Below are 72,089 nucleotides of genomic sequence, written 5' to 3' on the forward strand. Positions count from 1 at the left end.
AGTAAGATTATGTTGCTTATGAAAGTACAAAACACAATTCAAGCTTTATTGCAATCTTTATAAATGACCCATATTAGTATCATTATGTGTCCAAACGTGACCCTGTGTTTCATGTGTTGAATGTATCTTTTTACATGTTTGAATTTTCTATTTAGTAACATACTGCCATACTTGGCAGGGTGTATGAGATTAAAAAAAAAATAAACAGACAGTGCTTAATTTGCAAAAAAAAAAAAAAAACAGAAAATCAACACCAGTGCCCAAACCTCTGTTGAGTAACCCGAGGCTGCCACTATTAAATGGCGGCGTGCCGAATACCAAGGCTGCATAGTCTTCAATACAACTCATGCCCCTTTAATCAACTTCCCGATACTCCCTGTCTCTTTATCTCAGTCTTGCTGGTTCCTGCGTTCCCCCTTTGTGATGGTTTATCTGACTTTTTCTTCCTCCAAATTATTTTTCTTTTACATGTTTTTCTCGATCATGCTCTCAGGAAACCTCTTATTAGAAAAATAAATTGCTGGACCCCATAAATGAGTGCTGGTGCCCCCCACAGACAACCGCCGTCTTAAATTAAGCATTGACAAAAAATAATAAAGATTCAGGACCAGATTGAGCCAACCATTGCAGGCCATCAAAGTGGCATTGATGCTTTTCACTGCAAGAGTAGAAGGAACTGATCATTTAATGAATCATTACAACAGACGATGTCATCATTTTTTAGTTTTAAAGAAAAGATAGAGCACTCAATATTACATTTCTCCAGTTCTGGAAATATTTTTTCCTGCTTTCCTTTAAGAATCATTGTCCTCAAAACATGCATACATTCTCTGAAGTGCATGCTAGAGAAAGCAGGTAGCAGATTATACAATCTGTCCATCAGAAAAAGAAGCAGATGGTTCAGTAAATACCAAGCAAAGGATGCCTGGACCCAGAGCTAAACCAGCCATGTTGAAAATGCCCCGGCTCTTTTTAGATCAGGCAACAGACAGCTTTGGCTACTTGCAAAAAAAAGTCACCTCTTTGAGCCACTGCTTGCAAAAAGCATCATTCAAATTTTTTTTTTGTTTAAGACATTTTTATTACGTTTTTCAAATACATAAGAGAAGAGAACAAATGGAAACAATAAAATAGGGAACGGCTAGAAGCCATAATAAAATATACATAATAAAATTAAAATAAAGAATCAGGCAAATACCATATGATACAATAGGAACATTATACTTAAAGAGAAGGAGAAAGGAAAGGAAAGAAGGAAAGATAAAGAGAGAAGGAAAAAAAGAGGGATAGAGAAGAAGACAGGGGAGAAAGAACCAAAATGGTGTGGGAGAATAGTATAGAGAAGCAGAGAAAAAGAATTAATGTATAGGAGAGTGTGAAGAAAGATACGTAGTGAAAGGAAGCCAAAGAAGATCTGATTTTAATTTTTTGAGAAAGAGAAGAGGAGGAAACAGTAGCAATCCTGTGTTCATCACAAACAAAATTCCACCAAGTTAGCAAAGACATTTTAGAGTTGTCTCTCCAGGATGATAGAATAACTTTAAAAGCTAATGCAATAAAAAGATCAAATAATCTGGAAATAGAAGATAAAACATCCACATCAGGTGATAAGGAACCAAGAAAAACATGCTGTAGTGTTAAAGTAGCTTACATTTAAATACTGACATGCAAATATTCCAAACAGAGTTACAAAATGATAAAACATTAGAACACTCATGTTTTAACGTGCCCATTTCAGTGGAACATGACCAACATAATGGAGAAGAGATTGGTGAAAATTTACAAATACTAACAGGAGTAATAATCGCTCTATGATAAATAAAATACAAAGATTGGGTTATACGAGCAGCAGCGGAAACTTTGAATAGTTTGGACCATATTTTATCCCAGGTAGTAATAGGAAAAGAAACGGACAAATGAGTTTCCCATGCAATCTCAATGTTGGATGTAGGTCCTTCACTAATATTTGATAACAATAACTTATATACAAGAGCGGCTTTAGGTCTGTAAGTTGAAAATAGAGAGTATAAAGGTGTAGAAGGGGATATAGACGGTGTGCGAGGTGGAAGGGAAAAAGTGGTTAGATGAGATTGTATGGCATTAATATTAATATCATAATTATTGAGAAAAGAGTCATGTAATTGATAGCATGTTTGTAAGTTATAAAAGGGAACAATAGAGTAGTTGTGCAGGAACTGATGAACGAAGATAATACCCTTATCTTTACAGTATTTGAAGTAGAATGATTTACCTTTATATTTAAGAAATATATTATACCAAACAGTGGAGGACAAAAAACATAGTAAATCCTTAGAAAACGTGTTATATAGTAAAGATCCGGAGTATTTTAAAATAGGACTAGTAGATAAAAAGCTGCAATTATACGTAAAGAGTACATGTTGAAAAGAGAAATCTTTTAATAAGGAGCGTTCAAAATGGAACCATTTGGGAACAGGTATGTCTACAAAATCATAGGCTAGTAAAAATTATTGTTTAATCAAGAAAGCTGAATGATAAGCTGCACAATTTGGGAAACGCACACCAACTTCATCCTTAGGACGTATGAGTTTGTTCAGAGCAATCCGTGGGTGTTTATTGTTCCACAAAATATAGAGGTAATTCTAGAGAAATAGACATTGGGAATTCTGATAGGAAGCATAGACAATGTATATAAAACATGAGGCACAATCATCATTTTAATGGTATCTAACCTGCCCCACCAGGAGAGATACAGGGGTGACCAAGTAAGGAGGAGAGATTGGATTTTATTTATTAATGCAGTAAACGTGAATTTAATTGCATCATTTAGGGAAGATGAAAACCAAATGCCAAGGTATTTAATTTTAGAAGGACACTAGGCAAAATTAGTATCACTAAACATACATTGATAGCATGTAGAGTTTAAGGGCAAGATTTCTGTCTTTGAGAGGTTGAGTTTGTAACCAGAAATACTAGAATATATTCGAACTTCATTCAAAAAGCGGGGGAGATATTCAACAGGGTTAGACATATAAATCAGTATATCTTCAGCATATGCAGATAAATTTGTTTCTATAGAATTATGTTTGCAGCCAGCAATCTAGGAATTAATACGAATGCGTTCTAGGAATGGTTCAAGGCATAGGATAAATATTAAAGGGGAAAGAGTACATCCCTGCCTTGTGCCTCTGGACAAAGAAAAAGATTTGGAAAAGTGATATTTAACAAAAATACTGGCTCAAGGACAAGAATACAAAAGTTTAATATAAGAAATAAAAGAGGACCCAAAACCAAACCATTGGAGACTTTGAAACATGAATTGCCAATTAATACAATCAAATGTCTTTTCAGCATCTAAATACAGGGCTGCAAGTGGAGATTTATATTTTTGCCTCAGGAAATGATATTAGCAAACATCCTAGCATTGTCAGATGCCAATCTGCCTTTCACAAATCCAACTTGATCAGTTTTAATCAAAAGGGGAATAATAGTTTCAAGTCGGGATGCAAGAATTTTGGCAAACATTTTGCAATCATAATTAATTAATGAAATAGGGCAATAGTTTTTGCAATAAGAGTGATCTTTGGCAGGTTTAGGTATGATAATAATTAAGGCATCCATAAAAGAAACAGATGCTTTTCCATCAGCAGTAAAATAGTTAAAAAGTTGGAGGAGCTTGGGGACAAAAATGAACTTAAAGGTGTTGTAAAACTCACAGACAAGCCATCAGGTCCTGGGGCTTTTGACTTTTTTAGGGATTTGATAGCATTGGTTACCTCTTGAAGAGTGATGTCTTTTTCTAATGCGTTAAATTCATCAGGGAGAGATGGAGGGGAAGGTAGGCTTGAGAAGAAGGTGTTTAAATTTTGGGTAGTGGGAAAGGTATCGTCAGAGTAAAGAGATTTATAATATTGATGGAAAACCTCAGCAATGTCTTCATCTGACGATACAAGTTTTGTAGTGGATTTATTAAGAATAGGGCCAATAGTCTTATGTTCAGATTTAATTTTTAAATAATTAGCCAACATTTTATCCGCTTTATTTTGCCCTCCATGATATTTAGATTTAATTTTAAGTAAAATATTACATGCTTCAGTCGTTGCTAATTTGATAAGTTCAGTTTTTGCCTTAATCAAATCATGAAGGGCATCAGATGAGTGAGAAGTAAAATACTTATGTTCTAAGTTTTGAGTTTTTGTAGCTGATCTTCATATTTCTTCCTTGTGGATTTCTTCTTTTTCGATACATAAGAAATGGTGAAGGCACGAAAAGCAGCTTTAAAAGTATCCCAGTTATTAGGACCAGAAGTGTCCAATGGGTCATTGATACTGTAAAATTCATTATTAAAAGTGGTAGCTTCTTTGACAAAAACCGTGTCTGATAATAAGAAAGTATTAAGTTTCCATCGGCTAAATTGAGAAGAGGTAAGTGAGAGATCCAAAACAGCGTGAACAGGGGCATGATCCGAAATAAAAATGGATCCAATTTCAGATTTTGGGATAGAGGGGAGCAAAGATTTACTGGTCAAAATATAATCAATCCTAGAACGGGTGTGATGTACATTAGAGAAAAAAGTAAACTCAATTAAATCAGGATGACAAGTCTCTCAAACATCATACAATGAGCGAAAGGCAATGGCCGATTGAAACGCTTTATGAGATTTATCAGGTTGAAATTTACATTTGGATGATCTATCGGAGAAAGGATCTAACCACTGGTTGAAGTCGCCAGCCACAATAATATTAGGGCAGTCAATTGAAGAAAGTAGAATTTTAATATCATTCCAAAATTTAGGATCTGATTTAACAGGTCCATATATCTATACTACTCTTATAAAGAGAGAACAGACACCTTTCGGCAAGGTAAACTCGGGAACCACAGCGCCAATCCACACACCCAATATATTGTTGTAATCCTTAGGGTGTGTAGACGGACATAGGCTGTATAAAATAAAAATTAAACGTAAATTAAAAAATGTAAGTTTTAAAACAAAGTAGTCCCCTAAAACAAGCGCCAGCCGCGACGTAGCGCTAACCGTGACCTACACCTGCGTGCTGACGTCAGGAGCGGCGTCCAGGAACGTGAGTGACCTGCAGTTGGGTTTCCAGAAGCGGCAGGCCCGGCTCGCTGGTTGACTACTCGTTCGTGCCCCTGCCAGCATGTCCACATTTCCGCCAGCTGCTGCCTAAAAGCCACCTCATGCTTTCATTAACCTGGTAGTCTGCCTGAGCTCGAGCGCGTCCATCTCCTCGCCGCGCGCGTGCCGCCTCCCCTTCTCCACACATCGCTCTCAGCCCTGATCCCAGCTGGGATGCTCGCAGCTAATGATCCCTGTAATGTAGGGAAAATATCTGCTGTTGTTCATGTGAACCATTAAAAAACCATGTATTTTTTCGCACCGAGTATGTAATGTTTACAGGGGGAATTAAAAGCTCTACCGGGACCGTCAGACAGCTTGATTTGGCACAGCTGCAGCGCAGCATATAGGGGAGTTGAAAGTGCCACCTTTAAAATCAGGAATCGTGCTTTAGCCCAAACAGTACAACTGCCATACCCACATCCGTGCTTCACATAGTTTAGGCGGGCCAGGCATACTACGACGCACATTCAGAGATGCCAAGCAACTCGAGACCCTCTTCTTTACAAACAAGTAGGTCACCCATGCGCTTCGTCGGCGGTAGAAATGAAAAATATTATAATAAATAGTGAATGACTTGTACAATAAAATGCGGGCAGCAACACTTGACTTTCCTGGCTTTGGCACTTTCTTGCTGGCCGTGCTGCATAAGCATGTTTAGGACGAGCAGTGGCCGGGGCCTGTGCAGCGAGACCAGTAAGTGCCAAAGCCAGGAAAGCCAAGTGTTGCAGCCCGCATTTTAATTTACATGTGTTTGAGGAAGACTGCCGTAGGTAGTGATTAGGGCCGGCTGCTCGGTTCTGACAGATGACGGCTCTAAGAAGAGGGTTAGGCCGTAAACTACTACTTAGAGCTGTCATCGTCAGAGCCGAGCAGCCGGCCCTAATCACTGCCGCTTCCTCAATGATATGTAAATTAAAATGCAGGGCGGAGCACTTGGCTTGCCTTTCTTTGGCACTTACTGGCATCGCTGCACAAGCCCGACCCGCTGCTCACCCTTAGACTTTAAGAAATGTTTGCTGTTTGCACTGGGAACTCACAGTGGTAAATGTTATCAGTCTCTGCGTTGCACGTGACGGGGGAAAACATCGGATAGTTATCTTGACTTTTGATGTCCATTTGACCCATGCAGTGACCCTCAGACTCTGTAAAATAGTATGCCATGAACAGTGATGATGAGTCACTAATTTGCTCAGCACATGCTCTCCTCTTTCAACGTGGGGCCCTTCAGTTTCTAAACTAAATCACTCATTTGCAGGGGTTCTGCCATATTAGTTCAACCTTTGAGACACTGAGGTTATGTCATCCCCAGAAGAGCATGAAAGAGAAATTACATCAAATGTTCATGCACACACACACACAAATGCATAGGTGTGTGTGCACACACAGACAAGCACACATACATACTCAAGCAATTCAAAGTTTTTTATTAAATGACTGTAATATTTGTATTTTGTTATAAATATATGTATAATACCTTCATCAGCTTCATCACAATGTCAGGGAAAAAAACTGGAAGTACTCCCAAGGTAGGGCTTACATACCCGCACCTTTAAAAGAAAAAGTGATATAATGGGGAGCCGTGGCCAATGGGCAATTAGGTCAAGGGAGCCGCAGGTCGAAAAAGTTTGAGAACCACTGCGATCTAGAGAGAGACCGGGAGAGAGGGAGGGAGGGGAGTCGAGAAAGATCGACAGGGCTACTCTCAGCGTCCGACTCAATCTCTCTGGATTTGCTACATTAGCAGGCAAGCTGGCATCAGGTATCAGAGCGGCCGAGCTTTGATTGGAGAAATCTCTGCATTAGCATTATAAAAGCAGAATTTATGCGCGAATGTGATGACACACGGTCCCGAGCCCGGGTCTAAATTCAGAAGTGAAATAAAGTAAAAGCTAAAAAAAAGGTCTCTTGTTCCTCGCTCTCTGCCCACATCTGCCTTTTAAGGCGCACATTTCCCGCCCCCTCCAAAGGTGGCAGAAAGATAATCCCTCTGTGGCTCTGCTGGGATGTACAGGGAGGGTCAAGGACGTGCCAGCTGGAGACCGCTGTGAATTGCTTTTTACCCGTAAAAGGGATGCGTCACTGGAATTATGCAATTGTTTTCTCTCACACAAACAGACAACATTAATCTCCAGGCAACCAGAGTAGTGTGCGCACATTTATCAGAAGCATGCTACAGTGCAGGTCGTTGCAATCTGCAAAGCAGGGTGGAGATTCAAGGTGGCTTCGCTCTCTGGGAATCCTGGTCACTGAGCAGTCCCCTTCTTACACCCCTTTGCCTTTCATGAATTATAGGAAGGCCCACTGGAGTTATGTGACTGTGGGGCTGCAGGGCTTTTCGCATAATTGTATATTTGCAGCATTTGCCACATAATCCATCCATCATCTGCCTCATAATCTGCAGAGTTTAACAAAAAAAGTTTCTAGCTCAGTTGAAAAGTTAGAAAAAACACAGCGACATGTTGTCGGGCGGTAGAAAGACCTTTGCAAAGATTGATTGGTCACCTTTCTATAACTTATTGCTATATTTGGGTCTTAAACTGGTAGTAATAAGGTACAACTAAAGCACAGACAGTGCTATCAAGTTTAAAAATGTCAAAATCTATCTATACTACTAATATAAAGGAAGAACTTTGCACCTTTGAGGCGGGTAAACTCGGGAACCAAAGCGCCAATCCACACACCCGATACATCATTGTAATCGTCAGGGTGTGCAGATGGACATAGGCTATATAAAGTATAAAAATAGGCTTTATTTAAAAAATTAACATAAAAAAAGTAGTCCCTTCGAAGTAGCACCTGCCGCGACCTGCGTGCTGACATCAGGAGCGCGGGGAGGAGCGGCGTCATGGAACGCGAGGAGGAGCGGCAGACATGGTGCGGGGGAGGAGCGGTGACGAACGGCGGAATAGTGGTGAGGACCGGCAGACAGGCAGGAGGAGCGGTAAGCGGCGAGGAGCAGAGGAGCGGTGAAATGAGGAGCGCGGGGAGGAGCAGCGGCTGAGGTAAGGCTCCGGGCAGGCGGGGGTCAGGGCAGACGGCGGACGGGACGGGCGGGGGCCCGGGCTGCTTGACAATGTCGGGGCGGGCGGGGGGCCGGGCTGCTACAAAATGTGCGGTGAAATGAGGAGCGTGGGGGAGGAGCGGCGGGTGAGTTAAGGCTCTGGGCAGGCGGGGGTCGGGGCAGGCGGGGTATGGGGCGGGCGGGGGCCCGGGCTGCTTGACAATGTCGGGGCGGGTGGGGGGCCGGGCTGCTGCACAATGTTGGGGCGGGCGGGGGTCGGGGAAGCCTGATTGCTCCCGGACAAGGTTGGGACGGGCTGCTAGTATTTAATAAAACTAGCGTTTTGTTGTGTACCACAATCTTTGCCATTACCCATCGTCCATCAACATCACTCTGTGTGGATTCAATTTGTACTGCTAGAGCTTTATGAAACAATATAGCAACACCCCCTTTTTTGTTGGAAGCAGGAGAACAAAACAAGTTGGCCCACCCATTGCCTTTTCAAATTAAGATATTCCACATCATTACAATGAGTTTCCTGAAGGAAAGAAATCTGAGAATTGAGTTTTGATAAATGAGACAATACCTTTTGCCTTTTGACTGGACTCCCAAGACCACAGACGTTCCACGTGACAAAGTTACACATAATGGAGGGAAGAGAAGGTATAACACAGTTGAAGTTGATACACTTCAAGGATAGAACTACAAGAGAAAGCACACCACAAGAAAAAACTGCATATGGAAAATGCTACAGAAAGACCCACAATACCAGGATACAATAACAATAAGTAAATAAAAGACAGTGTTGAACAAAGAGGGATGATAACGAAAGGGATATATATAGAAAAGGAAAGAGCAGAAGCGAAAAATAGAGAAAGAAAGGAGGAAGAAAGAAAAGGAAGAAAAGAGAGAAAAACATATAGACAGATCAAGGAAAAACATCCAGACCTGCAGAGAGAAAAAAAGACGAGAGATGTCGAGGATGGTGACACCAGAGGGCACGGACCTCAGAAACAGGTAAAACAAGGAAGAAAAAAGAACGTCATGAATAAACGGAAAAACCAAGAACTTGAAAACATTAAATAAAAACCAATGATGAGTTCAAATTAACAATCCAAGTGAAGAAAAAAAATGTCAAACATTAGTGTCCATTCCAGTAGGAAAAAGATTATGAAGATACTGTTTTAATTTCTCCGGATCATCAAAGGAGCGTGATCGACCAATATGAGTAATCTTGCAGAGACATGGATGGAGGATACCATATTGGATATGAAGATGTCTCATCTGTGGACGTAAGGCAAGAAACTCTTTGCGACGTATATTTGTTGCATTAGAAATCTCCTAAGAAATGAAAAGGTTATGACCAGACCAATTGAGACGACGCTTAAGTCTTACAGCTCTCAAAACCTGCATAAGCTCTGTGAATTCAAGAAAAAGCATTATTATTCCACTGGGCTTTGTAGCATTAGGAGTAGGATGACCCAAACAATGTGCTCTTTGTATGTTGAGGGGAGTTGTCGAAGTTGTTGGAAGATCTAGAAGTTCTGTAAGGAACTTTTGTTGGAACGCTACCATATTGGAGCCTTCAATATTTTCTGGAAGGCCATAAAGGCGTAGATTGTTCCTACGGTTTCGGTTTTCAAGATCCTCCATTAGAATTTTGAGCTTATGAATTTCTTGCTCCAGTAAAGGGATTTTGTGGATAAGTCCTGTAGGTTACTCACACGTTGTTCCAAGTCCAGAACTTTGCTCTCCATAACAACTCATCTCTCCTCAATTTGTGTCAACTTTTCATTGGTCGCAGTCTTGAAGGGTTGAAGACCGCGAACTTCGTCTAGGATAGAGTCCAGGATAGGATTCTGGGAGGAGTGAATGGGGGAGGGTGGGTTATTTTTGTGTCGTTTTGGTTTAGTACCAGTAATTGAAGATCTGGCAGAATGAGAATCATTAGCCATTGTGATATATAAGAAGATTTACCACAACGCTAGAGAAAACATATATGGTTCTCACTATTTGTCACGTTGACCACCAAAAAAAAAGAAAAAAAAGCAAAGACTCCTTCAAAAATGCACAAAGATCAATGAAATCGCGCAAAAATACCTCAGAAGAAACAAATGCTGGTGTGTGGAAAAGGCTGCGTCATGACCAAATTTAATTGGTAAGAGCAGGAGACGCGACAAGTGAAGATAGCAGCTAAAATGCCAGTAGAAACTTATTTCAGATATACATTAGAGGGCGAAAAGTAAATCCACTAGTATATCTCATGCTGCCATGTTGTTGATACTTATTGTGAGGTAACAAGTATATATTTTGGAATTGTTGAAAGAATAGCATTGTTGGTGCCAGCTTGAGATTTCTATTTTCAAGCAGCCTGTGAATAACACAAAAACAATTGAATAGGCTCCATCAGGTGATGTAAGTTTATGAAAATATCAGTTTAAGGCAGGAATTTCATCTCAAAATGGAATGATGCCTCAAAAAAGGAACATTATGAGCCACAATTCGAGGTACAGCAGTGCATCACTGAAATGGCACTCCAACACGCCACTATAGCGTATTTAAATAAGATTAGGATGAAACGCCTTAAAAACCGGTGATTTACAGAGACCCAAGCGCACCGACCTAAAATGGGGGCCGCTCGCGTCTCTGACAGGAGTGAAACATCGCAGTTGAGAAGAGGCTTAAAGCGGGCGAAAATCCATCTAGCAACGCGGTCTATAAACTCACCGTGGCTTCTGATTGAAGCGCCCATAACTTTTGCGCTCCTTAGGCAGGAAATAGTGTCCAAAAAACAGCTTCTGAGCTCCGTGATGCGACGGAGCTCACGCCGGGTCCGCCATAATTCCTCGGCCATCATTCACATTTTTGATTAGGTCAGACGAATAGTTCTGTCTTACCATTAGCTACTGGCTATTAGGTGCAAAAGTCCACGTCCCATTTGAGTGTATGGATGGTTAGGTGAAGATGCACAGTTTTGGAGACATATTCATGCTCCTAAATTGTCTGTAAGCCACATGTGGTACTAATGTAATGCTCAACATTTTGTCCCTCATCATCTCCATGTATTTAGTGATGTTTTGAACCAAATTATGATGCTACACTCATATCTTTGCAGCACATGTGATTTTGCATCTCTGCTGTGCACCTAATTGGACCTAAATGTGATTTATCAACTAAATATTATCTGCAACCAGAGTGCCTTCGAGTTAAAGTGCTTTTTACCCCTGAAATTGTTTCCATACTCCTGATGATTTTGTACAATTGTGGTTTTGCACTTAAATGTGCATTTCCACAAAAATGTGTCTTCTTTTTTAATGTAATGTGCTCACTTAAGCATTTTTCCATACTCCTGTGGATTTTGAAGAAAAGATGATATAGAACATAAATGTGACTGCACCCATGTATGATTTTGCTTCTTAATGGTATACTGCAGTGCTCCTTACTTTGCACCTGAAAGTGAATTTGCACCTAAAGGTGATTTTTGCATGAGCTTTGATTTGGTTTGCGCTCATAAATAATTTCATAGTTCATATTTAGGAAGACAGGAGCTGCCCATAATATATCATCAACTTGAACGTGGGGAATACATTAGACATGCAACATCTGTTTCATGTGTAGAAAGATTCGACATGTTCAAATATAAATTGAGCTACACAATTAATGAAAAGAATGCTTCATTTGTTAAAAAAAAGTGATACAGCTCATGCAGATATACTGTCCCTCAAATGTGAGGGTTTATCCAAAATTACTCTCATATCCCACAAATGGAAGGACTCCTGGCAAGACCAGAAGCTTTAATCACTGACAAGTTCCATGGTTTTCCTACTTCATACCTTTATGGAGAGATACTCTATGCTTTTTCTTCTGCGTCTCAAAGACACAAACATCCCTAATGGTAAAATCATACTACTTCTGTTTACCATAACTAGAAATGTGTCCTGCAAATCACCATGTATGAGCATAAAACTGTCATGCTTGAATCTTCGGAAGTCAACCTCAGTATCCTCATGACATTGTTTGATACCGAGAAGGCCCTAAATGTGTTCCCAAAACTAGGAACATTTGCATGGATAACATGCCTAACGTACCTATAAAATAAGACATGACTAGTTTATCCTCCCCACCTCCTCCATCCCACCATTATCACCCACCTACCCGTTAGTGGAAGAAACTAGACAACATAAAGCCAGCATATCTCAAGGAAGTCTGTATCATTACCTGGAACAGAGCTATTTCTACATTGATACAGACCAAAATACGGCCAAGGGCCAAACCCGTAGCCCTCAAAAAAGTCCGGTCCAATTACACCACCACACACGCATGCCACATGAATCTCCACTGAAGAACTCAACCACCCAAAGGAATGATTCACTTAAGAGGTGTGACTGCCCGCCTCATATGTAATTACAGTCACTTACTACTGAGCAGAGCATACACTGTGTATCCACTACTCAAAATAAATTGTTTGGTATTGCAATGCTTGATATATGAAGAAGATCGCCAGCCTGAGATAATATAAAGGACCAGATGTAGGTAAGTTCCATTTACCGATTCTAAAATACCGAATTTAACTGATTCGGTATTTCAGAATCGGTAAATGTTATGTAGGTAAGTATTTGGTAAAGTTAACTGAATCGGTAATATTCGGTAATTACCGATTCAGTAATTCCCATTCATTCATTTGGGCCTTGAGGCCCAATAGGAATGAATTGGAATTACCGAATTGGTAAATACCGATTCGGTAATGGGGGAACAAATTCAAGGGTGGCAGGGTCTCACATTGACACCCTGTTGAACCCCTGAATAGTGCATGGGTGCACATGTGGCACACATACATGCCTTAAGGGCATGTATGTCTGCCACATGGCACTTTTGAAAAAGCACAAATTTGCTTTTTCAAAGGTTTTCAATATTTTCCATCAACTTTTATTTGGTGGTAAATACTGAATCCTTAACCATGCACTGCACTCATTTGAGTGCTCCCTACATTTCAGATTAGGTAATTTACCGATTCAGTATTTTAAGTAATCAGTAATGAAGCGATTCCTTAAATTACAGATTTGGTAATTTACCAAATCTAAAATGTAGCCACTTACATCTGAAAAGCCTAATTCCGGTCGCTAACGGCTGAAATTTTGTAATTTCGGCCGTTACTGACTGGAATTTGGCTTCCTCTATCTGGCCCAAAGACTGCAAATAACATTCTCCATCTATTTGATATATATGCACTCTCCTCCCTGGGACTGATGTCATTATGGCCTGTTCCCGTTATACTTCACTCATCGCATCTAGTCCTCATAAGTCCAATAAGTACCACCAACCCCAGTTCTTCTCTGTATACCTCCATGCATCGTAGCTGTAATGAACCCGGCATACCTGTATGCTCTGTGACCACAGGACACACCATACCCTATACATACAATTTTCAGAGTTTGCTAGAGGTCCTAGTTACAGACAATGATCAGTCTGCCGAAGTAATCGCAGGCAGTGACTTTTTGCCAATAGGATTGTTTAAAATGTCAGCAGTAACTGGAAGTAACTGCCTGCAGCTCAAGCACTCTGGGCGCTGTCTAGAAGACAGCCCTCCTCAGAGCACCGAGGGGACATATCTGAGGCAATGTGTGACCTTCCCAGCTCTACTGAATCTTGATAAAGATCAAGATATATTCCAACTCCCTCCTGTAGCTACTGCAGAATGAAAGCTTGAGCAGGGACTGTAGTACCACCTTGCCAACACATGTTCAAAGTTGCTTTCAGTGATTGCAGGAGCCAATGAAGTGAGGGAAAAAACAAAAGCGCCTTTCGGTAGAATCAGAACTGAAAATAACAAAGGCTCCCAAGGATTCACTTGATGAAAAATGCATTAGTACATTTGCATTAAATTCGGAAAACCCACCCAAATAGGACTGGGCATTGGGTAGTCTTAGTTAAATATCCCAATACAATGTATTCATTCATGCAATTGTTAAAAAGGAACCGAACACACAATGCAGGAACCATGTAACAAAGGTGTGAGATTTGGTATCAAGTGTATACAAAAGAGTAATTATTCACAGGAGTAATTACAGTCGAGGAGGTCCAAGATGGCGGATTGACACCGCCGGAGCGGAGAACGCTGAACGGGTCCGGGCTGATGCGAGTTTAACGGATGCGAATACGCTTTGATACAGTACGCAATCTATGCTACACAACGCTGTAACGCTGCAACCCTGGAAATCTTTCATATTTAAGGAAACGGAGAATTTGTCTGGAACTTACCGAGACCGAGACGTTGAATGCTGAATGCTGCAATTCCGGCTGATCGAGAGCCGAGTGCGGAGCTTGCTGCGCTCCGCAAGACTACAGAGACTACCACGCTTGGCCCTTGAATCCACGAAGGGCTGGACGAGCTGGACGGCGGTCAACTGGTTTGGTCTGCGACTGTTTCAGCGCTCTTCCGCGGCACCAACAACAATGCCGACAGTGAAGGGGAGCTCTTGTGGGATGGCGCCGAAACCCCCTACACGGACTACCCGGACTACAACAGCGACCGGGAAAGCAACGACAACGCCGGTACCTTTGTTAGTGCCGGCAATAAATGATTCGATATTGAGTAAAAAGACCTCATCTGCTAACAATGCTCCGGAGTTAGCTTTGGATTTGGATAAGCTGCACCCCGGCAAGCCAGAAAAACAAGCTGGAGTGAAAGGTAACACAGTAGATAAAATGTTGCCAAATGAAGGGATTCAATTAATAGAACCTGTCAAAGTTTTACTGCAGTAGCTCAGAGCAATGCTACTCTAATTAACTTAAACATCTCACCAATGTTAAATGCTACTGAATTGGTAAATGCACACGAAAGTCTTACAGATTTAACTAATGGCTCTAGTACACTGGCTAGTGGTACTATTGAACCCTTAGAGCCTCAGATTATGAATGGGGTAATTAATACCAACACTAATATGAAATCCCCTCAGACTGAAACGACTAATATTCCTCCAGACAAGGGTAATGCCGAGGGTGTGGAAGAGGGTGAGGGAGGTGAAAATACTGATAATACGGATGTCGCTGAGACAGATGAGGAATACATGGACTTCAATGATCAAGGGAATAATACATCTTTAAGATCAATCAAAGACAAGGATAAAGCTATCAATACAAAAAAATTAAAGGGTAAAAATAAGAATAAAACCAAAAAAACTATAAGCAAATCTAAGACAAGTGTTTTGAAAGCGATAGCTGAAAACAGTCCAATTAGACAATGGGTGCAGGCTAAGGGTGGCGTAAAATCAATGGCGATGAGACTGTCTGGTAACAGCCCTAATGATCAAAATACTATTACCGAAGAGGTAAACAGGGTTAATACTACGGTGAATAGACCTGGATTAATGGACTCAAATCAAGTCATGAATGTACCACCCAGCCTCACTCAGACTACTACTACTACTACAAAGGCGAAGGCCTCAGTTGAAGGACATGATCTATCTGGCCTGGCTAAGGAATCTACAAAACCATCTGAGGAAAATATGTCTCCTATGCTATTGGATCATCCACATCCTTCTATATCTTCAATGATACTTATGGGAGATACCTCTGCTTCTTCGTTAATTAGCAGTAGCAACAGCAACAATATAATCCAAGATATACCTAGCACCTCTAAGGCATCTATAAGTGGTACGGATCCAGCCCCGATAGATGAGTTTACGCAAGAAATACTCCCGGAAAATGCAGCTCATTTTTCATCTAATGTATCAACAGAATTGATTCCTCAGGGGGAGGTATCTGCTTCTTTTCAGACAATATTACATCTTTTAAATGAACAGAAACAAGAAGCCAAAATTCACTACCAGCAAATGAGGGAAGACAATAACAAAACCCAAACCACATTGCAAGAGATGGCTTGTAAATTCGGGGCTGTGACCCAAGATATAGAGGAATTACAGCAAAGAGTGGTTGTAACGGAGGAGAAATCGCAACGTTCTGAAATATCAGTGAACACACATGCCTCTCAACTTCTTCAGATGCAAGCCAAGCTCGAAGATTTAGAAAATAGACAAAGGAGGCAGAACGTCCGCGTTTTTGGTATTGCTGAAGGAGCCGAGGGAGCAGATCCGAGAGCATATATTACTCAATTATTTCAAAAGGCTTTTCCCGACCTTTCAGATTGGGATTGGGATTCTCAGATTCAATGGGCTCATCGATTACCCCTAATTCAAAAGGATAAGAGTGGTAAATTCCCACAACCAATTTTGATTTACATGGGTAATTATTTGCTCCGACAAGCTATTTCTCTAAAGGCACAGCCGAACACTCCAGTTACCATTGACTCTACCATTTTTTTTGTTAGGTCGGATCTAAGCAGACTCTCTTTGGAAAGACGCTGGAATCTGAAACAATTTATTGATCCGATTAAAGAACTTGGGTGTCAAGCTTATTTACAGGAACCTGCAAAATTGAAAGTAATCAAAAACGGCCGTTCCTATTTCTTTTTGGAAGTAAATGAAGTAGAAAATGCTATTGCCTCTTGGCGATTGGGGAAATGATTAAGTTAATGACTAATGCTAAGCATATATGGTTTTCTTGATGTATTACTATTAGTTCTAATTTCTTGCTGGATTTAGACGATCGTTTTTTCTGCTCGGATGACTAAGTTATATATGAGATAACGAGCATTGTGTAGTATGGTTTTCTATCTTATTTTGTTTTGATTAGTACTGAATGCCTGCACCCTATTAGCGATCTAAACCGCTCATTGACTGCCAGGATAACGGCAGTCGATCTAACGGGGAACCAGCAGGTTACTACTGGGTGGGGGGTGGTTGGTGTGAAGTGTGGGGAGGGGAAGAGGGAGACTTCTTTGTGGGGGGGGGGAAATGCATCAAAAGACACAAAATACATAAAAATAATAAGAATTATAAAAATGATTTGACTGGTTATGGCGGTCATATAGATAGGGATTTCTATCATCTGAAATGCATCGTATAAAATGGTTGGTTTGGAATGTTTCAGGATTAAATAATAGAACAAAGAGGAGCCTAGTGTATGAAGAGTTGAAGATGTATAATCCTCAAATAGTGGTAATAACTGAAACCCATATACCCTATAAAGATAAGCATTTGTTGAAACAATTAGGATATGATATAATAGTATGTACTAAATGTAATGCTTCAATTCGAGGAGTGGCAATCTTAAAGCAAAAAGGCCTGAAATGCGAATTACTTAAGACACTAACTGACAAAGCTGGTAGATGGGCTATAGCTCAGATAAAACTGGAAGGCCGGAAATACACAATATGTGGAATTTATGCATCAAATCAAGACGAACCATATATTTTTGATCAGATTAATATAGAATTGCTTGGATGGGAAGGGGAATATATTGTTTTGGGCGATTTCAATTGTATTATGAATTATGATTTGGACACAACTAGGAAAAATTCCTTTCAGAGAATGCGGAAAACTAGAGCGGCAATTTTGGATCTAGCATCTAATCATTTTCTTAAAGACTCCTGGAGATGTTTAAATCATAAACTTGCAGGGTATTCATATTACTCGGCCGCCCATAAATTATGCTCACGCATAGATATGATCTGAGTTTCAGATTCCATCCTCAACCTTAATAAATGCTCAATGGCCATTTACCCAAGGGTAACTTCAGATCATAATCCAATTTCTATTACTTTTGAGATTACAACCAATGAATTTTCTCCACGCCTTTTCTCATTTCCAAGATATTTATTCACTGACAATGGATTTGTGAGTCAACTTAAAGAACATCTAAAACAATTCATTGATATAAATATTCAGTCTAGTCAACCCCTGATAGTATGGGATGCCTGTAAAGCTAGCATACGTGGCTTTACACAGCAATATATATGGCGTCAAAATAAAGAACACCGAATCTTGAATGAGAAAAGGCTTGGTGAAATACGTGATATTGAACTTCAGTTATCAACGGCTCTGTCTGATGAGGTACCGATCTCAGATATACTTAATCTTAAACTAATCGAACTCAAAGTTGCACTAAAAGACCTTCTTAGAACTAAAAGCATTAACAAATTAAAAAAATATCAGCTTGATCAGTATGAAAACGCAGATAAAATTGGTAAACTTCTGGCTTATAGAGTTGCCGAAGATCGTGCACAGAATATAGTTAAGGAAATCAAAGGAGACAATGATCAACTGGTTAGCGATTCTAAATCAATACTGCTACAATTTGCTTCTTACTATCAAGCTTTATATACTCCAGAAAACGTAACTTCGGAAGATAGTATTAGAAAGCATATATAGAACTTAACATAGTGAATGTCTTAAAATTAGAACAAACAAAACATCTAGAGGAAGACATTACAGTAAGGGAAATTAGAGAGGCTTTTAACTCCTTAGCAATAGGGAAAGCAGTAGGGGAGGATTCTATTCCTCTGGAACTATATAAATGCTGCGCTGAGGAATTAATACCTTTATTAATGGAAGTGATCCGGGCAATTGGTAATGGACAACAAGCACCTAAATCTTGGAATGTAACTCAAATCATCTTTTTCCTAAAAAAGGGTAAAGTACCTCAAGAGAGGGGATCATATAGACCAATCTCACTTATTAATAGCGATGCCAAAATCTTTGCTAAAATATTGGCCATTAGGCTCGCGCCAGTTATGTCTCTACTAGTATCTTCCCAGCAACACGGATTCATACCAAAACGCGATACAACTGCGCATATTAATATGGCCATTTCTGCCTTTGATGCTGCACGGATTCAGTCCGCTCCACTCGGTATGATCTTACTAGATGCAGAAAAAGCATTTGACCGAGTGGGGTGGGGCTTTTTATGGCCAGCCCTACAGGCATTTGGCATTAATGGTCAATTTCTGAGATGGATTCAATCACTCTATGATAATCCAATGGGTAAAATATCTTACATGGGGAAATACTCTCCTATGTTTCCAATTAAGAGGGGGACAAGACAGGGGTGTCCTTTATCACCCCTGCTTTTTGCTTTGGGTATGGAACCTTTTTTAATTGCACTCCAACGTCAGACTTTAATCAACCCATTCTTCAATGGTTTAAATAAATTGGACATCACAGTATATGCAGATGACGTAGCAGTGTTTTCCTCGGATATACCACGAGCTTTGAAAGGCATCTTAATCGAAGCAGGTATATATGGATCAGTCTCTGGTTACAAACTTAACACCACTAAAACTCAAATTGTTGCGAATCATCATCTTCCTGCCTCTATTTCAGGCACTTGTGGGGTCGCAACATATCTTGGTGTTAAAGTCTCCTCAGATATTAATTCTGTTGTGGCTCTAAATTATGAAATATTATTAAAAGAGACTGCAATGCAATTTAAGAAATGGCACAAACTTCCCCTTAATATCATTGGACGTATAAATCTAATTAAAATGAAAATTCTGCCTAAATATTTATATTTATTTTGTGCAATTCCTTTACGTGTTAATAACTCTTATTTTGTCAGATTAGAAGGGATCATATGGCCGGGATACCCGTCACCCCCTCCCAACACAATACCCAAGGATGGGAAGTCGGACGCAGGCTTGAACTTTTGGAAGGCGGGAGGGAGTCACCCTCCCGGCCGTATTTATTAAAATATGAAACAAAATTTAAAACGTTAAATAAAAGTTTCATAATCATGTACAATTTTACATTTATTACATTTCGATGAAGACATGTTCTTTGGCTAACCTTAACAGATCTCTAATACAAAGGTTTCCTAACCGAGTCTAACATCCTGCAAATGCATACATTCTAACTTAAAATTGTACATCCTAGCATTAAGGGCCAACGGCAAGGTCTTAACCGGTGTCAGATCCCTACTACCAAAAACTCTCGCCCTCACGGTGTGAGTGGCGCATGCGCAGAGGACTCTACCCTCATCGCCAACTGTAATTTCCCTTGTCGTGGTGGGGGCCCCCTTTCCACTCGACGCCTTCTTAAAGGTCGTCCGAGTTCCCGTGTGAGGTATCTGTAGGAAGGACAGCGTGGACTCCCCCCCATCCCCACACTCTCTATCCGCCGTCGCGGATATCCGGCCCCCGGGAAATTAATAGTACGGGCATATAGCCCCTCCTCCCCTGGGAGGGGCCTATGGCCGTCTCCCCTTAGGCGACCCATCCTTAGTGGGTGCCGCCTCCCCGTGGGAGGGGCCAATGGCCGCCTCCCCCTGGGCGCTCCCATCCATTCTGGGTGGCGCCCCCCTCTAGGGACCTTGAAATTACTGCTCACCGATCATGACCTTACCGCCCGACCAAAAAATAAATACGACAGTTGGTCACCTACTAAAGAAGAAAAAATTCTGACATTGCCTTGACGTGTCATCGACTGCTCACTCCTACAAAGGAAAAAACATTATCCTACAGGCAGAAGTCACATCCTTAACTTAAACATTCCTTTACTTTCTACAAAGGAAAAAAGGCCTATCTTCAGCAAAACTTTATTAAAAAACAAACATTGGCATAAGGGGCTGGTGGGTGGGTCAAAATTGCTGCTTGTTCCGCCGAGGGCTCACGAGCAACGAGTGGGTGCAGCCTTCAGAGCACTGGAACAAGAGGACGCTTCTTCGGATTCCCGCTCTATTTATTCTTCTGCGGGCGGGCGTGTACCCTCCTCTGGTACGCCTACTGGGCGTGGTCATCGGTGTAGGTGTCTAGGACAACCCCTCCTGGGCCGGAAAAGGCACGCCCCGGCTGCGCCGCTTCGGGCATACCAGCCGAGACATGCCCCCGCCCAAAATGGTTTCCCGGGAGGATCGGGGCACCCAACCATACGTTCGGGGGGACCGAGTGGTCGCCCCTTTCCATATGGCCGGGATGCCCGTCATCCCCTCCCAACACAATACCCAAGGATGGGAAGTCGGACGCAGGCTTGAACTTTTGGAAGGCGGGAAGGTCTTAACCGGTGTCAGATCCCTACTACCAAAAACTCTCGCCCTCACGGTGTGAGTGGCGCATGCGCAGAGGACTCTACCCTCATCGCCAACTGTAATTTCCCTTGTCGTGGTGGGGGCCCCCTTTCCACTCGACGCCTTCTTAAAGGTCGTCCGAGTTCCCGTGTGAGGTATCTGTAGGAAGGACAGCGTGGACTCCCCCCATCCCCACACTCTCTATCCGCCGTCGCGGATATCCGGCCCCCGGGAAATTAATAGGAGGGGCATATAGCCGCCTCCTCCCCTGGGAGGGGCCTATGGCCGTCTCCCCTTAGGCGACCCATCCTTAGTGGGTGCCGCCTCCCAGTGGGAGGGGCCAATGGCCGCCTCCCCCCGGGCGCTCCCATCCATTCTGGGTGGCGCCCCCCTCTAGGGACCTTGAAATTACTGCTCACCGGTCATGACCTTACCGCCACAGGCCGGATAGTTGACCGACTATCCGGCCCCCCCAACTCCTCCTAAAGGTCATGCTTCCTCAAACCCCTTAGCCATGCTATGAAGTCTCCTATGAGTAAATCATTCCCCTCCTGGGACAGGTGAACCCCATCATTCAGATACATGTGATCACCCCGAATACACCCATGAGGAATGCTATGCAACTGCGCAGAGCGAAACAATCCACCAATTTTATTGTTCACCCTCTTCACTGAATGGTTCAGTGATGACACCGAAAGGCCCCCCCCCGCCATACCTTCCTGGGAATCATGTGGGACCAGGCAATCGTACAACCCGGGATTCTTTTCGCCAACCAGCTAACAGCAGACAAAACTTGTTCAAACAACACTCGTCTACCCAGTGCCACCAAGTCATTGCTCCCCAGGTGTACTATGACTACAGATGGCGGTGACCTTTGCCGCCCTAAGAGACCCTCAACAAATGACTCGAATTGGTCAAAACAGAGCCCGCCCTTCCCATGGAAGGCCACTCTGTACCCGTATTCCCCAGCTGCGCGAGTCGCGTCACCAGCTTTGAATACGTCCCCGGCGTGCCTCACATATGAGTGGCCCACGACCCATACCACTCTCTCTCCAGTCGGTGATCCTTGACCGCTGGTCTCCTGGTGCTGGGTCGACTGCAAATTCCGCCCCGCGTGACAGGCTCGCGAAACTGTAATCCAAACAAAAGACAAGAAGCGTGAGTGCATGTCAATTGATCATTACAACATATGCAATCGCACATACCTTTTGAAGCAATTCGAGGACCATCGTCCCAACTGTTTCACTTCCTCCGCACTCTGACCCCTGTCTGTAGCCTCAGTAGCAGCCCCTATCCTAAATGAGTGGGTCCTAAAATCGCACGGGTCCATGCCCGCAGCAGCGATTGTCAGTGCTAGCACCCTCTGGAACTGAAACCTCGTCAGTGGGGTGCCATCCTTGTGCCTCAGCAAACCCCCCCCCCCATGTAGCCGCCCTTAGTGCCAAGTATTCCTCTATACATTTTAATGGGCACGTGGGGGACCCTCGCACGCGCGCTGCACGACAACACTATCTCCCATAGCCCCCTGGTCGGTCTTGGACCTGGCTATCGAGACCACCATCGAATCACCCCTAATTTGGACGTGATCCCTGCACAAGCCTCCCTCAACGTCTTTCTTATTTCTTGCGACCAGTTCACTCACCCGCATAGCCCCATGGAATGCTAATGCGAAAGCTGCCCGGAACAGAACTGCTTCGAAATGGGAGGAGCACGTCTCATCCAGCTTTGCTAAAAGCAGAGACAATCTGTGTAAGCCAATAGGGCGTCTCACATCTTGCTTGCGACCCTCGAGGCGCTGCCAGCCGCTAAGGGCCTTCTTAACCAAAAAGGAATCCGTTGGGTCTCTTATGCCATGCACCTGGGCCATGAATGAAATGGCCGCCCTATGCCTACTGGCCGTTGCCGCTGATCGGCCTTCTCTGTGCAGCGCTACCAGGAACCCCAGGAAGGCTTCCTCCTGACCCCAGCTCTGACTCCCTGTTGGACCCAAAAATGTGCAATAGGAACGAAACGCTCCTTCGTATGCCTTCCTTGTCCTGGGGGCTAAGCTTGCTGCCACGAGGTCTTATAGTCCGGGGCACCGATTAGCCATAGTGCTTCGGGGAATGGTGCCGCCACTAGGTCCACTGTAGGCAGATAACCCCTGAACGCCTGCATATGTGAACGAGAGAGTGCATCAGCTGCATGATTCAGTACGCCTGGCACATGTTTCGCCCTAAACTGTACATTCAGTCTCATGCAAAGCAGCACAACTTCCTTCAACAATCTCAAGATCCATTTGCAGCGTGCTGCCTGTTGGTTAATGCATTCGACCACAGTCATATTATCAGACCAAAACACCACTGCGCGGTCCCTGAAGTTGTCAGGCCATGCCATCAGAGCAACCCAAATGGGGAATAACTCCAAGAACCCAATGTTACCTGTGAGACCGCTGGAGTGCCACCATGTTTGTGCCGACCATTGATTACCTAAGATGGCGCCAAATCCCACGCTCCCCGCTGAGTCAGTCCACAGACCTAGTTCATCTGACGATACTGGCGGTTTGTTCCACACGACTCGACTGTTGAAGTCCGCCAGAAATGCCAACCAAATGCGCATATCCTGGCGAACCTCTGCCGACAGTCTCGTACGGTGGTGCCCCTCTTTGAGACCGACCATAGCTTGTGCAATAGAGCGTGAGAAGGGGTGGGCCATAGGTATTACCCTCAAAGCAAAGTTAAGCTGACCCACTGTTTGCTGTAACTGGTGCAGGGTCACTTTCTCTTTACCCAGGCATTGCATCAAGGAATCCCTAAACTTGGCCACCTTTTCCATCGGTAAACGGAAACATCCCTCCACAGAATCGAGCTCAATTCCCAGAAACTCCAGTGAAGTAGATGGTCCAACCGTCTTACCTGGTGCCAGTGGGACTCCAAACTCCCTCATGAGGATGCAGAAGTCGTGCAGCGCCTGCGCACATCTCGTGTCGCCGGCTGCTCCCAAGAACAGGAAGTCATCGAGATAGTGCATAACATGCCTATGCCCTGTGGCCTCGGTGAATGCCCACTCTAAAAAACAACTGAACATTTCAAAATAGGCACAAGAAATGGAGCAACCCATAGGAATGCATTTATCCATGTAATAACTTCCTTGAAATGCAAAACCTAGCAAGCGCTGATCCTGTGGGTGTACCGGGAGCAACCGGAACGCCGATTCGATATCTGATTTCGCCATCAGCGCCCCGGGGCCCAGGCGATTCAACATGGCCACGGCCTCATCGAACGATGCGTACCGTACCGAACAAACTTCTGGGTTAATGGCTTTGTTCACCGAGGAACCCCTTGGAGCAGATAGGTTATGGATAAGTCTAAACTCCCCTGGGTCTTTCTTCGGGACAACCCCTAACGGGGAACAGATGAAATCCGCCACCGGTGGGCGATGAAAAGGCCCTGCCACTCGCCCTAAGCTGACTTCCTTTGAAATTTTTCTCTCTACCACACTTGGATTATGTTGCGCCGATAACTGGTTTTTACAAAAGGAGTTCCCTCGAAAATCCCCCGCCGGGATGTGGAAGCCGTGCAAGAATCCCTTCCTCAACACCCCAGCGGAGACATGATCAGGGTATTTGTTCAACCAAGGAGTCATAGCCATGAGATCAACGGGTGTAGGCAATTGGTCACAACGTACTACCTTACTCCTGCTTGGACCCTCCCTTTCCTCCCGCCCCGTTATTTTTCGATCTACATGAACTCTCTGGGTGTGAGGAATTCCCACAGCCCGCACACACATGCTTGAATCTACATGTTCCTTGCGGTCTGTTACAGTTGCCTTGATTGAAGCCCCAACAGACCCCCCGCTTGCCGCCATTCCCGCCGGTTTTCGGCTGGTGATCAATACCGGCGCCTGCTTGAAAGGGCACCACGGGCCTTTGGCGGAAGGCCCCAGACCCACTCCCGCCCGGCAAGGATGTCCCTGCCGCCCCCGGCAGGAGCTGCTTATGCCATGAGACCGAGTCGAGGCAGTCCCATGACAGAGAGGCATCATATTCTTTCGCTTTTCGGAATTTCATGTCATAACCTTTCCATTCCTCCCCCTCATACATAGCATAAAAATCCATAATACGAGTTTGATAGCAAGACAGTTCAGTTAACACCTCGGGTTTACGTTCCCCCATAACTGCAGAAAAGATTGCAAAGGCCTTCGCCCAATTCGTTATCGTTTCATCAACCCTGAATTCCGCCATCTTGGCGCGCCACACGCTCGGGTGCCACAAATCTTTCTGGGTTATAGCATACTCCATCTCGCGATGGTCAGTTAATAGTGAAAACATATTGATATACTTGTCTCCCCATATTAACTCTTTTGTGGCCATAGGGATGTGCTGTGCCACCCTCTCCCGCCTTGAGGGTAATGAGCCCTCCCCCGCCACTGGCAAAGCGAGCTTACCCGGTTCGGTCGTTGTTCCCGCCGTTTTCTCGAGACCAACTGCAGGTCCTACCGGTGTCACCTGTGGGGGAACAAGAGGAAGATTCGCCTTTGCGGCATCTCGCGACTGCCGCAATTGCTGGATTAGTAGCTTGGCCTCTTCGGCCGTGTCTCCGGGCGCCTTGGCACCCGCTGCCTTTGTATTGAGCCATGCGGCCAACTGGGTGGCCAATTCCGGAGGCATATCTTCATCGTTAGCCGGAGTAATTACTACCGGGATCGGTTGACCCACGTCTGGGATTGGTACCGGGTTGTCTGCCGGTGTGACAGGGGTGGCCGGGGTACCTCTGGGACCGGAACCTCTGGGACCGGAACCTCCCCTGAAACCGCCCTCCTCTTGACCCGCTTCCCTCTACCCTCGGGGACGATTCCCGGCAAGGCCGGGCCTATTACCTTTTTAGGGTTACCAGGATTGCTCAGTGCAGCCAGTTGTGGCTTGACCTCCGCCAAACCTCAGCCGATCGATGGGACTTGACCGAGTTTCCGCTCCATGCCAGCCATACGGTTCACCAACATGCGCAGCACTTTATCCGTCTCGGAACCCTTTCCTGCTTTCTTGCCAGGCATGGCTTTGATTATCCGCTCCTAGACGATCAACGAGAACCTGGACTCTTCGCCTTCGAGCAACTGAAAGAGAAACACAAGAATTACAAGTTCTCAAAATTGCTGCTTGTTCCGTCAAGGGCTCACGAGCAACGAGTGGGTGCAGCCTTCAGAGCACAGGAACAAGAGGACGCTTCTTCAGATTCCCGCTCTATTTATTCTTCTGCAGGCGGGCGTGTACCCTCCTCTGGTACGCCTACTGGGCGTGGTCATCGGTGTAGGTGTCTAGGACAACCCCTCCTGGGCGGGAAAAGGCGCGCCCCGGCTACGCCGCTTCGGGCATACCAGCCGAGACACGCCCCCCGCCCAAAATGGTTTCCCGGGAGGATCGGGGCACCCAACCATACGTTCGGGGGGACCGAGTGGTCGCCCCTTTCCATTAGTAGCTTTATATGGGGATATAAAAAAGCCCGACGGGCAATCTCTTCACTTAAATTTCCTTTTAGTCAAGGAGGCTTGGCTCTTCCAGACTTCAAACTCTATTACTGGTCGGCTTTTTTAACCCGTTTTCGTAGTTTAACAATCTTGGATAAATGTTTGTATTTTCATAAATTTTTGTTAGGACAAGATGTCAATATGTTTATTTACAGATTAAATGACCCTAATTACTTCAAAAGGGTTACATTCAAGACTATACGAGATACTGTTAATATCTGCCGCTCCATCATGATGAAATGTAATGTCTCTCATCTTCATTATAAAACACCTCTTTGGGGTAATCCAGAATTTCCTTCAATTTTTCATGAGTCAATATGCAGAATATATTTAGAATCTGGTATTAGACTACTGGGAGACCTGTATGATCATCAAAGATTTATGACATTTGAAAAACTAAAGCAATGTTATAATTTATCTGAACTGGCTAGGTTTAAATACTATCAAATTAAGGATTATTTAGTGAAAAAATTAGAACTTAATCTGGTAATAGATTCGGACTTTTGGAATTGTATTTACAGAGAATCGGACCAAGCTTTGATTAGTATAGGATATAAACTATTCTCGGACTTTAATACTAGCGATATTATAAAACTAACCGAGAAATGGAATACAAGGCTAACCGCAAATGTACCACCCGATTTAATTACCTTATCTTTTAAGAGCTTAGATATGTCAGTTCACTCTTCTAGCCTTAAATTGCAAATGTTTAAAACTATATGCCAACTGTATCATACCCCAGAGAGAATTCTTAAATGGGCAAGGAACGAACGTACGAAATGCCCTAAATGCGATCTAAACGGGGCTGATATCACTCACATGTTTCTATTTTGTCCTATGCTTAAAGATTATTGGAATGGTATACTTAAGGTGGTCTCGGATAGACTTAATCAACCAATCTCTCTTTCTTCAACTGATGTACTGATTGATACATGTGTGGGTCCAAATGCATTTAATGATTTGTTGAACATTTTAATTTTGTGTGCAAGACTTATTATTGCCAGAGCTTGGATTCAGAAAAATACGCCAACTGTTATGGAATGGTGGAGCTTTGTTAAAGAAATTTATGCTATGGAGACCACTCTTGCCAACTCAAAGGGCCTTCGGGCTAAACAAAAAACGGACAAAATCTGGGGAACATTTATGTCTTAGCTACTGGCATCTTTTCTTTCTTTTTCTTCTTTCTCTTTTCTTTTTACATGACCGTATTTTCGCCTGTGATTAATGTAATGCCTAAATGTGATTTTTGTATATTTTTGACTTGTTCTTTTTGTTTTTGTGTACTTTTGATGCAAATAAAAAAATACTTTAAAAAAAAAAGGAGTAATTACAGTCAAATTAGTAGAGGTGTCAAACTGCACAGTGACAAAAGGTGCTTCAGTTACAGATTGTGTCAGTGCCACAAAAGACGAGCCTGCAGTTTGAGTGAAAGGATTAGTGCTGAAGTCCAATGTTATAGGCATGGACACTTCTATATTTGAAAAAATGTGTACTCAATCCTTGAATAGTCTCTATGTTTTGATGCTAGGGGCTAGCGTTTGTGAAGTTCTTTGGGAAACAGACCATCAAACTACTCTGTCTCAGAGTAATTAGAGCAAAATCTCTGTGACCAAAAAGTCAGCGGATTGGTGATGGAAAAGCAAGCAAGCAAGAAGAGTAGAGTCGATCATCAGTCCAATGTGGGGTACTCAAAACAACAGCATCTCAGCTGGGAGATGAACGGTCAGGGGCTCTACTCTTGCTGTTGTTTTGACTACCCGGATATTGGGCTGATGATCGACTCTACTCACTTTTTTGTTGCCAATCCCCTGACGTTTTCCAAATCCCCTGCTTATTGCCTGGTCCCTGCTTTTTTCACTTGAATTCTTCTTAATAATTGTATTGACAATTAATTGAGATGGGGATGTTTAACTCAATGGTACCAAACATAGAGCCACATATGGCTAGGTTAGCAAATGTTATGGAAATGTTATACTGTACTTTGTAAGATTGATACCTAGGGAAGCATTATTGTTAACAGTTCTAGCATTCCTAGGTACTGGTGGAAAAGTTGTGCATGCCCTCTTATAGCTTTACTTTTTGGGTGGAATCATGGAAGTCATCAAGACCCTCAAGTATATATTTGAAATGCATTACTAGCCTGGAAAGTGGGCATAATTGTCCTTCCCTCTCATTGGAGAACTTTGTTGTAGGATTTGGAGATACCACTTGAGCATTTGACAGTCATCTGATGGTAATATCCACTGTCCAAGTGACAGCAACTCATAAAGTAGATGATAGTTATAAGACTTGACAGCACTACCTACTGATACAGTAGACCTTGTAGAAGGTGATGGTGCTACGGAGACCAACTTGCAGCTAGATGTGATCAATTGAGGCTTCAGCATTAGTAAACGAATGAGGTTTCAATATGCTGTTGATCCAGAGCACCATTACCCAACCCTCTCCCGCCAACACCTGTGCAAATGGAAGCTGACTCGCAGATCTCTTGTTTCTGCCAAATACATTTTGAAATCCGATCTATCCAGCAACATGAGTGGAAAGAGGGAGGAGGTAAAGAAAACTGTGTAAGGTATTAATGAATAAACTAACACAGATGAAAAGAAGGAGAGGAGAGCAGCAGCTAGATGCAGGGAAGGAACCAAAGGAGCAGTCTAGGCAAAGAAGGGGCGGAAACATGGAGTAAAATTCACTGGCTGTTGACGTAAAGCACATTACTGACAGATACCTATTAAAGAGGAATCAGCCCTGCACCTAGGCTACAGGAGGTGCACTTTTTAAAGGGAAGCCTTACACAGAGGAAAAGAGATAGTCTTCCCACTTAACTAATAAACTACCCTCTTTTTTTTGGATCTTCAAAAGAAGACTCTGCTAAGATTGGGACCTAGATAGCCACCTTGATTAGGAACCATCCAGCAGTGCCATCAAGTGCCGGTAATTCTCCACCGACTGCCCTTCACTGTGCCAGAAAAATATTTTTGGCTTCTCTGATCATACCTTGCACACAAGAAGCAGTGCCTGTAGACAATGGAGTTGTCTGTCCATCACTTTCAGTGTTCTTTGTTTCTAAGAGGACATGTGGACTGATAATCCAATATTTGTAAAGATACAGTTTCTTTAAAAGCTGTCTTAAATCCTGGTATTGGGTAAATACATGTTCTTTGGGATCAGGGCACCAGTTAGAGCAGGAAAGTGCACAGTTAGACACATTCTTTTGCAAGAATGTCTCAATTTGACCTATTTTTCCTGATTGTTATCAGTATTGGACTTTTGATGGGCATCACCACCAACACATTTATGGCAGCTGTAATCTCAATTCAATGTGCCCGGAGTAGACGCCTGCCAATATCAAGTGATCTCCTCCTGCTGGGGGTGGCGTTGACCAATATTCCTCTGCAGAGTTGTTTCTCAGCAAGTTTCCTGATACGCTTCCTCTGGGAAGAGGTATACAACAGAGACAGTGTTTGGAAGAGTTTTTTTATGCTTTTTCCTTTCCTTGTTTCCTCCAACTTCTGGATCAACACCTGGCTATGTGTCTTCTACTGCATCAGAATTGTTAACTTCTCACATGTGCTCTTCACACGCCTAAAGCTAAGAATCTCTGCCATGGTTCCCTGGCTGCTCCTGGGTTCTGTACTGACATCTTTAGTCATCAACCTCCCTGGAATTTGGTACATGAGGAAGAAACATACAGATAATTCCACTACTACAAACACCACCTTTGGAGGCACAGTTCGTGAAAACAGCCATTGGAACAGGATCGTCATGTCTTCCACAATATGCGTTGTGCCTCTGATCGTAATAGTAATTGCATCTGTGCTGATCCTCACATCTCTTTACAGACACACCCAACAGATGCGGCAACACATGTCAGGTTTCACCGGGGGTCCCAGCCTGGAGGCCCATGTCAATGCAGCAAAAACCAACTTATCCTTGCTGGTTCTCTACATTGTCTTCGACCTTGCTTTGATCACGGTTCTAACAGAAGACAGTGGCGATGTAATGTCTTACAAATTATATGTTTCTGGATTTGGATATAATACATATCCCTTCATTAACTCCATGATACTCATCTTGGGGAATCCCAAGTTGAAAACAGCAGCACTGAAAACTTTCTGTATTGATCAACATAGAGGACCTGGCTTGCAAAGGTAACTTACACTTTTGAGTAAGGTTACACTTTTCAGTAAGTTTACTTCTTTTCGGTATTCACAAACTACGCTTTTGTACTAACTCACACCTAGGAATTAACTTACACTTTTGTAGAAATGTACCCTTTAGTAGTAAGTCCATCACTCCACATGGCCTTCAAATTTTACTGCAACATCCTCCTATTAAAATTAATGGAGATAGGGACATACTTCAAAAGAGCAAGTTACTAGAAAAGGGCAGTTTGTAAATATAAAAAAAAGTAAATTTACTCTAAAGTTTAAATAGTGCCCCAACAGTTTATGCTACAGGCTATGGAACTGAAGACATGGGCTTGATAATGGTTACCTTACTGTAGATCCTTTGGGCTGCCTACGAAAGCCAAGATTAGTGTTTACACAAAAAAGGCCCAGCCAGCTTAGGCCTTGTAGAGCAGCTTCATTAGCAAGACAAACATTGCAAATCTACCCTTATCAACTGTATATTTGTATTTTGGAAACCTGGTTAAGTGAAATGATTCTATCTTTACAAGACTGTGAGATAGGTGGAATGCCTCAGATAAACAAGACATAGCTGTGGAATTATAAGCGGAAGTAACTCCTTGGGGTCACCAAAAAACATCAAGATGGACATCACACAATGACTGACAAGGAACTCAAGCCCCATGCCAAGTTTCAGAAGTGATTTAAAACATGTAGTTCATGGGGTCATTGTTTTAACTACATTCAAAATGAGATCTCAGTAGCCCGAATGAGAATTTAATTATGCAGTGGATATTTGTAAAATTCTTACATTTCTTATTACACGTCATTCATAAAATTAATCAAAAAAATAGCATTTCACAGGTTTTATAATTTTTTACTTGCAGAATATTGTTTGTCATGGTAGAAGTGCCACCAAGGGTAATTTCAACCTTTTGTCTGCGCGCATCCAGCGTGCCTTAAACAGGGCGTACTTCCTTGCATAAATAGTACGCGGAACACTAGTCAAGTACATTTTGAGCTAAAAGAGTAACATTGCATAACTTTGCAAAACGTCAAAACAATTATGTAATTTTCATCACTGTTTAACTATTATTAAGCGATTCAATCGATTGCAGGCAAAAAATAGGGGATGCAGAAAAGAATTGGGAATTGTTGTAAAGTAAACAATATTGAGACTGGGACATGGGTTTTAAACGGCATGGAAGCTAGTGATTTGAAGAACATTAGCTTTGTCAAACTTGATTTATATTATATGCTAACATTATATAATTGTATGAAAAAAAGCTTTATTTGTGTTCTCTACACACTCGTGCATCACAATCATGACATTACTGTTGGTTTTAAAATGCATTGCAATGAACATATTATGCCAATCTATACCTACAAATCTTAAATCATCTAACTGTACATTAAAACATTGGAATGTTGAGAGCCCCAATAAAGGCAGTGGACTGGCTTCAGGGTTGTTTCCGGGTTTATAATGGCTGGTCTAAGCCTTCTGCCCCAACATTCCAATGTGTGTCTTCCTGTTTCTCCCTTTTAAATTTACAATGGTCTACCGTCAGGTGGTGGAATATTCTAATAGACTATTGGCCTCCTGCGTCAGGCTACACAGGTTGTTAAAGGGCTTCACTTAAGCAGTACAATTCGGGTTGAGGGCCTTTAACAGCAAGTATAGCCCTCGGCAGCAGGCTATAAGCTTTAAGGCTATAGTAAGTTATGACCTGGTGATATATCAATGAAATATACTCAAAGTTAATCAAGGACTGGGAAGAAAAGTAAGAAAGAAGAAGTGAAGGGAAGGTGATACAGCAATACTTAAATGGAAAAGACTGCTATGGAGTTGGAGCATGTCAAATATACAACAGTTGTCGGAACCTAGTATGTGACAGTCATGTGCTAGAAGGAAATGACTCCGCCCTTTTCCTGGGATTGGTGCCTGTTTCTGCTGACCAGCTTCTATCATTTAAATGGCTGTTGTCAACTAATTTTAGCAGGGTCTGGGCCATGTCAGAATTTCAGGCTGTGTGCATCAGATATATTTATTTACAATGAACAGAATGGAACTCATTTTATAACATTTGTTAATTAAGTGTATAGAGCATTCCAGTTTGTCGCGTTCTCTTCATAAGTAGTCAATATTATCAGCATTTGTAGGTAGCGAGTTACAGTTTAGAAAATGATGTTCACTCTGTGTGATAGGCTGCCAGGCTCATCATGCTGTCCCACAATCCAATCAGTGGCAGTAGAAGTTACAGACTGTACACAGTACTCCTCTAGGGTATAATTATAATGTTGATGTTTCTTTTAGTATAGTGCCCAAATGTACAGGCAAGTCATTGAACTTTCTCCTGCACTGCAAAGGGTTAATGTTTTAGCAGTTTGGGTAGTGAGGCATTACCTGCTGTACCTTGCACAGCAAAAGATTAATGTTTTAGCAGTTTAGTTAGTGAGGCATTACCGTCTGTACCCTGCGCAGCAAAGGGTTAATGTTTTAGTAGTTTAGTTAGTGAGGCCTTACTGGCTGTACCCTGCACAGCAAAGGGTTAATGTTTTAGTAGTTTAGTTAGTGAGGCCTTACTGGCTGTACCCTGCGCAGCAAAGGGTTCCTGTTTTAGCAGTTTGGTTAGTGAGGCATTACCGTCGGTACCCTGCGCAGCAAAGGGTTCCTGTTTTAGCAGTTTGGTTAGTGAGGCATTACCGTCGGTACCCTGCGCAGCAAAGGGTTCCTGTTTTAGCAGTTTGGTTAGTGAGGCATTACCGTCGGTACCCTGCGCAGCAAAGGGTTCCTGTTTTAGCAGTTTGGTTAGTGAGGCATTACCGGCTCCTCCCCAGGTGAGTTGTGTCCCTGTTGACTCCCACTCCTGAGTCCACCTCAGCAGTGGCCCATGCAGGTAAGAGCGGTGGGGCAGTGGGGCCTGGTTGGGAGAGATTCGACAGGCGACCTCGGGGGAAAATTAAATAACTAACCAATTTCCCCTTGTTGTCTGTCGAAATCCCCCCGAACCTGGCCCCACCGTCCTTACCTGCACGGGTCGCGGCTGCCACCTCTCCCCTTCCACATATCCGGTCAGCAGAGAGGTGGGGAGTTTTTTATTTACTTGTTTGTCAAACCGTCCCTTCCCACAGTCTCACAGGAATGAGAAAAATAAGAATTGAGAAGGAGGCAGGCAGTCCTATTAGTGCAAACGTCAGGTGAAAAAAGTTCTTGAGAAGAGTGACACTGAAGGGAGCATCATCTTGTGAGCTTCCGCTGAGCAGATCTTTATCTTGGGTGTCTCTATTAGTGGAGTAAGGGTCAAGGGGCAAGTTGTCACAGACCCTATTAAATAAGAGAATTAATTTTATTAAGTTGTTTTGACTAAAATTTGCTTTGAACTGTCTTTAGGAGATTTAAAATTAAGAAAACTATAAAGTTACTTTTTTCCAAAAGACTCTGGAACAAGTACATTTATATAGAACTAGCAGCCCGCCCCAGCGTTGCCTGGGGAAGAAGGGGGCTGGGGGCTGCATTTGTAGCCCGGGGCCAGAAGGTGGCTGGGGCAGCATGTTGTCTTGCGGTGCAGCAGCCTCCCGCCCCCTCCCCAGCGCCCCCCAGGCCTCGAGCCTCGAGCCTCCCGCCCCGAATCTATACAGGGATGTGGAAGCAGACACGCATGTTAAGATACCTGATGCTGAGGGCCAAGGATACCATGAGATTCCGCCAGGTGAATGGCTTCTGTCTGGAAAGCATGGCGGCCTCTGATTGGCTGGTTAGGACATGCCACCTTATACCTGCCCTCTAGTGTTGGTTTATTGGTCAAAGTTTACATTGTTTCCTTGTAGGTAGACCTGATGGTGAAAAGTAGAGAGAGGACGTCACGCGAGCACAACTCAGCTGCTTTCTCGAGGTTGTTTTTCAGCCAAAAATGGTTGTTATTTCTTAACGGTGCCTCTTATGTATGAGCAGGTTAATGGCCAAAGCTGGCTGCCTCTCTTCCAGAAGTTTTGTGTTGATTTTTGTTAACTTTTGAATGGTACTCCTTATGGTTGCCTGGATAGAATCACCCAGACAACCCCAGCAAACGTGAACACTGCAGTTCCAAAAGAAAACGAAAGCAGCTGTACTTCAGAGGCGAGCACGAGCAGCGAATGGGAATTCTTACACTTTGTCCCCGGACTCACTACCTTATTACACGTTAGAGCGCTATGAAATTGTACAAACAATGAATTGAGCGCTATAAAAGGCAAATTGCAATTAGCGCTATCATTATTACTGATGCCATTCTTATTAGTAATGGTGTCGTCATTATTCTATTATTGTTAGTATTACTATTATGATTATCACTATATTATTAATATTATTTCACGTTTGAATGGAGTGTTCCCCGGGGTACTTGAGCTCCAGACCCCATGAATCCCGGCGCACTCCCCTCGTGGAGCCCCGCTCCGACCTCCTGCCTCTGAGCCTGGGCAGACAGCTGGTAAGGAAGGACTGGAGGCCCGCTGTCCCGTGAATCCCGGCGCACCCCTTCGTAGCGACCCGCTCAGCCTCTGATCCTGGGCAGACTGCGGGTAAGGCGGTCTCCTCCCCACCTCCGCTGCCTCATGAATCCTGGCGCTCCGCATCGTAGAGCCCCGCTCTGACCCTGGGCAGACAGCAGGTAAGGAGGTCTCTCCCCGCCTGCGATGTCCCATGAATCCCGGCGCTCCCCCTAGTAGCGCCTGCCCTGCTGCGATAGATGCTGAACACCTTGGTAAAGTGTTTCCTTTGTGTTTAGACTCACGTATTTGTGTTTTTATTTTATATAGCAGTCCGACCCAGCGTTGCCTCCAGCCTTCCGCCCACCACGCCGCCGCTCCTCCTTCGCCATGACGCAAGTCAAGTCCAGCGCTAGGTCCCGGCTGGCGCTACTTTCAGGGACTACTTGTTTTGTAAATTATTTTTTTTTTTTTTTTTTTTTTTTTAATTTATATCTCCTATGTCCATCTACACACCCTGACATTTTCAAAGATGTATCGGGTGTGTAGATTGGCGCTGTGGTTCCCGAGATTACCTTGCCAAAAGGTGCAAGTTCTCTCTTTATAATAGTAGTATAGATTATAGATGGGTAACAGTGAATGACGTGTGTGTGATTTTACCGAGGGGGTGGAGAAGTGGAGTACCAGTCACAAGCTTGTATGTTTGTCCAGTGCAAGGCCTTCCCTGTGGCGTTATCTGTGCCTAAATGATGCCATGAAGAGGCCCTGCCTGCTGTTTTACCAGTCAATGACCTTCACAATAGGCAACCAATCAATCAATTAGGGGTTTATATAGCGCACTACTCACCCGTGAGGGTCTCAAGGCCTCCTTTAGCGAAGGCCCACTGCCACAGCAATGTGTCTGTGTCATCTCCCCTTCACTTGAGGTTATAGTCTGCAGGTGGCAGCTACTACACCCTGGGGGATGCATAAGGCAAGAAGTATCTGGGGAGTAGGTCCTTTTGGGGCATCCCAGGCAGTGTCATGGGTCTCACTCTATCTGCCTATATATAGTTTTCACTGAAAGCAATGGATTACCATAAATTTGTAAGAAAAATTATGTTGTTTGTTCTTTCTTTACATGTTTTTGTATACTATATATTTTAGTTTATTTATGGTAACATGTATACTCTTTTTAAGATTGCACTATATAAATAACTAATACACAGTTATTCGTTAAAAGGTGCAGTGTTTATTTTTTTGTGTATTATTTATTCTTGTTGAGTGCAAAATCTGCTTTTTCAAGCTAATAAAGTGTTGTATAAATTGCCTTGTATTCATTTTTTAATTGGTCACAATAAATGTATGCTGAATCCATAAATTGCTATAAGACGTCACAAACATTAGTGCAATCTTTTGGTCCAAATTAGTTTTTAAAACCTAAAGACACACAACAAATGTCAAGTTTTTGCTTTTTCGTACATCACATTCTCTTTTTAGTTGTAAGGGCACTGATTAATATAAATGTGCTATTTCAATTCATATTTAACTCCTTTTTAGTCTTTGTGTTTCTACCAATATGGCCATGTTGCTGACTTTATTCAGGGCATATTTTGACCCAGTTTCTTCTTTATACCACTGCTGTTTCTCTGGTACTTAGGTAAGCAGGAGCCTTCAACTAAGTGCCTCCATTTTGGCTTTTATGGATTTTATGACCCTGATGGAGATTCTTCCTGGTACTTGTGGATTTGTTAAGAATGATTTGTTAGAAATAACAGATCTGAATTTTCCTTGTCCTCTGGATATCTGACTTCTTGGGTGTTCTTTAATAATGTAGTTTGAGTACTCCTTTGCCTGAATTGCTGTAGGTAGTGTTGCTATGTTTCTGTATGTGTCATTCTCTTTTACTCTGCAGTATACAATTGTGGCAATAAACACAGTTTTTAAATGTAGAATCTGAAGCTGTTCACAGTGATCCCGCTCCAGTCCCCTGGGCACACTTGCACCACACACCATCAGAACTAATGGTTCTGCATCACACAGGTGGTTGTGGGTGGAATAGGCAAGGATATCAAGTGTTGCTTTTTCCTAAGTCCTCATCCCAAGCATCCTCACTTTTTCATTGCCACTTATAGCTCTTGATATCCACCAAATAGGGTCAATAAGATTGTCTCATTGGAGTGATAATGCTAGCCTGTGGATCACTGATGAGGATGAGATATTCCCAATTAACAACTAGATGGAAGGTATTTGTGATAGTTAATCGTGACATCGAGGGGTGTGCAGGAAGACTAACAGAACTGGGGACTGCACACATCCAGAACAGAAGGTAGCAAATAAATGTAGTAGCTAACACATGCAAAGGGTTGGGGGCCTGCATTGCCAACCAATTTACTGCTCTTTTCTCAAGTTGCCTGCATCAGGTCAACTCCAAGGTCTGGAGGCACTCAGTCTTCCACCTCAGACGGTCAAGTATTATGGCATTTGAGTGAACATGATGTCTATTTGCCAAACTATTGGGATCCCCTAAAGTTCTGTTCTGCTCACAGGAGTCGAAAACAGACAGGGCCTTCCATTGAGTTGCGATCTGGGTTATATAAAGTGCCAATGTCAATCAAGGCTTCCACAAGACAAGCAAATATCAACACAAAATCTCCACCTCACACAATATCTAGCCTTTAGGCATAATTCATCCACATGCCTGGACAATAATTTCCTCACACCAGGTCTTATGGTTAATTACGGAGTTCATGGATTTTAAATTGATGAGTTCATGTGAACACCATCTAGGGCCATATGTATCAAGCAAATTCGCATTCGCAAACGCCGAAATTCGCAGAATTTTGGCGTTTGCGAATTTGCCAAATGGTATGTATTAAGGAAAATCTGGTGCAAAACAAGGAATCGCAAAATTTGCTATTCCTTATTTTGCAATTGCATTTAAGGAATCACAAATTTTGATTCCTTAAATGCAGTGTATGAAGCAAAAAAAAAAGCAAATTGTCCTTAAGGAATCATAAATTACCACCAACTACAAGTTGGTGGTAATTTGTGAATTCCTTGAAAAATGCTAATTTTTGCGTTTTTCAATGTGCCATGTGACGCACATATATACCCTTAGGGCATATATATGTGCGCCACATGTGCACCAATGCTTATTTCAGGGGTGCAACAGGGTGTCCTTCGGACACCCCTGCACCCTTGACATTATTCTTAATTTGCAAGTCTCAAATTGCGAATCGCAAATTGAGAATAACTTCCCATTCATTCCGATGGGCCTCCTGGCCCTTAGAAATGAATTGGAAAGTATTCCTTAATTGCGATTCGCAGTTTGCTAATCGCAATTAAGGAATACTAAGAATTCGCCAACAAAATGTGAATCTGTACAAACATCCCTATTTGCGATTCTGAAATAGCGATTTCTAAAAAATCGCTATTTCAGAATCGAGTTCAGGTTCGGCTCTCTGCCTGTGAACTCTTTTACATGTCCCTGGCAACAGCCTTTTACAACTTCTCAGTTTTGCCCCAACAGTGCTTCTGTAACAGAATATACAGCCCATTTATTCTTTGCGTGTCCGTTGAAGCCAATTTACAAGCAATTGGGTACATAGATCTCTGTCCTGAGATCGGTCCCCAGCCTGGCAATTGCTTGCACAGTTGCAAAGATTTTTTTTGGGGGGCGGATGTGGGAAACTAGAAGGACATTTTTGAAAGAGTGAGACAGTTGCATATCTTATTTTAAGCATTTGTAATCGGTTTAATCAGGCTGTTTGGTTATAATTTAATGCTAACACCTAAAAGGTCAGGAGTGTAGTGCATCTCTAGATTAAGGGCAACATTGCGGACTATGCCGTGCACTCCGGTAATAGGCATTGGTTTTCGTTGCTCTGGTTTTACAGTGTGCACTTAAGGTTTAATTTTGTTATCCAAATAATTTTACATCATGGTTTGACTGGTATTTTTTACCGGGTTATTAATGCATTCTGTTTGTTTTGTAACCATTTTGTGTGAACAGTATTGCACCTGCACCTTTATGTTATTATGACCGAAATAAAGTTTTTTGAAAGAAAGAAGGTATATGGTAACTTGAGGACTGATGCAGACATGTCAGTAGTACCTTCAGTGTTGGCAAAACAATCTAAGGCAAACTTTACTGAAGAAATGTAGTAGTTCTGCTTAAAAGACGACAAAGGATAAATCTTTGCTAATAATAGAGATTTCTGCGAAAGACAGGAGGGGGTCAGATACGTTTTTTTCGTAGTAGTTGGTCTGGGGGAAAATCTCTATGGGGCATCCCGCCCCCATCTGTTCAGCTTCCTCCTGGTCTGGTGGTCGTCAGGGGTTTTGCCATTGTTTGCCTCCCCCATCTGCTTCTCTGTCCTCTTTTTAAAAAGACAAAGGGCGTCTCTGATGTACCCCCCTTGGGGATCTGAAACATTCGATCCCACAGAGAAATCTGAGAATGTGACATTATATTAGTTTTTAAATTTGCCTCCGGTGTTGGATCAATTTAATATGGGTTTTGTTGTATAGAAATCACCTCATAATCAAAGATAGGCATTTTCTAAAATTGATATGTAAGCACCTCCTTACGCTTTCTTCCAAAACAAAAGAGAATGACCTACAAGAACTTATGCAACTGTCACAAGGTGCTCTCAGGCAGAGGACCCTTGAGGACCCTTTTCATTAGAACCTATATCATCCTCTAGTTACCCTCACATGAGCTTTGATCAGCCTCAGGCCAGTAGACGTTAATATCCAGAATAAATTAAGCATGTCTTAATGGCTGGCATCCTCCTCTCCAATCTTTTATACGCCTAGGGTCTAATCCTTATCAGCCGAACTCCGGTGTGCCTGCAGCACTTACTACACACAGTCCTAAGTTATTCTGTGGAACATGGCTAGATCATAAGCCTTGGCAAGTACAAAGTAATGCACCAAAACCAAAAAAGGTTGAAAGGAACACATCGCTGGTACCTATAAAAAGAACAGCTGGAAATCGTCCTGGAATATAAATATCTAGGCGCCATAATCAAAAGCAGAGGCTGATTCACAGCCCAGAGAGAAGTGCTGAGAAGGAGAGGCACTGCAACAACAGTTACCCTAAAAAACTTAAGGACCATAACTGTTGGACAAAGCTTCTTTCCACCTGTTCAATTGATACAGGCAAAACTCATACCAACAGTCACCTATGGAAGGAAGGCCCTGAGGGGGAGGGATGTAGCCACTCTAAATACACATCACCAGCACAAATAAGACTTGAATTTGGTGTGCTGAGGAACAGGCTGATCGGCCAAAGAGCTTACACCAAATGCTGTCAAAAGATCAAGGGAGCAGATCCCGGGACTCTAAATGCTCATTAGTAGATCGAGGTGTCAACCAAGGAGGAAAACGCAGCGAGATCCTACCTTCAAGACTCAACTGGCCAATTAGGGGGAAGGGGATAATGGGAGAACTCAGGGTCTCATGATTGCTTCAAAAAGCTTTCCAACAGAACCGTAAAACGAGTTTTCTTGGTAGGGACATCACTCACAGACAGGGTGCACAGATGGTTTACCCTACATTGTTACAACAAGGCAGCCCGCAATATTACTTTGACACCGGATTCAATAAAATCACTAATGAGAAATTCCTAGGGTATCACCTCAGCATTCTACCATCTGCATTCCACCTCCCACCTTGAAAGTGCCCTTCGTCAACACTCAACTGATGTCTGTGTAGCAAGGAAAGAGAAGACAGTATCCATCTGCTATGTGTATGTAAGGAACTGATGAGTGAACGCAGAGCTCAGCTACAGCCCCTCTTTAACCTCAGTGGAATACGCACATGCAGGCAGGTGGTAAAAGTGTGTTCTGCTGGTGAGTATGTGCAGTTAAGCTGTCACCTTCTAAGATTCCTGACTACCGTCAAAAAGAGAAGAAACAGAAAGGTCACACAAGGAAAGGAAAATAGGTAGCGGGAGGAATCATAGGATGCAATTTTTACAACAGGCGGCAACCTAATGACTATCACCTCCATACTTAGGCACCCAATTAATCTTCCCCTTGTAGGTAACATTCACTCAAGTGGCATGCTACACAAAGTTGGATATCTTCAAGTTATTTTATTGTCTGTGACAAATAACCTCAAATCTTATGCAGAAACAACTCAGGCTTTGCACAGTTGACTACCCAGAGCATGACGGGGGGGGGGGGGGGTCATCTGAACAATGGGGCCCACCAAAAAGCACAGTCAACTAAAGATGGTTGTAATGCATTTTGTCTCATAATGCTCTGTTCAAAAAAACACACAACACACAAAAATAAGCACACGTTCTTGGGGACTATAATAGGATGTCACCTTAGGGATCATGGATCTACGCATATTTTAATTGAATGCCCAATTTGCACAGTAATTCTTTGTCAATCTGTCAGAGGGTTGGGGTAAGAACCTCTCGAGAAGCAAAGAAGCACCTAGCTGATCACCGGGGTATGATGGTCAAACAAATTTCTTGAACCTCTACTCAGAGCTCTCAGAATGCCCATTCCAAATACTGGGGACTGGCACGGTGCGGGAAACATCCTTTACAACGCTGATGTTACCCCGTGCTACCATTACGACGCATCTCTTACAACGCAAGTCGTAACCACGACTTGCGCTGGAGGGCGCTCAAGGACAAGGAATAGGTTAATTTACTATTCCAACACCTTCCCTACTATCCACTGGGACTGGTGTTGGAATAGTAAATTTAACTATTCCTGAGTCCGCACCCTACAGCGCAAGTCGTGGTAACGACTTGCGTTGTAAAACACGCGTTGTATCCGTACGCGTGGTAATAGCCCGCGTCGTACCGTCATACATCCCACGATGCTGATTCCTTACTTACTGTTACTTACTTAGTATATCTAGAAGGGCAGGTCAGTATACAACCATGCCACCAAAATGAAATCTGGAATACAATTATGTGTTCTTTAAAACAAAATTAAAAGCATTGCATTTTAAATAACATGCACTGAACTAGGGCCTGATTCCTCGCACTGTGACACCCGTCTAGAGGTAACTAGGGGTGACATTGCCACTAGAAAAATTGGGGCCTGAGTCAGAAAGGGAAAAAGCACTTGTGGCGGAGACTCTGCTGCTTTGGCGGAGTTACTTCACCTAGGCCTGAATCTTCACAATTAGAATTCCACCCTGAGTGCAGAGACTCTCCCATGTCTGCAGGGCCTCCACCAGGATTGTGGAAGCCCTTTGTGAATCAGGGCATTCAATTTTATTCAATTGAATTTCTACCCTCTCAGGACATTTACTTTTATTTTTTTAGTGAGTATTGATAGTTGAAGGCTCAATTGCAGATGGAAAATATAAACATGAATGAACTTGAAATTGTGTCATGAACTGTGTGCAGCAATCTGTATACTTAAAAATGACATGCAGTATTTACACGAACCCCATCATTTGGGTCTCCATCAACAAACATTATTCCTAGCCACCTTTGTGGTGTTCAATTTATCAACAGGTGAAGCATGGGGGACTGATACTGCTTGATGGGACGAAGTGTGCACTGATCCCTGCCATGGCCACTGGCCTACTGCCTTCTTGGCTTATACATGGTAATGCATGAATGTGCATATGCATGGATGTGTTGTTATTTGCTGAAGTCAAACCTATCCCAAGGGCAAGGGAGTGCTGCACAGGGAGCATGGCCCACAGGAAGAGCATGACTATGTGTGAGGAGGAGGATGAGAACCAGATTTCAGCGATAAGGAGGGCAACTAGGTAGTGTTGGGTGCTGACGCCAGCGATAGCCAAAGAGTGTATGATTGGAAGGTGTGAACTGATGAGGATCAATTGAATATGCTGTGTTGCGGGAGAAGTCTTTGTTCAAGTGCGGATACTTTTGCAGGCATTGGATGAGTGTATGTGTTTGCATGGTCTGGGTGTGAGTGTTCGAATGGTGTGAATTGTGATGCCTGCAAGACACATGATGAAGCTTGTTTACCTGGAACAGGGATTCTGGCTCTAGGTCCTTCCCAATCTGAAGATGTCCAAACAGGTTTTTACCTCTGTGACTGCCCTTAGCTAGGGAGGAGCATTGGGACTCCATAAGGGGTTGTCTGACATAAAGGTGGAGGCAGATGAGGAAAGGAAGGGGGGAATAAGTGATGTTACTTCCTGTAAAGATATATACTGTAAAATACAATGTCATGCATTCCAGTGGCGATGGATGCTGGGCGATGCAGTGATATCCCCATATGGACATTAGTGCTTGAAATGAAAAGGAGGTTCACTTGACTGCCTTATTCTTTAACGAATGTTAAAAAAGGGTGGATTAACAAGAAACTACTGGTAACAGGGAAAGAGCACAATTCACATTCAGAAGCAGGCCCACTACATTCTATATGCATACATTTTACTTCATCCCACAGATATAGGCATGTAATAGGACTGCAATGCAGGACAGGGGGCATGTCAGTTTTGACCCGTATTAGTTTACTCCTTTAATTTCTTCCACATCTTTTAGAAAATTCACATTATCATTACCATACATCTTAATACTGATGGACATTTGAACATATTTAATTGCAACCAATATATATAAGAACATGTTTATTCTGGATAACAAAAAAGGTACAATGATGTTCTCTGAATCAATCCGCCCGACTTGGTAACTAAAGGCATTGCACATTTTATATCTCTCCTTAAAACAAGGGTTATTTGGTTGGCGCACAGGCTTAGAAGTGTTCAATTTGTGCTGGTGTGGCGTGCTCCAGTGGTATCACTCTCTACCTCTTTGAGTGTTAAACATGAAAGATTTGAAGCATTCTCTGAGTAGAGGATGGCCCGCTGGGCACAGCTAGTGATCCGCTATATATCGCGTTAAAATTATTTGAGGTAGTAATCCAATAAGAATAGAAGTTTCAAAAAATATTTATTTTGAAGGTAATTGCATTTATTAACTTCAAAAATTGACTTCATATCAATGAATTTCACATGTTTTTGGTTTTCAAAATTCCACAAGTATTTGCAAAGCGTTCCAAGCCATCATCAAAACGGAATTAGAAGAAATGACACCCAATGAAGATTGGCAAAAAACCTTAGATGACATACAAATACAACTTGACAAATATACGCAACAAATCAATGAACGCAAGATTCGTAAATATAGGAGAGACACTATAGACTACAAAATGGGCGAAGTCTATTCATGGGCTGAAATTTATGCAAAAAGACGCCTAAACAAACCCCCACAATCCAATACAGAAAAATCTTCATCAGAAAATGAACAAAGAAGCTCCCAGCAAAAATACAGTGAACAACCTTCAACATCTAGAGGATCGACAACCATTACCACAGAGTCTTTTTTTAGAATCAGGCCCCACAGTAAACATAGACCCAGGAGGGGAAAAAGACAAAGAAAGCACTACTTCACCTGTCAAACTGCCTGTTCAAATGAACCGTCGAAACAAACCGAAGAAACAAAGCAACTAGTAATAAACATTTCAGACTATCAGCTTAACCAGATGGAGTTAAACAGTCTACAAAAAGGTTCATCTTTCGTTCCAACTTATCACACTGACAAACTAGAACTGGATGTTATCCTATTTAAGTTGATGCAAAATCTTCGCTTAAGAAACTATTTTGAGAACGTGCTATCATTACCTTCTAAAGAATCAGATGATCAACTGAAGGAACTAAAACCTTGAAGCACTTTTCAACCACCAGTAAGCCACAAGACACTTGATAACTTTGAGAAAATGGTTCAGAATGACATTAACAAACTACATTTTAAACGGTGAAGTAAAATGCAAAACATGTCTAAAAAAGAATGGAGTACCTTACGTAATTTAGGCAGAAATCCCAACATCATATGCCAACGTGCAGACATAGGGGGAGTCCTGATTGTCATGAACTCTACATTTTACAAAACCCAAGTACTACTACATGTACATGACGAAGAGACCTACATGAAATTAGGACAAGATCCCACCCTGGAATATCAAGAACAATTGAAACAGATTTTGCAAAAAGCCCAAGATGAGGGAATCATCACCAACAAAACCAAAAAATACCTCATACAGGATAACCCCAAAATACCGGTCATTTATATGCTTCCCAAAATGCATAAACACCCTACAAACCCACCGTTTCGACCCATTGTGTCGACTAAAGGAAGCCATCATGAACCCATTGAAAACTACAAGAAGACCAAGAGAACTGGATGTGTACCGTTGACATTAAATCCCTCTACACTTCAATTCCGCACAATCTAGGTTTAGAAGCTGTAGAGGAGATTCTCATATCTTCAGACCTTGAACACAACTTTCAAATATTCCTTATGGAATTACTCACCTTTACGCTATACCAAAGCTATTTCACATGGGAGGATGAATATTTCTTACAACTCACGGGAACTTCGATGGGCAATTGTGCCACCCCAGCATACGCGAATAGTTTCATGAACATCTTTGAAAACAGATAAATTTTGAATCAAGACCTCTGGAAGAAACATGCACTGGTCTTTTTTAGATTTATTGACGACATCTTTGTACTTTGGCAAGGGACACTACAAGATTTACTAACATCAGTCAACCAACTCAACTTGATAAACGATCGCATTCAATTCACTCACACCATTGACAATATAACAATTGCATACTTAGATGTCTTACTAACACAGAAAGGGGACAGGATTGAAACCACCCTATACAAAAAAACAACAGATCGGAATAATCTTCTTCACTAACAGAGTTTCCACCAAACATTGCTCAAAAACAATCTTCCTACATCACAACTATACAGAGTCAAAAGGATTGTATCTGAGGAACAGGAACTGAAAGTACAATTGACAAACATGATAACAAGGTTCGAGGAAAGAGAAAACCCTAAACCTATTTTGGATAAAAGCACTAGAGAAATGCACAATTAAATCCAGAAAAGATCTTTTACAACCCACAACAAAATGCGAATCAGTAAAAACTGTGATTGTATCCAAATTCTCAACCTTGAGTTACCAATACAAAAAGATTATCAAAAATCACTGGCCATTGCTCACTAATGAACCAGATTTCCAAAAGATAATAGCTCAACAACCCACATTTGGTTACACCCGCAGTAAAAACATACAAGACATCTTGAAACACACCGAAGACACAGAGATGGGAAATTACAAAGGGACAATTCCTTGTTATAATTGCAGTTGTTGCAATAATATAATAAAAGGTAATACCATGATGCACCCAATGAAAGGGACCACCATCAAATTAAAAACAACAGCGACCTGTAATTCTCAACAAGTGATATATTACCTCAAATGTCCATGCGGACTCCTATATGTGGGCAAAACAATCAGAAAAATCAAGGTTCGAATATCGGAGCACAAGAGCAATATAAGAACTAGCAACATGAGATCAAGCATTGCCACACATTTCAATGAAAGACACCACAACATCAGTCAACTGAAATTTGCAATATTGGAAATGATCACAAAAACCCCAGGCAGAGACATAAACCGAACAGAACTGCAGCGAGAAAATCATTGGATATATTTTTTGAATTTGATGAAACCGAATGGTCTCAATGACAGAGTGGAATTTTCGTGCTATCTATAAACCCATAACTGATGAGACTTTGCAATTCTGAGATTAATGTTATATCTAATCATATATGTTACATTTGTTTGCAGCATATCCTTATAAGAATGTAATTTCTTAAGGACCGGTATTCACCATTCGCTTTATATATTTTTTGCGTTGATCGGTTTTCACTTTCACTTATTATTAAAACTTCACCCTGCTTTCACATCGTTCGCGAATTTAATATTGTTCACCACTTAAATATGGCGCTCGAGTTGAATCACTATCATAGTCCCGTTTCGATCTCCGAACACTTTTAACGGAGCAACAGCCGGCATCACCACAGAAGAAACTCCCCACAACAATCCTTGCATGAGTGGCAGGTATGATACTGTACGAGCACATTACTTTAACCACAAACTATTACAGAGCACCGCAGTGTTTAGTTTTAGTTTCAGTGATTTCAGATATTCACGATATCGGATGACCCAGCTTTTCACTTGGTTAGAATGCACTGATCGACGGTAAACACATGAAAAAGATCCCTCTAGAGCTATATTTTTTTGGGTGATTCGCTAAGCACCTAGGATTCTCATTCCTCTTTCACTATGTCACATTTCAATCTAACTAACATCTCTCATCATTAGAGTATATAGCGACACTCCGTATTTAATTTACCACTTCTAACTTCACTACATCGCATGTCTAGTTTGATACAAGATGCAACCATGTTTACCTACGCTTTTAGTAGGAAGTTATCCTCATACTGAGTTCATTAATCTTTTTTGTTTAGATTCCCCTGATGAAGTGCACTTTGTGCACCAAATGCATTGGGAACGCTTTGCAAATACTTGTGGAATTTTGAAAACCAAAAACATGTGAAATTCATTGATATGAAGTTAATTTTCGAAGTTAATGAATGCAATTACCTTCAAAATAAATATTTTTTGAAAATTCTATTCTTATTGGATTAATACCTCAAAAATATTGAACGCGATATTGCGGATCACTAGCTGTGCCCAGCGGGCCAACCTCTACTCAGAGGATGCTTCAAATCTTTCATATCTCTCCTTAAGCCATGCAGAATGTGTCCCTTAGAACTTACTGAACACTCTTCTTTAGTAAATTCTTAGACAAAGGGTATTTACATTTAATTTTCCAATTTTAGACATAAGCATGTTCTTGTGATTCCTATTCATTCTCTCAAGCACAAGCACATTGCAAACAGTTCTTGTTAATTTAAAGACATTTTTGAAAGTGAGAAAGAAAATACTGCTGTTGAACTCAGTTAATTTGGGACACACTTTGGTAGGCGTTTCACAACATTTATTTTGCTGCTATGTTTTTTCTTAGGCTTTGAAATAACCAACCCTCCAACCACTGCATATGAAGCCTGTATGAAAATGTTAAATGTAATTGTATCCAGGCCCATCTCAAATCTTCAATAAACTGTGTATAAACGTTAGTGTTGACTGCCACAAAATATCCTCAAGGCAGCTGACTTCAGCTTGGTATTTCCTGAAATGAGTGTCAAAGAGTTCATGAAGGAATACAAAATACAAACAGACTCAGTAAGATAGAATTTAGCAGATTCAGCATAACCAGCACTGTCTGTTATGCCAAAAATCAATGACACATCAAAGCAGATATATAAAGCCAATAGGGACAGAAGAGTTTTTGCTGTCCTCTTGTGAACTACTATGCTAGGCCCACTGGTAAAGCCTTTGTTGTTCTGCTGCATCTGCCGGGTGTGTCTGTCAATAGACCTGAGGACCAGTACAGCTGTGATGAATATCACTACCCCAGGAACAAAGCATCCCATGACACCCATCAAGATTTTATGAAAAAGACAATATTCTGTCACTGCTTCTGTACAGGTGGTATTTGCAGAGTAATTACCTGGAGGTGGTGTCCCAAGACACCAGATTCCTGAAAACCCAATGGGTAAAGAAGCCAATGTGGAACTCAGGAGAAACCAAGCTACCATGGAAATGATTCTCCGCTTGAGGTTCACAAACAAGGGGTGTGAGAGGTTGACAATTGTGGCACAGTAGAAGACACAGAGCCAAGAGTTGATCCAAAAACTGGATAAAACTAATATGGGAAAAAGTACTAAGAAGTTCTTCCAAACACTGAGTCTGTGGTATACCTCATGCCAGAGGAAGCAGACCAGAGACTCGCCAGACACGTAACACTGCAGACGAATATTGTTTAATGCCAGTGCCAACATCAAAAGGTGGCATGATGTTGGCATGTGTCTGCTCCTAGCACACTGTATGATGGTCACAGCTGCCATGAAGGTGTTGTTGGCAATACCCATCAGCAGTGAAATGCAGTGAAACACCAGGAAAACTATCCAAAATGGAAACATGTTAAGTAACTGGATTCCAAGAGCTGCTGCTGGTGGTTTGTTTCACTTAGTACAGAGAATTGGACAGCTGTTACCGAAACCTTGTAGTCAATATCTTTGCAACATCTGTTCACATCTGAAATTCCTTTGACTTCCATTGGGAGTACAGTAGTCTCCTAAAGCCTTGCCCCATGTGCACAAGGTGATATAGTAGTATTCACAAACATATGTCTGGCACAATGTGCTGTTTTCAGCAGAAGGCTAAAAGGGACTGCTCAGAGTAAGGGTCTTTTTTCAATGATGCTGCCCTTACCCTCCTGAGTTACCACTAGAGCTGTAGGATATTCTTGTAGAGGTAACAGTGTCTTCTGTAGTAAAGATTCTTCAGCAGAGGTGCAGGAGTGCTCAGTTTACCAAAGGTGCCCTGCAGTATATGTAGTTGTATCCTGGAGGCAATCATCACCCCTTTGTTTTTTATTCTGCCCAACCCCTCCTCCAGCTAGCTCCCTTTTTCTCAACTTCCACTAATATTATGTATCAGTATCTGTCTCCTTCATTCACACTTTCTGGTCCATCCTCCTTTCCTACCTCACTTTTTCCCCACCATATGCACCTGGTGGAAATACAACAGCAAAGTAGAAACAATACCAATAATTGAAGTTTTACTCTCTAAGTAAAGACTAATTGAGAGTACTATAAACCACTTCTCCATTTTCTGTCATTCTTCTGCAAACCCATCTGCAAGTACACAATGACCTAAGTCAACTCATCCTGAAAATGTGAGCGTATTCATATGGCAGCTGCTATCACAGTGGAGTCATGATGTTTACAATCTTTCTTCTTCCCAAGTATGAAATTATGAGTTAACATGACTTGCTATGTAAACTTGCCTTCTTGATTTGAAACAAAGAAGAATTTGCCTGTCTCCAAAATACACGTTTTCAAGCTCAAGTTTATCTGCATGAATATTTGAGAAAATGCAAGAGGAATATCTAAGGATAAGACTTGCTTTTAAGAATGGGCGGAAAATCCGTTCCGCGCGCGGATTTTGCGGATTTTCGGTAAATTTGCAATCCGCGAACGCTCGCGAATTTACCGAAAATCCGCAAATTCGCACGCAGCGGATTTTTTTTTCTTGGTGATACAATTTTGCGGCGTGCGGTGTAAGTTCGCAATTGTGAACATGTAGGTGCGGCGGGCAGCAACAATCTCGCACTCGCGAAATTACAAAAATTGTAATTCTGCACAATAAATCTACTAGCAAGCAGCATAGACCTTCTGAAAATGATGATTTTTATCAGAATGACTCCTCAGGTTGACATTTGCCTGCACTTTTTTGGATTTGAGGCCTTTTGATTTTCTTTGGATAACTTTTGGATTAGAAATCAACTTTCTCATATAAACTTGTTTGGGGCATTACAGTTGCTGTAATGCTGTTCTGCAGAAAAACGAGTTTTGCAAAAGTGAAAGCATTCAGCAGGTTCAAAAGTTCAAACTCATCATTAGTAACCATTCCCTGTAGTGCTTCCTGACAAGGGCCCCTCCAGAGTTCAGTTGCTAGTTGCAACAATTGTATGACTCTGCTCTGACCCTCACAGCAGGCTCATAGAATAGCTACAAGTAGGCCACAAAGGTCCTGGAAAAAAAATTGCACTGCAACAGAAAGCAAATTACAGATAAGGAAGCAGGTGCCAGACTGGAATTTTAAAACAGTGACACATTAATAAATCAATCCCAAATTAATTCATGTCAGTTGAAGCAGGCAGGTGTGCTTGCTTTTTCCCACCATAATCTACAGTGATGATGAACCAGAGGGTGGCATTGATGTACCAGAGGGTGGCATGGGTGAAACAGAGGGTGGCAGGGGTGAAACAGAGGGTGCTGGGAACCTGTGATGATGAACCAGACGTAGAAACAACATAATCGTGACCGTTGCGAGCCGACATGTAAGTTCGCAATTGCGAACTGGTACAAAACCCTCGCGAACTGGCAGAAATCCTTGCGAACTGGCAGAAATCCTTGCGAACACAAAAAAAAAATCAGCAAATTCGCGAGAATTCGCAGATTTTGCGGATTGCAAGTTCGCAAATTCGCAAAATTTGCGAACGCCAGATTCGCAAAATTCGCCCATGCTTACTTGCTTTATCATTTTGTGGTCTCAATTTGTCTTTGAAAGATGCTCCTAAGGAATAATCCTTTGGGTGGTAGCTACTTAGGCAAATGTGGGAAACCTTAATAGGTGTCTGCATTTTTGTCTGTTTTGGAAATGAGGTGTATCAAGTGTCATGGAGATTAAGGTGACCGGTGTCTTTGGATTGAGCAATATATCATGTCAAGTCAGTGCCCCTGATTGTTAGGTTATTGACAGTACATTTGCCTACAACTAAAGCTACTTGTTCCTAATGGAGGGTGCCAATGTCTCAAAAATGCATCTAATCTGTAACTTCCAATAAATAGTTTTTCATGACACCAGAAAAATGCACCAACAGACGGGGCCAAAAGTCACAGTAAGTATAATAAGATTCTGCTAGGGCCCTGGGGCTCATGACGTGCTTGTGGTTGACATGTTTTTGGGTTCACTTCATACCCTGAATTTATGGTTGAAAATTGTCAGTATAGTAGAGTAGAGTATAGGTGATTTTTATTTCCTTGTTCATCTAAGAATTGGATTAGAGTAAGCAACAACACAGCTGCAAGTAGAAACAACTCACACCCATAGTAAAGGACCCTAGGTAGGTTTTTTAAGCAAATGCTCAGAGTCCTCTTCTATATCTATGTCAACTAAAGTAAACAGCTCCACTCACCGTAAAAATAAAAAAGGGTGTTCCTCGAAGAAAAACGCAGGAATGACAGACAGATCGAAAAAATGACCCGTAAGAGAGATATAGGACTGTGTTCTCTAGGGTGCGAAACACAGAAGCAAAAACAGAATCTGGCCTGTAATAGCTGTGATACCTAAGACTTATGCAAACCTTTGTTACACCAGGCAGATATTTTTACTCTGATTTTACTGAACACTTGTAGAATGTGCTCCTAGGGTCTCTTCAGCAGCTCTATTTCTTGGGTTCTTGGGCTGTGGTTGTTATGTGGGTTATTGAGCCTAATGTTTTGCAATTGTAACAAAATGAAACATTTTAGAGGGTATTTTAGAGTGGATTTCACCAGTGATAAACAAGTCTAACAAGTTGTTAACATGCTGTAAGGAAGAGCTCTGAAAATGTCAATTGATCCATATAGCATCTGCTACCCCAATGGTGCAGGATGTTAGCAAACTTTCTTAGTTCTTAGCCTAGAATCACAGATATGCATGAACTGCTACACAAATTTGATACAAAAAACAATAGTCCTAAACCTTATCTCACCTGGACGCCGCACGCCGAACAGCACACAGTAGCTGGAGACTCTGCCCTGTTTGCCACCGGAGCCTGCATCAGCCTGCAACAGCGACTCGCCGGACCCGCTTCGCGGGTCCCGCAGCGCGGCCATAACCGCGGAAGCAGCGTTGTTAAAGGGGCTGTTCTTCACTGACCGGCAGGGCTGCGAGCACCAAGCAGGGACTCCGAGGACCAGGAGTCCCTGCGCGCCCTATCACGATCAGCTGGGCTGCTCTCCCTGCCGGCCCCGCCCACCCACCCACGGAGTTAAAGGACTGCACAACCAGCAAGCGAGTGGGTTTCTCACCTGGACGCCGCACGCCGACCAGCACACAGTAGCTGGAGACTCTGCCCTGTTTGCCACCGGAGCCTGCATCAGCCTGCAACAGCGACTCGCCGGACCCGCTTCGCGGGTCCCGCAACACGGCCATAACCGCGGAAGCAGCGTTGTTAAAGGGGCTGTTCTTCACTGACCGGCAGGGCTGCGAGCACCAAGCAGGGACTACGAGGACCAGGAGTCCCTGCGCGCCCTATCACGATCAGCTGGGCTGCTCTCCCTGCCGGCCCCGCCCACCCGCCCACGGAGTTAAAGGACTGCACAACCAGCAAGCGAGTGGGTTTCTCACCTGGACGCCGCACGCCGACCAGCACACAGTAGCTGGAGACTCTGCCCTGTTTGCCACTGGAGCCTGCATCAGCCTGCAACAGCGACTCGCCGGACACGCTACGCGGGTCCCGCAGCGCGGCCATAACCGCGGAAGCAGCGTTGTTAAAGGGGCTGTTCTTCACTGACCGGCAGGGCTGCGAGCACCAAGCAGGGACTCCGAGGACCAGGAGTCCCTGCGCGCCCTATCACGATCAGCTGGGCTGCTCTCCCTGCCGGCCCCGCCCACCTAGTTAAAGGACTGCACAACCAGCAAGCGAGTGGATTTCTCACCTGGACGCCGCACGCCGACCAGCACACAGTAGCTGGAGACTCTGACCTGTTTGCCACCGGAGCCTGCATCAGCCTGCAACAGCGACTCGCCGGACCCGCTTCGCGGATCCCGCAGCGCGGCCATAACCGCGGAAGCAGCGTTGTTAAAGGGGCTGTTCTTCACTGACCGGCAGGGCTGCGAGCACCAAGCAGGGACTCCGAGGACCAGGAGTCCCTGTGCGCCCTATCACGATCAGCTGGGCTGCTCTCCCTGCCGGCCCCGCCCACCCGCCAATCACACCCATTGCTATTTAAAAGTAGACATTTTCCCGCTGCGCGGGAGCGCGCGGGAGTGCGCCGGGAGAAGCCCGGGACAAGGGCGGGACCGTCTGTGGCCGTCCGTGGTCGGACGAGGTTGGGTTGGGCCCGGACCCCTGTCAAAATTGCTACCCACACAATAAGCTGCATTACATTTATCGTGCGGGACCTAAAGGTAAATTGATATAGTTCGTTTTTGTAAGGGAGGGCGAAACATAGCATTCAAAGCACAGAAGGTTAAATCAAACAACACAAATTGAAATTCATCATGCCACTGAGATCAGGGAAAGAACGTTTAGTTCAGCTACAAACATCAAAGGGTGTAGTTTCTGGCCCACTGGATGCCTTCATCACCAGAGCCACAGGGATTCTGGAAAAAGAAATAGAAATGGTGGAAAAAAGGCTGCCCTTAGACCTAGTTACTGGAAAGCGCTCCTCAATGGGTGGCTTGGCATTAGCTAAAAGCCCTGTCCCCCATGCAGCATCCAACTGCATTTATTCCATGGAGACAGAGGTAATAGTCCATGTGGATGGAGAGGGGGTGATTCTACCCTCATCCCCAGACACTAGAGTCCCGAAACTTAATGTCAGCCAGTCAAGGGAGGGGGATGAAAGCCAGAATATTGGGGTCAATGAACATAACTCGGACAACTCTTCTCAATCTATTGATTCCACGTCACCTAATTTGACTGAGGTGATTCCTACGAGTCCGAATTTGACATCTCGAAAGAGAAAGCATGATTCGAGCCCCCAGGGGGCGAAAGATCAAAAATAGCCTAAATTGACTGACACCCGTAGTGTGACTCTACCAGCCCCACAACCACCCTATGGTTTTCCAAATGTGTATTGTCCATCATTCACTCCCTTGGGGTCATCTAATCCTTGCCCAACATGCCTCAATAGTGATGATATTCTTTTGGTCAAAATTGAGGCCATGTTAAAAACTATTCTGCTTCCGGTTTTGGAGCGAACAAGGCTGATGACCTCCAAAATTGACACTCTGGAAACTGTAGTTAATACTAATCTGGGCATACTGCAAAAACTATCTACACCTAGTCCTGTGGTAGGGGCCCGTAATCAGACACAGGGCAAAATTAAATCAGCTAGCAATCCCCCAGTGAATCAGGTAACTAAGCCCGCACCATCAGGGGTAGCTATTAATAAATTAATAGCAGGGGCAAGGTCAGCTGACACTTCTACTACTGCTAGTGGAGGTTCCCTAACCCAAGCACCAAAGAAAATATGCCCACCCAAACCCAATCCAGATAAAGCGAACCCTTCTATGTCAGAAGGCAGGACAAAACCATCCAATAGCACTCCAGCTCAGACACCTAGAAGGGGAAAAACCAATCCTCAACCCCCCAGGACGCCGTTTGTGGGTAAACAAAAGATGCGTTCAGCACCCCGAGTTAATTTACCCCTGGAGGCGACCCAATACACTATAGTCCTAACTGGTGTCGTCCCCTTAAGAGATGGTATTAAGGAGACACATGGGGAATTGCGCAATAAAGCAATATTTTGGCTAAACAAAAACCGTCCACTACCACCACCATCCCCAACAGAAATTCTTTATGTTAGGAGAGTAGATTGGGTGGGTAACGGCACCAAAGATCTGGAAGGGGACTGTATTCTAATTTCATTCAAAGACCCCTGGGTGGTTGATTTTATACGGCGGAAAGCCAGATTTGCTCGCCAGGGTGATGTCCAATCCCTGGATCTTGCTTATTTTTACCCTCATAGATATAGCAATTATCCCTTAGGCCCAATTCAGTGGAGAGAGAGAGACGGGAGGTATAAAGGGCCAAGAACTCCTCACTTACAGCAGTACCCCCTTCTCTTTAACCACTTTGGGCCCTTGTCTGACCTGGAGCTGGTAGACTGACTGAATACACCTAGTACGTTGAATAGCCCCATTGATGTTAGTGGGAATGAGGCATATACTCCACACAAAACCCCAATGGTATTTGAACCTGGTGATCAGTTTACACCAGACAAAATGGAAGAAATGGTGGCCACGGTAGAGGGGGAAAGCTTGCAAAAAAGTAACATAGAAGAAACAGGGGAGAGAAACAGGCCTACATGGACTACCCTAATGAATCCCTTACCCCCCACTAATCTTAAAAATAACACAGCAGAACCTACAACAGCAATATTTAACATTGTGTCCTGGAATGTAGCGGGAGTGAAGGCTTGCATGGACTCTGAGGACTGGCTGGAATTTGTCGATAAATATGACGTTGTGTTATTACAAGAGACATGGGCACCCGAACCAATACACAAAGCAGGATTTATGAACTTTTTTAAACCCGCAATCAAGAGCAGTAAAGTGCGAGCATCAGGGGGCCTGACAACGTGGGTTAAACAGGCATGGGGATATAAAATTACCGAACTTTATGAGGACAACCCCGACCTACTGGCCATCAAGTTGAGCAAGGGGGGCGGACAGGATATGATTATCATTAACATTTATTCTCGTGGCCTCCCTGGTGGTCGGTGTCTTCCGATTGTGGATGTCCTGGATAGACAATTAGCGGGGTGGAGTAAAGAAACTTTAATCCTCCTAGCCGGCGATTTGAACTGTACAATTGAGCCGCTCTATGTTGCAGGGGACAGCTGGGGGTCCGCAGAGGACGCAACATGGAACATACCGGATTTACTGACCAGTAAAACTGTAAAGCAACGGAGGCTGCCTTGAACTGGACAGCACTATGCCTCACTTGGGGGTTAAGGGCAGTAAATGGACGTTCTCCCTCAGACCTTGGTGCAAACTTTACTTTTGATAATGGACTGAGAAAAAGTCGTATAGACTATTTCCTCTTAAAAATGGAATTCTGGTCACTGATGGTCGATATGGAAGTTGTCACTCGCCCAGAAAGCGACCATAACCCCCTGTGATTGAAACTAAGGTTGCATGGTTTGGTAAGACCGGAAGATCGAGATCCACAGGGCAAGGGGTTGTAATCCTATCTAATGATCGTAGGAGGTTGAAATGGTCAAACATATCAGGAGACGAAACCCTACAGTCTAACATAGAGAATGTGGTTATGATTGCATTAAACAAAATGCTGCCAGAGGATACTGGGAGGGGTACCTCAGAACCCAACACAATCATGGACCTGCATGAACGTTGTTTTGATAAGCTCAAGTTTCTCCTCTCCAAACCATGTCAGAAGGGTGTAGCACGACCACATGCTAATCGGGCAAAGTGGTATAATAAAGAATGTAGGGAGGCTCACAGTAATTTGGTTGATAAAGTTAAATCTAGAAATATGTGTGCTGTAAAGGAGGCTAGGACACGGTATAAAAGAGTCCAGTGGGAAGCCAAAAGGGCGTGGGAGGATGGTTACTGGGCCGATCTCTTGGACGCCTCCAAGATGAACAACCAGACTAAATTCTGGGACATCGTAAAATGGGGGAAGGATGTTGATGCCCGTACTCCAACTAATCATGTGTCCCCAGAAGCCTGGATAACACACTATTCGTCCCAATTTAGTATAGCAGGCACTGATCCTCCACCCTTGCTGGACAAGCTGTATGTAACGCCCACACGTGGAGAAAATCTGACCTTTACTAATATTGAGGCGGAGTCTGCCCTTGGTTTGACTCAGCGGGGGAAAGCCCCGGGGTTGGACCAAATACCAGCGGATTTGTTCAAAGCAAATACAGATCTCTGGGTGCCATATATAACTAGCATAGCAAATGCCATAGCAAAGGGTGCATGCATCCCCAAATCATGGAAGGGGGCTGAGATTCTTCCAATATATAAAAAAGGAGACCGGTCTAATCCGGGCAATTATCGCCCGATTAGTTTAATTGACTGCCTCCAAAAGGTCATTGCTCGAATGATCTTGGCTAGAGTGCAAGGGTGGATGGAATCAGAAAATATATTGTCACCCATGCAGGCAGGCTTTAGATCTGGGACGAGCACCATCGACCAGGTGTTCCGATTCTGTATGATTTTCTGGAAGGTGGTTATGCTCGGCGGTGGTACTATCTTTGCCACATTTATTGACCTGAAGTCAGCCTTCGATTTAGTGCCTAGGGGCAAATTGTGGCAGGTATTGAGGGACCTTGGGTTACCAGGAGAACTACTTGAGTTAATCATTAGAATGCATGAAGACAACTACGCGAGGGTAAGGTGGGGAGGCCAAGGACAATATACAGATTCCTTCCCGGTCACTCGTGGAGTTCGCCAAGGGTGTGTCCTTGCGCCCACACTTTTCCTGCTCTTCATTGACCAGGTAGTAAACTTTTTCTCGGCCACCCATACCGACGCCCCATCATTGGCAGGGACAAAATTCCCCATGCTTATCTTCGCTGACGACACCCTACTCTTATCCAAGACTCGGATAGGCCTACAGCGGGCCTTGAACCATTTTGAGGAGTTCTGTGTGAAAAATAATCTCGAGATAAACGTGGGTAAAACCAAGTTCATGGTTCTAACTAGGAATAACATCGTCCGTAGTAATGTAAAATTGAGTGGGGTCAACTTGGAACAAGTTGAAAGCATGACTTATTTAGGGGTCATTTTGGACCGCCGTTTGGTATGGAAAGAGCAAATCGCGGCCCAACAGCTAAAATTTGCTCAACTGACCGGTTGTCTTTTGCGTGAGCAGAAGAGATCCATAACTAAACGGGTTATCCCTGCTATGAAAATCTATGACACTAAAATAAACGCCGCTGTACTATACGGCGCTGATTTATGGGGATTTATGGACCTCTCAAGTCTTTATAAAACTCAGTGTAAATTCCTTCGGAACTTGGTAGGATTACCTCAATCCTCTCCATCGATACCCCTCTGCCATGATATGGGATGCTCTCCAATTAATGATTTGGCAAGATTTAAAGTAGTGGCTCTCTGGAGGCGTTTTTGGACCTCCCCGGATCTTACTCTATTTGCAAAGGAGTTAGCAGAAGTGAGGTCGATGGGGGGCTTTGAAAGAATCCCCTGGCTTTCTCTCCGTGAAAAGGAGCTTGCAAGATATGGGATTAGAACATCTGTGGGCTTCTCCTGGCACCAACACCTTCCCATCCAAAAAGGAATTCAAAGAATTATATTGGGCCTCGACTCGCCAATCTTTGGTAATTGCTTCCAGTTCTGGCAGTCTTACGGGAAGATTCCTAAGCTTTAAGCTGGACCCCTCCCGTGAGACTTACTGGGACATCATCACGAGACCACTGGATAAGAAACTTTATCATCAGTTTCGAGTAGGTGCCCTACCGCTGAATTCATTTACATCATCTTGGGGTAAAGCAACCTCAAGCTCCTGTTGTTGGTGCCCAGGCCAAAAAGAAACAGAGGGTCATCTATTGTTTGCCTGCCCGCAGTACTCAGAACCTCGCATCAAATGGTTAAAACCTCTGTTTCAGCGCCTCTCATGTAGAAGGTCCTCCGAGGCAATTTGGGTCCTAAAAACCAATGCCCCGGAAATCTTTGTGGTATGCTTGGCCAAATTCTTAGGCTTGGTGTGGGCAATAAGGGCCAGAAGGAACTCTCATTAACTGCACTATGTATGACTATATTAATTCTGTAAATTGAAACTTGCAAATTTTAGCTTCCTTTAGGTCCAGGTTTATTTCTGTCTTTGTAATTTCTTGAGGTTTAATAATTAGTTTTAGCTTTAAGTGTAACATAACAACATTGTTAATGTTTTCTTTCTCTATTTATTGTATAGTGGTTAATATGCTTTGTAATGTTTTTTAAACTCTGTCTTCTATGATTTTATCATCGAAATAAAGACATTAAAACCTGAAAATAAATAAATCAGTTTACCTCTTTGGTATATTCAATAAACAATTTCTTGAGTCTGCTAAAGAACGATATGTCAGCTCACAGTACTTAATACATTATTCAAACATAAAAACAAAAAAGTGCAACACACTGTAGTCTATTTCATCATACATTTTATTTTCATGTCAATGGTGAAACAATCAAAAGATTTTTACTGTATATATATCTGTGCAATAGAGGTTGCTCCAAGGGGAACGTGCGTAAAGGAAGGGTGCTCAAGGGTAAGGTGGTGAGGAAGAATATTCAAGGTGATGACATAAGGAAAAGGCTTTATACAAATAAACAATCGGACTGGTTGTAAATCACCGTCCTTTTGGGCCTGGCCATGTTATTAATAAACAACTTCAATTTTGTTACAGTTTTGCATTGAAATATATTCTCATGTGGCACGTGGGGGGTGATAGGGGGTCCAGGCCAGTTAAAATGGCGTCCCAGGTCCATGACCATGTTTGGGTGACCCTATTTTTGTAATGGCTCTACAAATTTGGCATCTTGAGCAGACACGTAGGTAAATATCTCAATTTCACAATACTTGTTTGTAACCCCAAGTTTGTCTGAGTATGTTTAGTTGGAAGCTTTAGGCTGTCAAGACTTGTTCTGTCACTTATTGGCCTCGAATGCATTGTGAAGGTTGAATCTTAGCTATTCATACTCATCCAAGGAGAAATCCTTCAAGTGAGAGGTGCTGAGGCAAATGTGGGTCACAGCTACAATTCGTCACCCTGTTGGATGTGCTTGTGTAGTAAATGAGGTGTATCACATGTCATGGAAATGAAGATGAATGGTGTCTTTGCATAGAGGTATATGTCACGTCCAGTCTGTGCAGCTGAATGTAACTGTATCTCTGGGAGATTTGCCTACAGACTAAGCAACTTGACCCTCATGAGGAGAGGCACTGTCTCAGAAATTCATGCAACCTGTAAATCATAATGGATGGTCCACAAGATGTGCCCAGGCAAAGTGAAAAAACAGGAGAGAGGCCCACACAATGCACAAAGACTGGGTGAACAGTCCCAGAAAACATACTGCAAATTCATCAGGGCCCTGTAGTTCTTGAAATAAGCTTGGAGATGGAGCGTTTTGGGAGCACTTCATTCCAAGTATCTATCATCGTAAGAGAACATAGATTTTTTTCTAACAATTTGATTAGAGAAGGCAACAAGTCAAATACAAGTAGAAACAGATTAACCTAACAACACATGTGCACTGCAATGAACTAAAGGTCGGTTTTTAACAAATGCTCAGAGCCTAATATTGATTCTTCTCCATTACACCCATTCCAATTATTGTAAACATCCCTACCTCCTGTAAAAATTAAACAGTGTGTCCAAGACAAATACAGAAAAGGAGAAATAACAAAAGTACAACCTTTATAAATATGTAAAAATATGTTGTCTATGGTGTAAATCTTTGCTGCGAGACTAGAGTTTGCCCTGTAAGAGCCGTGAGACGTAGGACTTTTTAAAACATGTTTTACACAAGGTAAATAATTGGATTCTGATTGTACTGAACACTGTTAAAATGAGCTGTTTGAGACTCTTCAGTAACTTTTTTGGGTGTAGTTGGAATAAGACTGATTGGGCCTTATTTTTTGCAAGTGTAAAAAAATGTATCATTTATGAATGGGCTTTTCAGATCGGATTTGTTTAGTGATAATCAGGTGTATGTATTTCACTTCTTATCTCACAACCTTGGGAAATTTGTTAGTCTTCTGAGAAGTTGAGGCAACAAAAGACTTCAACAGCACAACCACAAAATAATTGCATAACATTAGGAGCACTGAGAGTGAAACCATCTTGAGGACCTGGGAGTCAACCTAGACATCAATTCCTCTTTTTATAATGACACCAACATGATCAAAGAAATAAATCCCATTTCCTTGAATACAAATAAAGATTAAAACTTCAACTCAATGAAAGACGCATGGTACCTATGGCAAGCCAACTACTAATATAGCCAACTACTATACCAACATCAAAAGGCAAGGATCAACAATGAATGAAGGACTAAAGGTTAAGAGAAACTAAATTACCTCATGGGCTCATGGGCTAGTAGTTAGTATGTACATAGTAAAAATCAAGCAGAGTGAAGATGCCAATCACACAATCTATTACATATGTACATAATAAAGAACAGTATAGGGTGAGATTTTTTCAAGCATTCTACTTATTACATTTACATTTTTCTCAGTATGGTGCTGTAAGTGCTGCGCAAACCTCATGAGTAAGCATAGTACTGAAGCTGCGTCTCACACAGGAGGCCCATCAAGGACAAAACAAGCCTGGGATTGTTTTACTTCCCTCTCAGAAGGGCCTGGAAAATCAGTCTTTGCTAGTTCTAATGGATCTGCTTCCTGGCTAATTTGCATAAGGTTGGTACCTCTCTGGAGGAGGGCACTGAGCAATACAAACATTTTCTCACACAGTTAGTCCATCCCCAGGTAGTTGGTGTTCTTTTTCTTATTTACGGTGTCTTAAAACTATCATCCATCTTTCCTACATATATCCATTTACCAAGCCATGTCACCTGTCATTTAAAAAAAGTGAGAATACTGTGTTCACAAAAAATTACAGAGAGCTATGTGCTGAGTAGATGCAGTTTGTAAAATGAATATGGTAATTCACCAGCTAATTATGGATTCAATGATGCCTATTCATAAAGGCAGCTTGGAGTACATGAAGTTAGGTAAGTACTGTTCAATGAATTTGTGCATCGGCCACAAAACACCTCAAATGGGAATATAATATTAATATTCAGGGAATATTCATATAAAATCGGTACAAATAGAAAGGGCTGTTAAGTACAAATTTGCACACATCTGTGTGTGCATGCATTGGCACATCAAATCCAGGCCTATGAGCCTAGTGTATTCCTGCTTTGCGTAGCGCTTCACAACAAAGTTTTTGTAGACCCAAGTGCTGAAAAAAATGTGTTATGCTAAATCTAATGGCAGTCAGTGTATTAGCCTCAAAAGATAATAGGTAGAGAAATGGCCTTTTTTGGAATTGAAATCATAACCTGGAAGTCACAGTAAATATTTTATTAATTTTTTTACCTTATTCATTTCATCATCAGAATTCATTTTCCCTTGTTCATGCAACTCCGAAATGTGCAAATACTAATTTTCAGAGATTCAGTCAAAGGTATTTACATAGAATTTCATGAGACAAAGAAAGACAAAACATGCAAAAGTGCATTAAGTGGTCATAGGTTGAGGACTGGCAGGTGTAAGGAAGGCAAACTATGGATCTCCTGAAGTCTGTCAATTGTAATTAACAGCTGGCTGGAGGTACTCATCTTTTCTGATCCAGCCCTCTGTTTGGTTCAAAGAAAAATAAGTACAATAAATAGTTTCCATCGTAAACATTGACTCCAAAATATCAACCGCCCAAAATTTTATATCAAAAAATTGTGGCTACATAAATATTGTTGAAAATATTATTAAAGCTAGTATATTAATTTTATATGGTTTGACAACAAGCTTCAAAAGTTTCTTACTATATCTTTTATGTTGCTTTCTGAATTGTAATTTTGATTTGTATTATATTTATTTAATTCATTATGTTATTTTCCAAGATTTTAATGTATTTGTTCTGGTCTTGAAATTATTTTGATTGTGTGTATTTTTTCATTTATTAACATGTTCATTTGTTTATATTTTGTTATTTATTTGTTGACATGTTTAATTATTTTTTTCAATAATGTACCGAATTTTATTTTGGGTTGCGGTTTTCTTGAGAGATTGGAAGTGTAGTGTTTTGAAAATACATGCTCAGGTATTTAATTAACATGTAGGTTTTCTTCAAAGTTTTTATTTATATTTTTTTGCAATACATTCATGGATACCTGTATTATTTGTGTGTATTGACTCTTACCTCCCTCCAAAGTATACACTTGCCCCAGTGTCTCTTAGGGCCTTAGATAGAGTTTGGCTGATGGGTTATCCCATCACAAACATGATGGTTAACGCTTCCACCATATTGCAAGTAGTGCCATTGAATATAATGCTCTTATGGTGCAATGGGCAAGATATCCCAAACTCTAAATCAAGCCCATAGTCATATTCTGCCTCTCAATGTATGCTCTTTTCTGAATGTTTGTTGGACTGGAGTTAGAATAGCAAATCTGACCCCTCCCAATATAAGCACTTTTTACAATATTTGTTAAACTGTAGTTAGAAGAGCAAATCAGCACCCAGCAATGTTTGCTCTTTTACCAATGTTAGTTTGCTAATATTTTTTAAACTGGAGATTCAAGAGTAAATCTGCCTCTCCACCGAAAGTGTAAGCACTTTTCTCAATGTTAGTGAGACCACAGTTCGATTAGTAAATTTCCCTCAATGCACACATACACAGTGTTTGTTAAACTGGACTTAAAATAAATCCCCTCTCCCCTGATAAACACTTACCCACAACTTGTCAGACTGGAATTATATTGTAAACTAGCTGTACCCGGCCATGCGTTGCTGTGGCTCAGTCTGGTTAAATGGTAGAGAAAGAAAAGAGTAAGCGCAAGTTTCTTATATGTTTTATTTCACAAAGCTTGTGGGTATACAATCAATCAATCAATCAATCACTGCATTTATAAAGCGCACTACATACCTGTGAGGGTCTCAAGGCGCTGGAGGGGGGTGAGGGGGGCCGCTACTGATCAAAGAGCCAGGTCTTGAGGAGTTTTCTGAAGGCCAGCAGGTCCTGAGTCTGTCGTAGGCTGGTGGGGAGAGTGTTCCAGGTCTTGGGGGCGAGGTAGGAGAAGGATCTGCTGCCGGCGGTGGTTTTCCGGATAAGAGGAACTGTGACGAGGTCGAGTTTGGCTGAGCAGAGGTTTCTGGTGGAGCTGTGGAAGCTGAGACGGTTGTTGAGGTATGTAGGTCCGGTGTTGTGTAGGGTTTGTGTGCATGGATGAGGAGTTTGAAGGTGATCCTCTTGTTGACGGGGAGCCAGGGCAGGCCTCTCAGGTGGGGTGTGATGTGGCTGCGTCGGGGGACGTCGAGGATCAGTCGTTCCGAGGCGTTCTGGATTTGTTGGAGTCGTCTCAGGAGCTTGGTTGTTGTTCCTGATTAGAGGGCATTCCCGTAGTCGAGTCTGCTGGTGATGAGGGCCTGGGTGACGGTTTTTCTCGTGTCGGGGGGGATCCATTTGAAGATCCTGCGGAGCATGCTGAGGGTTTTGAAGCAGGACGCGGAGACGGCGTTGACTTGCTTGGTCATGGAGAGTGTGGAGTCGAGGATGACACCCAGGTTGCGTGCGTGGTCTGTGGGTTCCGGGGCTGTGCATAGTGATGTGGGCCATCAAGAGTCGCCCCAGGCTGATGGGGTGGGTCTGAGAATGAGGACTTCCGTCTTGTCTGAGTTCAGCTTCAGTCTGCTGTCCTTCATCCAGTCAGCTACGGCCTTCATTCCTCAGTGGAGGTTGGCTTTGGCGGTGTGGGGGTCTTCGGTGAGGGATATGATCAGCTGGGTGTCGTCGGCGTAAAGATGATGTTGAGGTTATGTTGTCGTACGACGTGGGCGAGCGGTGCCATGTAGATATTGAACAGCGTCGGGCTGATGGAGGATCCCTGTGGTGTCATGGAGGCGTGCTGATAGGGTGCGATGGCAGACTGTGTCAAAGGCTGCTGACAGGTCCAGGAGGATGAGGGCAGCTGTTTCTCTTTTGTCCATCAGGATCCTGATGTCGTCAGTGGCGGTGATGAGGGCGGTCTCGGTGCTGTGGTTTCTGCGAAAAACAGATTGGGAGGGGTCTAGGATGTTGTTGTCTTCGAGGTAGCTGGTTAGCTGTTTGTTGACAATCTTCTCTGTCACATTTGCCGGGAACGGGAGCAGGGAGATGGGCCAGAAGTTCTTGAGGTCCTTGGGGTCTGCCTTGGGCTCCTTCAGAAGGGCTTTGATCTCAGCGTGCTTCCAGCTTTCCTGGAAAGTTGCTGTTTCGAAGGAACTGTTGATTGTTTTTCGGAGGTGGGGCACGATGGTTGTGTTGGCTTTGTTGAAGATGTGGTGAGGGCAGGGGTCAGATGGGGATCCAGAGTGGATGGAGTTCATGATTTTGATGGTGTCTTCGACGCTGACGTTGGACCAGGCGGTCAGGCGGCTGGTGCGGGTGGTGGTTGCAGGGGTGGTGGACTCGGTGGCGGGTGCGGGGTGTCAGAGTTGAAGCTGTCATGGATGTCGGTGATCTTGCTGTGAAAGAAGGCCGCCAGGGAGTCGATTTGGTCTTGTGATGTTGGGATGTCGTTGGTGTTGCAGCTGGGGTTGGAGAGTTCTTTCACGATGCTGAAGAGCTGGTATTGTGTGCGTTGTTGTCTAAGCGGTCCTTGAAGGCGGTCCTCGTGGCGGTCCTGATGAGTTGGTGGTGTCTGCGGGTGGCGCTCTTGTGGGCTGTGTGGCTGTCTGGTGTTTGGTTGTGGAGCCATTTCTTCTCCAGCTTCTGACAGGTGCACTTGGAAGTCCGGAGGTCTTCAGTGAACCAGGCGGCTTTCTTGTTGGTTTTGGAGGTCTTGAGAGGGGCAAGGGTGTTGGGTCATTCGTTGATCCACTGTTTGAGGTTGGTCGCGGCGGTGTCTGGGTTGGTGGGGTCGGCGGGTGGTCTCAGGGCGAGGGTGGTAGTCAGTTGGTCCTTGGTGATCTTGCCCCAGCGGCGACATGGCAGCTGTTGGGTGCGGTGGTGTGTGGTGGGTTTCCTGAAGGTGAAGTGAACGCATCTGTGGTCAGTCCAGTGGGGTTCGGTGGTGTGGTAGAAGGAGACGTGGGGGCTGGTGGAGAAGATGGGGTCCAGCGTGTGTCCGGAGACGTGGATGGGTGCCGACACGAGCTGTTTGAGTCCAAGGTTGGCGTTGGCGAGGTTGGCGATCAGGGCGGTGGAGTTGGTGTCGTTGTTGTTCTCGAGGTGGAAGTTCAGGTCCCCGAGGAGGATGTAGTCCGTGGCGGAGAGGGAGTGGGTCCTGACGAGGTTGGCGATGGTGTCACTGAACTGTGGTCAAGGTCCGGGAGGTCCTCTGAGGGTGATGTTGGGGTCTGTGTGGATCTGGAAGTGCATGTGCTCGGAGTTGGTCGAGATTCTGATGGTGTCTTTGTGGATGATGGCGATTCCCCCTCCTACCCTGTTGGTGCGGTCTCTGCGGGAGATCTTATAGCCCTGTGGGATGGCTATGGCGATGTCCGGTGCTGAGGTGGCGGTCAGCCAGGTCTCCGTCAGGAAGGCGACGTCGGGGGCGGTAGAGTCCAGGAGGTCCCAGAGTTCGATGGCATGTTTGCGAGCAGAGAGAGTATTGAGGAGGATGCAGCGGAGGTGGTTGGGTTCTCTGGTTGGTGGTTTGGTGGGCTGGATGCTGGTGAATTTGCAGTTCCGGCAGGCGGAGGGCCCTTGGGTGCGCTTTGGGGTGGCCCGGTAGCAAGGGTGGTCTAGTTCGGTGTTGAGTGCATGGAGGGTGCTGGAGTCGTAGTGCAGTCTGGCGTTGCAGGGTGTGCGGGGTCCAGGGGTTCTGGCGCTGGGCATGGTCCAGGCGCGGACAGGCACAGACGGGCTTGCCTTTGGCGCACCTGCTGCACACCAGCGGCGTGCCTGCTGCGTGCGGCCGCTGCGCGACCTCCATAAGAGGCCAAGTGGAAGGGAGGGGCAGCTGGGAGGCAGGAGCGAGGTGGCCAATGGGCGGGCAGGGGAACAGAAGGAAATTGGGGGCGGGGACGCGAGGGAGCAGCGGTGGGAAGCGGCGAGCGGGGGGGCACAGAGGGCAGAGGCGCACAAGGAGCGCCTAAGAATCCACAAAACAATAGTAGTAATAAATACTAGAAGCAGACAACAATAGCACCGAGAGGAAAAGGAATGCAGGAGCCAACAATATGTTTTTGTTGTGCCATTGTCTGTGCAGATATAGTGATTGTCTGGTTGCTGACTCTAGAACACGCAACATATAGTTGTCCATGTGAGAAGCAATCGTGTCTAGATCTAAACCGCAGAATTCTAAAGATTAGCTCTGAGCTTTGTTACTTTTTTTTATAACAAACTTTATTGAAAACCAGTTAGTAGTTAATGTATCATAGCAAGTACTCAAGGGCTTTTTCTTTTTGCTGCTTGTTATCCAGTTTTTTCATACATATTTAAATCACATCACATCAGTTGATATAACAGAAACAATCAGTACAGATGGTAAATGTTGGACGCATCCTTAATATATAACATGTAATAGAACCGCAGGTCCCGGTTGCATCATGTTCTTTTAAATAATGTTGCAAAGTGAACCAATTCCTCCCTCTACCCACTTCCCGGTCTGCCATCCTGACACCAACTGTCCATCCTAATATATTTATTTATTTATTTATTTATTTTTAAAATTTCTAAAGCGCGCAAATGCCTTGCGGCGTCTCGGCGCTAAAATTAGCATATTTCAGATTACGAGGGTTATAGGATGTTACTGGTTAAAGAGCCAGGTTTTAAGATGTTTTCGAAAGGAAAGCAGCGAAGTGTGTTCCTTAATCTGGGAGGGAACCTGATTCCATAATTTGGAGGCAGCCACTACAAAACGTCTGTCTCCCCATGTCACCTTTTTTGTTGGGGGGATTTGGAGCTGTTGGGCCGTAGATGAACGCAGTATGTAGACTATTGTCTCTATGCTTCCCTTGTAGTTGTTGCGCAGCAACCAAATCGATAGGGTCTGTTCAGGCTTTCGATTAGAAACGCGCACGTATTGGACACACGCGTATTCCAATCCAACGTTGTGTATATTTAAACATGCGCTTAATCGAGTCCAACGTTGTGTCAAAATTTCAAAGCTATCGGTGAAGAACTTTCGGAGATTTTTGATTTTGAACAAACGAATATATGTAGTCTATTGTCTCTATGCGTCCCTTGTTAATGTTGCAAAGTGAACCAACTCCTCCCCCTCCCTTCACCCACTTCCCAGTCTGCCATCCTGACACCAACTGTCCATCCTAATATATGTAGACAATTGTCTCTATGCGTCCCTTGTAGTTGTTGCGCAGCAACCAAATCGATAGGGTCTATTCGAATTTCGATTAAAAACAGTCGCGTATTGGATATGCGCGTACTCGAATCTAACGTTGTTTATATATAAACGCGCTTAATCGAATCCAACGTTGTGTTAAAATTTCAAAGCAATCAGTGAAGAACTTTTGGAGATTTAAGATTTTGAACAAACAAACATTGACATTTTTATTTATATAGAATTGACTATGCAATGCATGCACATCCCCAATATTTGTTTTAGCCGAGGTAGAATAGTAAATCTAACCCTTAAGTCATATGACCTTTTCCCAATCTCTATTACACTGGAATTAGAATGCATGCCCTCTTCTCCAACAACGATTAATGCATCTTCCCTGATATTTGCTAGACTAGAGATAGATGTAATTAAAATGCAGAAATTGCAGTAGGAGCAGCATGCAGAGACAGATATTTGGTGTATTGCTCTTGAACTCACACTTAGACCAACATGAGCTGCGATTCATGGCACTGGCCAGGAAAACTGCAGGCTGTGCCAGGCATTTGTTCCGCCTCAATAGCTACTTGCTGAAGTGACCTGCTCACACAGTCTGTTAAGGGCACACTAATGAAGCTTTGATGAAGTTGGATTCCCCTACAAAGCATCTGAGCACATCATATTGCAGTCTTATCCTAAAGGCATACCATGGGCTATATCACAATGCCAACTGCCAATAGTGGAGAAGTGTGGCTCACTGGTTAGAGGAGGCATACCATGAAGCATAGGTCAGACCTGGGACCAGGGTTCAATTCCCGACGCGGCAGGGTCTTGAGCCCAATTGTCCACGGACTCGATAATTCTCGCTTCGGTGCCCACTCTAATCATGGGTTCACACTCTGCAACTCTGGGCATTAAGCTTGCTTAATCTCCACACCGGCCCCCTGCGGCGGGATGCTCGGCCTTCACCTTGGGGATGCCCAGTACGGGTTATCTCACAGGGAAAGGCCAGGACGGGTTCCCAATGCAAGCGCTGAGATGCCCAAGGGTAAGTCGAGCACTATATAAGAACTCACAAAAAAAAAAAAACTGTGGAAGTGATCTGTGCAATTGTTTTTGGCATCTTGAGTGAATCTTCAAAACACTACATTGGTGGAGAATGTGTTTATGTACCTACTGACGTGGTCAAATAGTAGATTGTGGTGCCTTAAATGTTTATGAGAAACAGCATTAAACACATCTTGGTAACTTTACAATTGGGTTGTTACAACGACAGCGTTGTTACCACGCATGCCATTAAATCGCAAGTCGTATCAACAACTTGCTGTAGGGGTCCTGCAACACCAGGCAATGTGTTGGATTTTAAATCCAACACCCTCCCTGCTTTTGCACAAAGTGGAGTAGGCATAGTAATTAATATTATTCCCAAGTCCCCTACAGTAAGTCATTGATACAGCTTGCGATGTAATGGCACGCGTGGTAACAACCCAGTTGTAAAGGCATGCGTTTTAAACGCATGCATTGCAATGTCACATATTTAGTATTTAAATCTAACTTTGAGGAACCACTGCGCTCTTTTGAAATGCCTCATGATATCATCTAAGGTGGGTGTTATATGTGTCTTGCATTTGACCACAAGATTGGGCAGCCTTAAACCAATTAAAATCTGTACCTTGGTTGACTGTTCTTGGTTATAACCACTATGGGGAGATCCATGGTGTCAGTCATGACAATCAAGTTCTTCCTGTTTCTGAAGTTCTTTTACCAACAATGGTCTGAGGCACATTGGCAACCTATGACTTTGGAACTCCACAAGCTTCATTGTTTTGTCAATATGTGGTGTTATCATTTTATAATTAAATCTTTGGTATCCTCCAGGTCCTGGATGAGAGGACTGAGATCTTGTAGCATGTGTCCCAGGTACTGATCTCTTACATTTCCTGGGAGGAAAATAAGCCCCAAGTCTTCTGCAGTAGTACAGTTGAGTAGCGTGCCCCTTCCCCTGATCATTTTAAACATTACAAGCCTCCAAGAACTTTGAGATCCTCTCACTTGAATCTGTTAGCCATTCCTGCTTTTATGTAAAAACCAAAAGGTAGTACATCTTTCACCTTGCTGGGCTCCACAGTTTGGAAACAGCTCCCTGTATGGCGTAGGTTCATAGTCAGTGAAACAGTTATCAGGAAACGTCTTAAAACCTGGCTTTTTTCTTAATCAGATGATTTCTGCAGACATTTGACAAAGTGATCAGACGTTCCCTCTCATTTGCTTGGGCTCTTAATGTTTCATCTCTCTTTTCAGGTGCCGGAAAATGAATTCCGTATTTTGAATTGACGCCGGATGCTCAGTTTTTGAGTGGCAGTGGGCTCTGTACATACCCCTTATCATATCATCACGTACACTGTCCATCTACCATTCAAAATGATATCCCTTTACCTGTTCCTTCTATATATAAACACTAGAGACTTTCTTGCATCTTTGGCCTTTTTAGATGCATTTCTGCAGGCCCGAACCACTGAGCCTCGCAAAGTAACCTTTTGTGTACAGGACAGACAAAATCAGTTTCAAGTTCTTCCGTTGGGCCTTACTTTGTATCCAAGGCTTTTCACAAAGGTTTCAGAACCAATGGTAAGTTTAATTTGTTTAAAGTGAATTTAAGTATTTCTGTACTTGCATGACTGGCTGATATACAGTTATTTTTGTTACATTGCCTAATATGTGAAGGAAGTGCTCAGTTTATTTGATGGGCATGGATTTTTTTCTGAATCATAAAAAAATCACTCCTGGTGCCATCCCAACATCTGAAGTTCATAGGGTTGCATATCATAATGTTCCTGGGGAAAGTGTTTTTGCTTGAATACAACTGTAATTCAGAACATAGAGAATGGAATGTAGTGAAAAAAATATTTAAAACCAAAACATCTATGTACCTTGAAGATATATACATCGCCAAGGTACATATATGTAGAGGTAGATAGAAATAATTATACAAAGTTGACCATTTAGTCTTTGATATTTTGGTTACACAATAAGGGACACTCAATATTTTCTCCTCTGTTTTCTGAATCTGCACACATTGTCCAGCTCCTTCCTGAGATATTTCTCTAGTTTTGCATTCTATGCAGAGGAAATCATTCCAGCCTTTGAATACAGATGATCTTATCTTTCTGTACTATAAAGTTGTATTGTAACTGCTATATCTACAGGGTGAAGGACCTGGAAAAGGGGTGCATGAATAGGTTCTGAACCATTGTTAAGGTTTTTCCAGACACCAGACCCATTTTTATGAGACAAAGGGCCAGATGCACGACCCGCCAATTAGTGAGTCACAAATGTTGCCACATTTGTGGCTTGCAATTTGCGACTTGCTAATTTGGATGCACAACAGTGTCTGAGACACTGTTTGCAATTCCCAATGGGGTCGCAAATTGCATGCCTCATGCATATTTATGAGGCTGTCGCAATTTGCCACCCCATTGGGAATGGCTGGCACTCCCAGGGATGGTGGCCTGCTGGGATCAGTAGACCGCCATGTCTTTTAAATTAAGCAGTTTTTTTTTTAAAAAACGCAGCACATTTTCCTTAAAGGAAAATAGGATGCATTTAAAAAATAAAAATTAAACATTTCTGTATCATTTTTTAAGGGCAGGCAGTGGTACCTGGGACCACTGCCTGCTCTTAAATAATATTTGTGCATGCATTCACAAATGGGAAGGGGTCCCCCTGGGCCCCCATCCCATTTGCAAGTGCTTTAAAAAGTGG

The sequence above is a fragment of the Lissotriton vulgaris genome, chromosome 7 (genome assembly GCF_964263255.1).
Source record: "Lissotriton vulgaris chromosome 7, aLisVul1.2, whole genome shotgun sequence".
Taxonomy (NCBI): Eukaryota; Metazoa; Chordata; class Amphibia; order Caudata; family Salamandridae; genus Lissotriton; species Lissotriton vulgaris.